Genomic DNA, 72,089 nt, shown 5'->3' on the forward strand with positions numbered 1-72,089 from the left:
TTATGTCTATCTCCTAATGAAATGTCTTTCAAATGAGATCTATTATTCTCCTCGGTCCAGTCCCAAAATATACTGGTATTTTATACTGATTGATCTTTAGATCATTAGCTGAAGAATTTGTGATATGGTGGTACATTTCCTTTTATCAATAAGTAGAAAGAGTTGTATTGTGACATGGATACTGATAGGTACTGCTAGCCTATAAAAAATAGTAGCTTGCTGGACCAATGCTTGTTATTGTTTCCATTAACTTAATGAAATCATCGGCCGCAGGTAACGTCACAAGGCTGTGTTGTCATTTCTTACTTATTTTATCTTACGTGTACGGTACTTAATTAATCACACACACGTCCAATAGGAGTTAACAACATAGCTTTGTTGGGAGCTGCTTGCTTATAAAATGTGATATTTTGTTTCTACTACCTGCAGCATGAACTTGATATGTAACACAAACCTTTTCACAACGTGGTGACAACTGTATCGCCAATCCAGTGTGTAGGCGATGTTGCAAGGTTCCACGTATATTCTTACTGGAACTGCTCTATCTTGTATCTCCTCACTTAATAAGTAGTTCTTTGAAAGATTATAGATTCTTGTTTCAATGACAGATTTGAAGTTCCCTGTCAATGGTTTCTTGTTTCGTTAATTTGGATGGGCACTATGAATTTTTCTTTTTACTGTTTCATCTTATTGTACTAGAGACTGCTTTGTTGTATGTTCCTTCACTTAATTTCCTTTTATCAATAAGTAGAAAGAGTTTATGCCTTAAATTTAATTAACTTACTTGTTTTGTATTATACATATAGCTCAACTGATGAATGATCGTTTGCGTTTGTAAATTTAATAATCTGATTGGCTATATATTGTATACTTTTAGTAGAGCCATCGATGTAGCTCAGTCGGCAGACTCGCTGGACTGCTGATCCGGAGCTGCGTTCGGGCTTGGGTTGAATCCCCCTTTGGTCTTTGGTTTCTTCCGAGGTTTTCCATAGCCGTGGGACTGAAGCCGGATGGTCTATGGCGAGTCCTTGGCATCAACCCCTTTGATTTGATTACCTGGTTGGGTTTTTCCGAGGTTTTCCCCAAGCAAAAGGCAAATGCCGGGTAATATTTTGGCGAATCCTCGGATCTCACCTCATCTCAGTACACCTCGCCAAAATATTGTAAAAAATTGCACAAAATTGTAAGAATTGTATAAAATTACAAAATTGTAAAACTATAAAAATTTGTAAAAATTTTAATTGTAATATTGTAAAATTTTGACTTGTTCCACATCTTAAAGCTTCATTGCTCATGTAAGATCTATGGAATAAAATGAATGAATGAATGAATGAATGAATGAATGAATGAATGAATGAATGAATGAATGAATGAATGAATGAATGAATGAATGAATGAATGAATGAATGAATGAATGAATGAATGTGTTGTGACATGGAAGCTGATGGATACTATTGTTTTAAATGACGTCTGGTACATTTCTTACTAGCCTATAAAAAAAAGTATAATATTATACGTACTTCCGATGCAAAAATGTTTTTGAATAAGATGATGTTGGTCTCTTTTTTTCTGCCTTTCGCATAAATGTAGAGGCAATTTATTTCGAATACGCCTAATCATTTATTTCATACTAGCCGTACCCGTGCGCTCCGCTGCACCCGTTAGAAATAAATATAAAGTAATTACATAATTAAAATAGGACATTTGATCCAGGGAACATTCGTGCTTGATAGAAGGATAAATCGTTTAATATGTTACTTAATTTAAATTGCATCCAAATAATTAAAATGTGATCATTTTGGTGCAGAGACACTCATTTGGTGAAATGACAATTCCTTTAACCTCTTTCTTAATTTTTATTACATGCAACCATAATTTAATGAAGATTGACATAATTTAGATTTAATGTGTATATTTTATTTTACTTGTTATAGGTTTCCATTGAATTATGGTAATAACTTAATTTTAACCCTTGTTTTCTACGTATTCAGTAAATGGCGCTTGGCTCACTATGGTTGTGAACCCTTCAAATAACTTAAATTACATTATATAATATTACATTACATATTATATTATTATATTATATTATATTATATTATATTATATTATATTATATTATATTATATTATATTATATTATATTATATTATATCAGAAGTTACTGTAATAGCATTATAGCATTATGTCCATCTAGAGAAACTACACTTTCCAATGGTGAAATGATAATTAATTATACAAATCGGTTAATTTAGCTTCCGATATTACTTCATACAAACACAGAAACATTCTCTGTAGGCTATCTTTCATAGCTTTCGATTGTTGCTGTCCAAGGCCCCTTATAGACGAAGTCATTTGCTTTTTAATTCATTACACGGCCTTAGATGGCAGTTATTTTAATTTTAAAACTCATTTATCTCATTAAATATCAGTCCTACTAAAATTTGTCAAGGAATAAAACTTATCGAAAATTATTTTTAAAGAAACTTTTGTTATGTAACATTTTTCACAAAAAATCAATAATAAGCGAGATATTTCGATTTATTTAATTCAGGCCCCCTTATAACCCCCCTTTTAAATAATGTATTTTGAATGCCATATAGCCTAAAATCTAAGTTACAACGAACTTAATTTATATTCCAATTTTCATCGAAATCCGTTCAGCCATTATCGCGTGAAAAGGTAACAAACATACAGACAGACAGACAAAAATTTCAAAAAAGCGATTTTCGGTTTCAGGGTGGTTAATTATATATGTTAGGACCAATTATTTTTGGAAAATCGAAAATTACCAGAAAAATTTCGGCTACAGATTTATTATTAGTATAGATGAGGAAGGGATAACATTGGCAGCTACATCAGACAACTCGAGAAAATGCTATTGAGCATTTTACACTACGGAAAAATCATGAGATGTGGTACCAGTAATTTAGAACACAAAACTTAACTGTACCAGCACAGTTAAGAGATGGGATGGGGAGTGGAGATTCTCACACACCGGTTCCTCGTTCGGACCCGGTCGCAGGTAGGACGGGGTACGTGTCGGGGTAGGGCTGGGGCAGGTGTGGTAGCAGCGTCCATGAAGCTTAGCGTCAGTTCCCACGAGTCCAGGCGGGCGTCATCCCACTGCTGTAAAATAGGGAGTTACAACCCCCTCACCTTACTACTCACGGGGGTTACAACCCCCTCATCGTAGAACTACCGGGTTTAGGAACAATGCTGTTTTTTCTATCTCTCTCTCCATACTCATGGTATTGCAGTGTTTAAACTTGAAGTTGTTATTTGGCCTGTACGTACGTGAAGAATGACGGAGCAGACATATTGCAACCCCCATTCCACTCACTTAGCTTCCCAGGCTGTTTTATACGATCTCAGCGTGGGATCAAATGTTGCTCCGAAAACTCAACCTGCCAATTCTGCCTTCTGACACACTATGTCACTTACTGTTGGCATTTCGAGTTTCTGCGAGGGGTTAAGACCAACAGAGCTAATGCTAATAACTAAAGAATTATGCTCGATATTACAATTCTCACCCAATTATTACAAAAAATATTTAAATATATATTCTATGTGTTGAATTTTTAATGATAATCATCAGCTAACATATACTCGATTTTCAAGAAAGGAAATCGAGGAGACTGTAACAACTACAAGGAAATATATACCTTACTTTAAATACAGGATACAAAATATAATGAAAATCTTAATCCTTCGATTAAAAGAATAGCAGAGTTATTTCTGACAGAACAAAATAGATTTAGACCGAATGGATCATGTATGGGTCATATACTGATATATATTTATAATAAAATGTTTTATAAATTAAAGAAGATAATTTATTAACGAAATACATATAGCATCCTTAGAATATATTAGAACCTTAGATCAAGTTGACAGAACAACATTTATTTATTTATATATTTATTTATTTAATTATATGCATACATATTTATTTATTTAATTATATATACATATTTATTTATTTAATTATATATACATACTTATTTATTTAATTATATATACATATTTATTTATTTAATTATATATTCATATTTATTTATTTAATTATATATACATATTTATTTATTTATTTATTTATTTATTTATTTATTTATTTATTCTGGTAGAGCTAAAGCCATTCTACTTTATGATAGACCTAAATGACAATTTATATGCACAGAATAACCTCTAAAAATCGGCTAACACTCACAAATCAATTTCATGAAAAAGTATGTAGTTCTTAATTCTTAATTCAAATTTATTAACCGTTCGGCAATCCCTGACATGACGAAGTAAGGGGTTCCATAGGCGACAAACTGACACGGTGAAAGAGGGTGAATAGAAAGAGGTACGGTGACGAGGAATGGATAAAAAGGCCTGATGTTGATTCCGTAACGTTGTAAGATATTCAAAGCGAGTTCTCAGATATTTTGGAGTAGAAGTGAACAATATTCTAAACAGAACAGATAAAGAATGTGCTTTTCTACGTTCCTTTAGGCGGACCCATGAAAGAACTTCAAAAGATGGCGTTATGTGGTCAAATTTACGAGTATTGCAGATGAAGCGGACACACACATTATGAACACATCAATTAAAAAAAAAGAAGCTCGAAGCTTTTTAGAAACATTAAAATGTTTATATAAAAACATAAATTTCGTTTTGGAAATAAGAAATAAATTAAATACAAATTTTTTAAAACCAATCAAGGCGTGAAATAAGGCTACAGTCTCCCCCCAGTTTCATTTAACATTTATATAAAAGAAATGATAAAAGTGTGGATGGAAGCAATCATGGCAAGAATAAAATTAATATATTTTGACTAAGAAAGAGAGACCTTGGTCGAATTACGTTCCAGATGAAACATACTTTGTTGCCTTTTACTCATAATGAAAAAGCTTAGGTTATTATTATTATTATTATTATTATTATTATTATTATTATTATTATTATTATTATTAGCATCATATCCTAATTATTAAAAATGTTCACTATTTTGTTATCCTACGAAATTACTTGACTATCCATAATTTACAACTAATTTACCTCGCTTTAGTACATTAGTAAATTAGTCCATGAAATTTATAACAATGTCTTATTGAATTTCGTACATAAAAACCGAAATATATTTAATTTGTATTCACATAAATATAAAACTAAAAGATTAGACAACATAAGTTTGACAGAACTTAAATATACCACACCTGTAGCTTATAATCGCAGTAGCAACTTCGGTCTAAGGCTTTATAACAAGATAACAGCTAAATTATCAAACATTCAACTTGCTAATGTTCCTTATTTAAAAAAAATCAATTGAAAAAATATTGTTCAAGTAGAAATTACAAAGTTCCAATTATTGTAATATCTGTGTTTTTCTTTTCATCTTTTTACTTTTTATTCTGTTAATTATTAAAATACTTATCTTAAAATTCTGTGGAATGCCCCCTGAGCACGAGTATGTAGTACTCTTTCTGGGAGTGCTACAGTGAATTTTATAAAAAAAACAGTTGTATCTTTATTCTATCAATATTATATTATTATTATTATTATTATTATTATTATTATTATTATTATTATTATTATTTCCTTGTCTCAAATTATAAACAATGCTATATCCCTTTGTGTCCCTGTCACCTTTGTTAAAAAATCGCACTATCCTAAATGGTTTTCAAACGATTTACGTCAGCTTATAAAGAAAAAAAATAAAGCTCATAAAAATTACAAAAAATATAAAACTGATCATCATTATCAAATTTTTTCTAATCTTAGAAAACAAGTCAAAGCCATGATTAAATCTGATAAATTCAAATGGTTACAATCAATTGATGATAACCTAAAGCACGAACCAAATAAATTTTGGAAATATGTAGAAACTTTTCGAAAAACTAATAGTAATCCCACAGAACTAATAATAAATGGCGTTCACATCACAGATGAAAAAGAAATTGCAAATGCATTTGCTAGTCAATTTAAATCTGTTCAACAAAATTGTAACTCTAATTTCATTACTTATGATTCTAATATTACTGACTGTTTGTCCCTGCCTAATATTACATTCGATGATGTAAATAAAGCTATTAAAAAGCTAAAGCCTAATAAATGTAAAGGTACTGATAGCATTCCTAATTTTATAATCAAGGGTTGCTCTAATATTTTCTTGCCTGTTTTAACTTTTTTGTTCAATCTTAGCTTAAAAACAGGAATTTACCCGTCACTTTGGAAGGAAGCATCCATTATTCCAGTTTTCAAAAATGGTAATAAAAACAGTGTTACTAATTATAGACCCATTTCTATCCTAAACAATTTTTCTAAAATTTTTGAAAAAATTATCCACAAACACATTTCATTTTATGTTAAAAATAAGATCAATTCGGCCCAACATGGATTTACAAGAGGGAAATCTACTACTACTAATTTAGTTTCCTATCTTAATCTCATAATGTCTATAGTTGAAAATCAAGGTCAAATTGACTCAATTTATTTTGATTTTAGCAAAGCATTTGATGTTGTTCCTCACAAAATTTTATTAAATAAATTCAGTAATTTGGTCTCTCCACTAACTATGTTAATTGGTTTGAAAATTATTTAACAGATAGACAGTCTTGTGTTCGACTAGGTAATTCTCTCTCGGTTCCATTTAATAGTTTATGCGGTGTTCCTCAAGGGTCTACATTGGGACCTCTCTTATTTTTATTATTTATAAATGATATAAGTAAAAGAATAAGTTCTAGCTGCCTTTTATTTGCGGATGATCTCAAAATCTTTCGCAAAATTAATAGTTTGGTTGGTTGTCAAATTCTTCAAAATGACATTAATTCAATTTCACAATGGTCTGTTGAAAATGGAATGAAAATTAATCAATCCAAAACTTTTGTTATTTCCTTTTCACGGAAAACTATCTCCCTAAAATTTAACTATTCTCTCAGTAATGTCGTAATTACTAGGAAAGATTGTATTAGAGATCTTGGTGTCCTACTTGATTCAAAATTGTATTTCCATGATCATGTGCAATATATTTATACCCATTCCTTAAGAATGCTTGGTCTAATTAGGTCTATAACTTATTCTTTTTCCACTCCTATGTGTTTATTAATTTTATACTATACGTTGGTTAGATCCAAGCTTGAATATGCATCTGTTGTATGGAACTCCATTAGTTCCAGTGACTCGGCTAAATTGGAGAATATCCAAAGAAAATTTATTTCCTTGTGTTCTTATAGATTTTTACCAAATTCCGATTATAACTATGAGATTAAATGCAATTATTTCAATTGCGGTAGTTTGTTCACCAGACGTCAGGATCTTGATTATTTATTTTTTTGCAAAGTCATTAAGGGTGATATTGATTGTGAATCTTTCATAAGCAATATCAGTCTTCGTATTCCTACTAATGGTTTAAGATTTCATAAATTGTTTTATAATAAGAATCCTAAATCTCTCTCTCCGGTCTGCAGATGCATTAAATATGCTAATTTGCATGGATTCAACTTGGATCCATTTAATGTGTAGTATATCTTTGAGTTTTAACTCACTGATCTAATTTTAATAATTATTTGTCTATATATTTCTTGCATTTGGTCTATTGATTCATGTAGACCATTCCATTATTTCAATTCTCATTGTACTAATTTTATAATTTTACAATTATTATTTGATCAATGATTGATGTAGACCATTACAGTATATTGTTTGTATTTCATCTCATTGCCATTTTCTATCATTCATTCTCATCATCATTTGTTGTTTTGTTCTGTTTTGTATCGTGCAAAACTGTAATTGGCCTTGTGCTGTTGTTTTTGCACGTTAATATTCTAAATAAATAAATAAATAAATTATTAATACAAGGTCCATGATAATAGAGAATTGTCCATGGATGCAGATCTGAAGCACAAAGATGAATGTCCTACAAGACCGTGTTGTCCACACCTGTGGAGTAACGGTCAGCGCGTCTGGCTGCGAAACCAGGTGGCCCGGGTTCGAATCCCGGTCGGGGCAAGTTACCTGGTTGAGGTTTTTTCCGGGGTTTTCCCTCAACCCAATACGAGCAAATGCTGGGTAACTTTCGGTGCTGGTCCCCGGACGCATTATCACCTTCATATCATTCAGACGCTAAATAACTTAGATGTTGATACAGTGTCGTAAAATAACCCAAGGGAAATAAGACGTTGTTCCAAGTACCATCGATCCTAAATAACAGCATAGTTGATACAGCGTCGTTAAATAACAAATTAAATTATGACTAAGCACGTATGGTTTGCAGTAGGTATTATTGTAGATTTTTAGTTTGCTGTCTTTAAAGGAAAGTTCTATAATATAAGATATTGTTCTCAAAAGTTACCCAAATCCAACTGTTTGCCTTTGCTTAGTGTCCTGTTTTGCAATCCACGAAGCAATACAGAGAAAATTAATTAATTTATAAATCCTAAGTTGTTCGTTTATCGGAAGTAATAAATTATGGTGTAAGTTGTTTATTATAATAGCCGTTTATGCAACTAGTTGAGAAATGTGTCTGATTACGCACAAGACGTGAAGATTGTCCACCGAGATTTCGCCGAGATGCCAAATACGTAATTCGCATGCGTTGTATACAAGATTTTTTCTACAATCTACAAAATTACAATAAATATTGTTGTAAAGAACATTTCTAATAATTTCTCTTTCATTTTTGTTAAGATGACAATGTAAAAGCTCTGCCAGTATAAATAAATAACTTTATTATTATTATTATTATTATTATTATTATTATTACTAAAAATCTTTGGGCCTACTTATGAGCAAGGGTTTTGGCGAATCAGAACACATGCCGAGCTATATGAATTATATAAAGATATTAACATTGTTGTTGACATGAAACTCAGAAGGTTAGAGTGGCTGGGACACGTAGCCAGGATGGAGAACAATCGCACACCCAAAGCTCTACTAGATGCATTACCAGTAGGAAGAAGGAAAGTCGGACGACCTAAACTGAGATGGCTGGATGACGTTCAGGCTGACCTAACAAAAGTTGGAATTAGAAGATGGAGAACACGAGCATTAGACAGGAGTGATTCGTCGGATGTTCTGAGGGAGGCTAAGGCTAAACTACAAGGGCCGTAATGCCAGTGATGATGATGATGATTATGATGATGATTATTATTATTATTAAACGCAACAATGTAAAAATTAGAATTGGTTAATTGGAATGTTGTTGTCTAGGATCGTAGGAGTTGTTTACAAAGAGTCAACTACTTTCGTTTCATGAGAGCAAACATTAAAAATTTAGACGAAAATATAATAATTATTAATACTAATGACTATGAGTTATTTAGAGATTGCATCGGACATTGAATCAAAAGGACTGTATAAAGCAACATTTAAGGAATTCTAAAAATGGTATGAACTCTAAAACTTTAATAGTGTATCAGAAAAAGTAGTGCTGCTTTACTTTCCCGAAAATTCTTCGAGTTATAAAGCGTCTACGTTATGAAGTAATTACTATTGCCTAGAACGACAATTTACGTTATTGAAAATTATAGATATTTCTGAATATACAGAGTGATTTATATAGAACTGACACATTTCTTTCTTTAATTATTCCGTTGGAAATTCATTCAATGACCCAATCTTAGCACCTAATTAAGCAGAATGTTCTGGAGTTTCGATTCCTTGTCATTAGATGCGCAGATGTTTATGTTTTATTCCTATTGTTGGCAGCACTAGATGCGCAGATGTTTATGTTTTATTCCTATTGTTGGCAGCACTAGATGCGCAGATGTTTATGTTTTATTCCTATTGGTGGCAGCTGTTTTCGACATTTTGTGTCAACGTGAAAATGCAGTACACATTAAATCAACGACTCTTCCTTGTGAAGCAATACTGGATTACGAATTCAATTACAGCTACTCAAAGGGCATGCCAGAGAGAATTTGGTGTTCGCAATCCTCCCAACAGAAACACAATACTGGGACTGGTAAACAAATTGGAAACAACTGGATCTCTGGTGAGTGAAAAGGGCCAATTTTTTTTAATCAGACTGTGAACACTGCAGAGTACCGACTGATTTTCATGGAGTTTGTTGAGCAACTGGACGATGTAGAGCTGAGTCAAGGATATTTTCAGCAAGATGGCGCTACATGTCATACATCAAATGAATCCATGGAATTAATTGCAAGTTTCTTTGACGACCGAATAATTAACAGGAACCTGTGGCCACCGAGATCTCCGGATTTGACAACGCCGGACTTCTTTCTATGGGGTTACTTAAAAGACAGGGTTTACGCCACACGTCCCCAGACATTGGACGATCTGAAGCAGAACATCACACAGGAGATTCAAGCTATTGACAACAGAGTCCTCCAACGAGTGGCCAGTAACATGGAACGACGTGTTGAGTTGTGCCTTATGCAGGATGGAGGATATTTTCAAAATTTTCTATAGAGGTAAATAATCTCCCAAAATTCCTCTACATTTTAGGTATAATAAGTTGTCGCTAGCACAATTCGTTTTGAAACAATTAATGAAAGAAATGTGTCAGTTCTATATAAATCACTCTGTAGATTACGAATGTAATTAACATTCTAAAAAGAAAATCAGAAGGTTACAGAGCTCAGAAATCTAGAATATTTTCGAAGGACGAGATAGGAAGACGGCGGAAGTTAGTCTACTACTAACAAGAGAAACGTCCGAGGTCATGAATTGAATGAAAATGTATATTTAAGCTAATTTTCGTTCGTTATGAAACGTGGTGATAGTCGTTCGTTTCGCTTTTTCCTCGCTTACGAAATACAATGATTTAAAATTGATGCTACTTATGCCGCTTCTTGTGCGCACTCAGCACATCGCATCACAGCTCTCGCATTAAAGTTCTAGTCCAGCAGTCATCAGCACAGAGCAACCTCGGGCTATCGTCTCTTACCCACGGATAAGAGTCTGTACTATGGTGCATCCGTAGTTGCTGGCGGGTATGCTCTCTCTCTCCCTCTTTGCTTGCTGCACGACGGTGCTATTGATGTTGCATTGAATACCCTTTACCCATTTCAACGAGTGACAAATTCAATTTGAATTTAAAATATGTATTAACTTTGTGACTCACCTTAAATATGACAGTGTGGATTCGAAATGAAATGGTCGGCAATTGAACAATACAAACATAACTTATTATATAGAGCGATTTTTCACACTATTCTGTCACACACACATACTGTTTCAAACATGCTATATTGAGAGTAAGAGTACTGTAGTATTAATGTGAGTTAAGAGAAAAATAAAATAGATTAGAGCATTAATGCAAGAGCTGTGATACGGTGTGGAGGAACTACGGGGATCCGAGTGCGCGCAAGAAGCGGCATAAGTAGCATCAATTTGAAGTCATTATATTTCGTAAACGAGGAAAAAGCGAAACGAACGATTATCACCACGTTTCTTAAAGAATGGAAATTAGCTTTAATTATGCATTTTCATTAAATTCAAGCACCATAACCTGCGACGGATCTCTTGTAAGATTTATCCAAAACCATCTTTCCTCAATTGAGGATGACCACTAGGATCCGAAATTACAAAACTTACTACATTACTTACAAATGGCTTATAAGGAACCCGCAGGTTCATTGCCGCCCTCACATAAGCCCGCCATCGGTCCCTATCCTGTGCAAGATTAATCCAGTCTCTATCATCATATCCCACCTCCCTCAAATACATTTTAATATTACCTTCCCATCTATGTCTCGGCCTCCCCAAAGGTCTATTTTCCCTCCGGTATCCCAACTAACACTCTATATGCATTTCTGGATTTGCCTATACGTGCTACATGCCCTGTTCATCTCAAACATCTGGATTTAATGTTCCTAATTATGTCAGATGAAGAATACAACGCGTGCATTTCTGCGTTATGTAACTTTCTCCATTCTCCTGTAACTTCATCCCTCTTAGCCCCAAATATTTTCCTAAGAACCTTATTCTTAAACACTCTTAATCTCTGTTCCTCTCTCGGAGTCAGAGTCCAAGTTTCACAACTATATAGAACAACCGGTAATATAACCGTTTTATAAATTCTAACGTTCACATTTTTTGACAGCAGACTAGATGACAAAAGCTTCTCAACAGAATAATAACAGGCATTTCCCATATTTTTTCTACGTTTAATTTTCTCCCGAGTGTCATTTATATTTGTTATTGTTGCTCCAAGATATTTGAATTTTTCCACCTCTTCGAAGGATGTCTCCAATTTTTATATTTCTGTTTCGTACAATATTCAGGTCACGAGACAAAATTATGTACTTTGTCTTTTCGCGATTTACTTCCAAACCTACTTGCTTCAAGTAAAATTTCCGTGTTTTCCCTAACCGTTTGTGGATTTTCTCCCGACATATTTACATCATCCGCATAGACAAGGAGCTGATGTAACCCGTTCAATTCCAAACCCTCTCTGTTATCCTGAACTATCCTAATGGCATATTCTAGAGCGAAGTTAAAAAGTAAAGGCGATAGTGCATCTCCTTGCTTTAGCCCGCAGTGAATTGGAAAAGCATTAGATAGAAACTGGCCTATACGGACTCTGCTGTAAGTTTCACTGAGAAACATTTTAATTAATCGAACTAGTTCTTGGGAATACCAAATTCAATAAGAATATTATTTAAAACTTCTCTCTTAGCCGAGTCATATGCCTTTTTGAAATCTATGAATAACTTATGCACTGTACCCTTATACTCCCATTTTTTCTCCAATATGTCGAATACAAAAAGGGCTAACAACCCATCACCGTAAAAAAACAGCTTGTTACGAATCCATACAACAAGTCTCGAAATGGAACTGATTCTCTGGCACGACCACAGCAAAGGACTGGATCCGAAATTACAAACAAGAAAATATAATTGAAAGATATAATAAAATAATTATTGGTTTTGTACATTTCAACAAAAATGTATATAAATACATATAGGACTAAATGGTAGTGTAAAATTTGAAGAGATACCTTCAGAATTCTCGCCACAATCTTCTGAATCTCATAAAAGAGAATATTAAATAAAAGATTTAAGATAATTACATGTGAATTTTGGTAGACATCCCCTCGCTCCAGATAGTAAACCTGTAACACCCCTGTTGTAAAGCGAAATGCCATATTTTTCGCTGACGTATGGAAGATTAGGTATTTATTATTAAGCTTTTAGCTCGCTTGTCATTGTTTATCTGCTGAGCCTGATTCATGTCTTTCTCAAAACATGTCATAGGATCTAAAACCATCGCTTTCTGTTTTTTTTTTATTGATAGTGATTATTTCCACCCTTCTATGAGACTTATCTTCAGAAACACAATGAATCTCCTCATATACTTCTTATTCTCTGTTTGTCAGCAGGTTGATGAACGTAGTCTTAAGGCAAGCGTTCACTACCTCATATCACACTCCTCGTACGAATCGCACGCAACGGATACTTTAAGTGCAGTGCGTTCACTGTAACGGCTCTACTTCATCGTCTCATCGGATTCCTTATCAGCTGTTTAAAACATATGACGTACGATATTGACATTGCTGAAAACAGAGAAGTTTTGAGGTTAGGTCTATTAATCATGAGTGTTAGCGAATAAGAATTTGTAATTGTTTCATGCTTCTTAATTGAAGAGGAAGAAACGAAAGAGATATTGGTTACGTGATATATATGTAAGAAACGACTTGGTTACTACAATGGGAATGCCTCAAATTATATAATTCTTCGCAATTTTCTACAAGCGAAATAAGTTTTCCGTCTACCATTTTGGCGTGACACTGAACATGGCACAACATAATAGTAACAGTTGAGCATTTAAAATTGATTTATTAAAGAAAGCCACGATCGCACGCATGGGAAAAATTGCTCATCCGAGAAACGTGGACGGATTTACCGAGAGCCGATGCGTGCGATACGATGTAGTGAACGCGGTTACATAACAATTAGAGCAAAGATTGTCTTTTTCCGATCCGTGCGATTCGTCCGATGAGTGCGATACGATGTAGTGAACGCTTACCTTTAGTTGTTGGTGTGGAACGTGTCGGATGGTGGAACTTATATTTATACGTGTAAAGGATATTGGGGAGGGATCGATTTTCATAAAAAATCAGTTCTAAATACAAAATCATAAGTTTCTAGATTTTTCACAAATTCTGAGGGAGATGTAAATGGTTTTTTTTTTTTTCTAAAATATGCTGGTATAATAATGTCCTCCTAATATTGATCATAAGCAGTTCTTTGACAATTAAAGAAATTCAAAATGCAGTGTACTATCTGTAGGTATGTATAATTACTATTGGTGCTATACCTTAAAAAAAGTTGTCAATTTTATTGGCCTTCCAAATCCTGATCAATATACCAACCAATGTTTCGCTGATAGCTGACGCAAGAGCGGATACAGCAATTCTTAGAAAACGCGGGAGTTGGCTTACTAGATTCGTTGCTGAGGAATATGTTGAAAAAATTCTGTGACAAAGAAGAAATTCATTGAAAGGAAAATTCTAGATTGTGGAGAAAATACATTGAAGAAACCAAAGTCTCAGAAATGAGAGCAGTAATGTACCGAGATATAATGCAAATAAGAGTAGCTATAAACAGAAGGAACATCTTCATCACCGCCAAATGTCAAGATATGTTTAAAAATTGCATTTAATTATTAAGCGGAGGCAGAGGTGAATATTTCAAAATCCACCGAATTTATCCGATTTGTTTCAAATTGATTATGGATACTAAGTATGTTATTAGTAATGGACATACCAAGTTTCAACTTTCTAAGTACAATAGTTCTGTAAATATTAATAATGTTATAAAACTTTATATCGTTTGATATAAAATACTCCATGCACCATATTGTAAGAAATTTTCAATATTTCTTTTTATTTATATGTTCAGAGAAGGTAAATAAATAATGATAAGTATTAATTTATTATGGGAATAATGTAGTAGGCTAATACAGTTATCTTTTAATTTCATACTTTTAAGGGCACAAAATAAAAAACTAACATCGGAATATCAAAATAAAGATAATAAAAATGGAAAAAACCAAATTTTCATTTTTTCTTCAGTTTTGTTCCAAAATTTCACCTCTGCCTCCCCTTCATGAAAGTTTTAGTTCAAATTATTGTTGATATATTAATTTTTAATCACTAGTGCGTAAAACTACAACTAATTTCGAAATAAAAATGACAATATAAAAAGTTTACTTTTCAAAATGATTGTAGAAAAAAATAGTTTACATTATTTTACATTCAAAAAATTGCTTTTGTTTCTTCCTTCTATAAATTCTTTGGTAGGCAGGAAAAGGCACATAAGTAAAAAAGTCGATTTTTCTGTTGTACCTAATCACGTAGGTAAAGTATTTTTTATAATTTATGAAATAATAAAATTTCTTATATGTTAAATTGAAAAACGTCTTACTTTGACCAACATACACGAATTTCATTATTATACTTATATTTAGTTAAGAATAAATTAAAAAAAAGTCTCTCCTGAAAAATTCTTTTTTTTTTTATGTGCCTTTTTCCCGCCGACCAAAGAAATTCTCTTGTTAATTTTCACTCCAGTGTAGCTCGTTCGAAAACAAATTTCTCACTTCGAACTACTACTGCACGTTGTAATTGCTCTGATTTCTAGTAATGCGCATAAGGCAAATAAAATACAGTAAAATAGGAATAACACTCGCCATGTTATATTCAGCTTGCGTAGAACCGATGCATCAAGACAGAGCTATTCTCTTACTCTTGTCATATTTATTGACTGGAGATGTTGGGGAGGCTAACACATCCAGTTTTAGAACACGTATTAGGGATTTCCTTCCGGTTTCGAATGCGGCGTGTCACTTTATTGTGGACACATTCAATCCCCTGCGCATGACCCACACTCCTCCGATTTCTTTCGCCATCAGCTGCCTCGAGGAGTTCCCACACTTCTCCTCCCCGTCGGTATTGTCCTCTTCTTGCAGTTTCCATCTCGTACTCCTCCTCCTCCTCCCCCTACTGCTTATTACTACAATGCCTTATCTGATGAGTCAGCCTTAACGGCGTTTAAAGGTGTGGGAGAAATCAAAAGAAAAAAGCGACTTGTTCTTCGGAATTGAGCGTGGGTTCAACCCCTGCTAGAGTCGAGGGGCTTTTCGTTTTGCAGCTACTGCCACAGCGACTCTAACTCCGATGTAGTACAGTGGAACTCCACAAATAGACACAGGAATGGTTCGTGTGCGAGACGAGATACGAACTCTGTCGTTCTACGGAGTACTGCTGGCATTGGTAAACATAAGGGCTGTACAATGTTTTTATGGCATGCGGACCGAAACATAAATAATTAACGTATATAATTTCAAATAATATATTGTAGTATATGCAAAATATATAACAAAACAAATCCATGATTAAATATAATATATACGTGATACATCTGAAACATAAAACAAACTTCTGGAGGAAAAACTTTCTAAATTTATCTACATACGGGGCTTTCATTTCAAAACTTCCCACTCTAAATAACTAGTTAATTACTTGAATTCAATTTAAACCAAAAAAACACGTAAATTTAGATATTGAGGGGGAAGTCTTAAACAAGGCTTAATTGCATCTTAGATTTCACTTCCCAACCCCAGCCATTCCCACTTTGAAATTTCAAATGGCATCCCTATATTTTTATACTTAAATATGAAAGCGCATTCAATTGTTTATACACCACATTCATTTGTTTTCGCATCTTTTCTTCTCTATCGTCGCCTGCATTTTTGTTATTGTTGATTAGAGCCGAAGAGAATAAAGCTACAAAAACTTATTGAGCATTTCTTGTAATAGTTGTGTTTGTGTATTAAATTATTTTAAAATGGTGTATACCCTTCAAGAGAGAACATAAATCATCCCTATTGATTAAATTTAGGAAATACACAAAATGACCTGTGTTTTCATCCTACAATCAACTGATAATAACAAAGCTTCTTATAATCACTACAGACCGCCTGGTATTTAGATGAATTTTGTTTTATCATATGCACTGTTCTGATCGAAATGTCAAATTCTTGAGCGATGGCTCTGATTGATTCACCTTTTTTAAACCGTTCCAATATTTGTACCTTCTGCTTCAGCACAAGTACACATTTTTTGTTCCCTGCCATGCTGCCAACGTGTACGAGTATCTGCACACTACTGCACTGGTTCAACTGGTTAGCCCTGTGCAGCACGGGACAGGATGCGATGTCTTACCTTGTATCGTGAACTATACGAGAGTGAGTGTCTATTTGTGGAGTTCCACTGTATTTAAGATTTAGGTACTTAGTTTGTTCTAGAGTGAGCGAAATGAAACGCTCACGTTTTTACATTAAGAAAACGAAGCTCTAATAATGATAGATTCTTTTAAATTTCTGTTGGAGGGAGCAACTCCTGTACTGCAGGTTGTCTCGGATTTGTTCGATATGTTCATCTTATATACCTAACTCACCATTCTTCCATGTAACCTAATACTGAATAATTTCAATACTTTAGCTTCTTTATCTTATAAAGCAATAGCTTTCTAAATTTCGATTTCATCTAGAGAACGTACGGACGCTCTTCTGCACTATGAATGAATGGTAAATTTGCAAAACAACTTAAGTCCACATTTTGGAGGTTTTGAGTTGAGAGCATGATTATGTTACTGTGTGCAAGGGGCATCGTTTAGTAGCAGAATGACTTTAATTCACGACTTTTGTATAGTTTTTATTAGCAGCAGAATGTTTGGTTAAGGGGTAAAACGACTTTAGTCCTGGACTTAAGTGCTGAAGAAACTTACGTTATGTGTAATTTTAATCATACACTCAGCTGACAAATTGTTTTTGTCTGTTGTTATTGATAATTCTTTCCGAACTTATCTCACGTTTACCATTCCTTCCAGTGCTTTCTTCAGTAGGCACTTTCTATTCAGCCAGTGACACAACCAATTCCCTTTCTACTTCTTGATCATTTTCAGCATCGTTATTTCTCCACACTTTCCAACACAATGGTTTATTCCCGATCAATGAAACCAAAATTCAAGATATTCGTAAATTGTTTAAGTACATTCGTGATGAAGAAGATGTGCATACATTTTACGGAAACATTATAGCATGGGAGACAACAAAGAATTGAAAGCTGAAACTAAGCTGTGGTCCCGTTATAACACTCCTAAGAGTTGTCTGTGCTCTTGTGATTAACAAATTGTTCAAAATAATGTTGTTCAACAATTGCAATAAGGTTATTTTATGATTTTGGTATAAATACATTTAGTTAAACATGTTTATATGTCAGTAACCGAATAATTATTATGCAGGATTGAAGTTAATTTGCAGAACAACTTAAGTCCTGAAGATAATTAAATTTTTTGCGACCTGAAGAAGAATACAAAAGTATGAATTTTTATAATAAAACTATTTCTCTTACATATAAAAAATTACATTGTAACAATGTATCATTCAGCGAGGCTAAAAGCAGTTTTCTTTCATTTTCTCAAAACTACTTATAGGGACTTAAGTCGTTTTGCAAATTCACCATTCAAATGTAATGTTAAAGAGGAAGAAGTGAGGTGAATATGAGCCGAGAAATGGATTTTAAGTCCTAGGGCACCGCAAAAATAATAATTAGATAAGTCCCCTAACCGTTGCCATGATTAAACTGACTATCCCTGTGAGTCCAGCAGTTTTCACCAGCTGTGTCTTATAGACGGAATAGCCATCTTCATATTGAAACATAGGAAGTTACCCCGTGCAGTGGACCTATTCCTTTTATGAAATGTATAAGAAACGAGTAGCGAGTAATCTTAACAAGATAATATCAATCAACAAAACAAAAACTGTGGTATTGAAGATTCTCATATAATCAGAGTAGAAATTAAAATCAACATGCAAATTTTGAAACAAGTAAACACATATAAATATTGAGAATGCAACGTAACATGAGGAAAGAATAATGATAGAAAAAGAAAACTGAGTGCATTTAATTAACCCGTTACTATAATATGGTAACGCAGTGTAGAAAACAATATAACTTGCTTCACACACGTCCTTAACCCTTAAATTCGCAAAGTATCCTATAGGATACTACAGGTTAATAGGCTAGGCCCATATGCTATAATTTTAATATAACAATGGAAAAAAAAATTGGTAGGAAAATTAAAATTTCACAATAGTATAATATTGTACAACATATAAAGCACAAATTCCACAATTTGGGACAACTGGCCGACATCTACAGCTGACCACTAGGATCCAGAATACAAAGCAGAGGTTAAATTAATAGTAATATACGTTACAAGAGCGGTATGTTGATGTTTTCATGGTCGAGGAAAAGATTGAAAAAGCGAAACGTAGTTGAGCTTTTTTAATTTCCGAGAACATGAAAACAAACATACCGCTCGTGTATCGTACATTATTTTGTGCGAAGATCGTTTATTACATACCTGAAAGACGAATTTCTAATTAGTTGCATGGAATCTCCATGTTGGTTTCTGTTTAATGACGGCAACTTCGGAAAACCAAAATATCTTTCTTCAACATTGTTGCTATAAAATGTTTTCTGTGTTTACTATACTCCAGCAGGCAGTGATATACGTCTGTCTTTCCCCCCCCCCCCAGTCTATAAATGCGAACTTAAAACAAACGGTAAGGTTATGTAATGATTTATTTTTCATTTTAATATTTTAACAATATTATTTATATAACATATTGCAGAAATAACATCGGCATCTGGAATCTTGTTGATTTTTTCACGGCTTCCTTAATGTTATTTGCATTACAAATGCAGTAACTTTTGTGGTGTTGTAGATTTTACTTAATTTTTGCAAATATTTAAAAACAATAATTAACAGTACAATTTAGGTGAAATTGTAGTGGTAAGTTTCCAGTTTATAATTATTACTATGTTAAACGTCTCTAAAAATAATATGTTAAAAGCCTAAAGCAGTAAAATGAATATGGCGCTTAAGCGGTAAGAAGAGGGAAATTGTTATGTGTGTTACGTTGGGAATACTGTATGTGGTATTTCACACTTGCCGCGTATTGGTTCTGTGCGGAAAACAAGCAAATACGCACGATCTCGCACAAAAATACAATATGATTGCGTAGAGAATACGGAACAATGATAAATTTAAAAATAAAGTTTGCGATAGTTGTTTTCTTTACAGTCCGACACGGTTTAATAAAGTAGTGTCGGAAATGAAGTTTTGCCAGTTTAAGGGTTAATTAATTATTCTGAATTGTTCTTTGTGGAACCAAGCTACATAATTGGTTCTTTCTTATTACATTATGAAATCACAACTTTATTATACCAGTTGGGCAAGACCAACTGCGCGATTTAGATATTGCTTTCTCAGCAGCAATGTTGGAGAGCAACAAGAAGTAAGATAATTTATTTGTTATTATGAGTAACTTGATTATAATGTTTGTTGTGGTATTAGACTTACTGTTGATTGAGTATTCGTGTACATCAAGCACAAGTTTACAAACCATAACATTGTTGGGATATATTATAATCAGACATCGGATTCTAGGGCAAATGCCTATTTTGTTTCTTTAGGAGAAAAGTAAAATTAATTATTAATATTTGTGTTTCATGGAAATTGAAAGGTATTCAAAGAGTTTTATAGTGCCCTTAAATGCCCTAAAACGGTTATTAGAGCCTAATTTCTTAATATTCGCCTAAAAATGCCTAACTCACTGTAAAGTTTCGCATTTTACTCTTACTTTTTATAATCTATACATGCATTCACTGCGAAATTTAAGGCATTTAAAAAGTGGAAAGTTTGCTTCACACCGGCCATGAAACCATTGATAAAGGAAACAAAATGTTTTGAATCTCACGACACTCGCAATAGATTTCACCGAATTTAACATGTTTGGAGGCATAACTGCCGACAAAGAACCAACCTTAGTTTTGAAGCAGGCAACAATCACAACATGTGCTGCTACCGATTCAGAGATATACTATACTATAAAAATGACTGTTTTCGGTCTGAAACCGATTAGCTGTACTGCCCTTCAGAGTGTCATAAAATCACAATTTTTGGAGAAAGAGTGTTTTTGAAATATTTATGAAAAGTCGTAAAACTGCGAATTAGTAGGGTAAACCGTTACAAAATATTTAAAAGAATGGCCCTCCTAGTGTTAACACTACCAGGAAATGCAACAATAAGTGGAACTTTGTATTTTTGTCCAATTGAATCTCAATAACAACAGTTCATTTGAATGCTCGTTAACAGTTGCTCTTTCCCTCACCTTATTTGTGTTGAGAAGTTTTGAGCGGTAGGACGTTTTCCTGTGAAGTTTAACGCGATAATGCCGAAAAATATAAGTGCAAAATCTACATTGATCCGGCAATGGCTAACAGAATATTCAGAATTCACTTATGATGGAAAAATAATATTCTGCAAGATTTGTAGCAAACAGGTATGTAACAATAGTTGAAATATATAAATTCTATTAATTTTAATGAGTAGGCCTATAATATTTATACATTGACTGAGCTATCATGAGGTATAATTCTTTTTAAGACCTCTACACTTTAACCTTTTAAATTCCGATAGTTAAAATATTTGCAGGTCATTAAAATTTTGATTGTTCGAACCCACTAACTTTGTGATAGAAATACGGCAATACAACAATTAGGATGTTATTTTAATTCAGTTTACTTTACATTTTTAGATTTCGCAAGAAAAGAAGTGCAACCTAAAGCAGCATGTGCAAGGAGCGGCTCATAAGGCTAAAGCTCAGCAGAAAAATCAACTGCAACAAACTTTACTAACACAGCCTACTTCATCCAATCTCAGCAGCAATTTCTATGCTGATTTAACCAGAGCGTTTGTTGCTGCTAACATTCCCTGGAATGCAATTAAAAATCCGGTTTTAAGACAGTTTTTACAAAAATACTGCAAACAAAATATCCCATCTGAGTCGACCCTAAGAAAAAATTACTTAGAATATACAATGAAACTTTAGCTTCCATTCGGGAGGATATAGGTGATGAAACCTCAGATCCTATGAATAGGTATATAGCAAATATGGTAGTAGGAAAACTTAGTCCTGATGAACCTTCGATTCCACACCTCGTATGTGTTAAGGAACTTTCGAAAGTGAATAGCCAAGCCATTGCTTATTTTGTAAATAAAGGCCTACAGTCTTTATACTCAGGTAATATAGACGATTCTAAAGTTCTGTTGTTTTGTACTGATGCTGCCTCATATATGGTTGCTGCAGCTCCACTTCTTAAAACATTTTATCCTAACCTCACGCATGTAACCTGTCTAGCACATGGCCTTCACAGGGTTTCTGAAACAATCCGGAATGAATTTCCTCTTGTCAATTCGTTTATTTCTAACACAAAAAAATGTTTTTGTAAAGCCCCATCCAGGATTTCAATATTCAGAGAGAACTTTCCAGTCATCCCACTCCCACCTCAGCCGGTTGTTACACGATGGGGAACCTGGATTCAGTCAGTGGTGTATTATTCTAAGTATTTTAAAGAAGTGGTCACAGTTATTGATAAATTACCTGAAACTGATAGTGCAGCGTGTGTGAAAGCAGTGAAAGATTGTCTGAATGACTCACGAGTGAAAAACGATATTGCCTACATAACATCAAACTTTTCTTTCATACCTGCAAGCATTGAACAATTAGAACGTGAAAAACAATCTCTTTGTAGCCAAATAGCAATAGTAAAGGAAGCTCAAGTGAACATACATTCTGCTTTGGGCGAAACTGGGAAAAAAGTTAAAAATAAGTGGGACAACGTATTAAATAAGAATGTAGGATTTTCATTGTTGGAAAAAGTATCAAGAGTGATATCGGGGGAAAGTGTAAATGTTCCAGTAAGTATTGATGTTTCTATTATACCTAATTTAAAATTTGCGCCTCTCACATCAGTTTCGGTTGAAAGAAGTTTTTCTGCTGTCAAAATGATTCTCGGTGACAAAAGGCAAAGGTTAACTGTGGAGAATTTAGAAAAAATCTGGTGGTGTACTGTGCAGATAATTATAATAAAGTCTGAGCATGGAACTGAATTTCAAGAACTTAAAATGAGTAATCTTGATATCAATAATCATTATTTCATTAGTTTCAATATATTAAATTTGTGCAGCTCTGTTTATAAATATAATATAGTATTCTTTTTTAATGTTTAAACATACTTTTTTGTGCGTATTTTAGTGTATAACTAAAAATGTCAGTGAAAGAAATAAGTATGATACCTTGATGTGCCTAAAATGCCTATTTTCATTAAAATAGAGCATAATTTTACAAATTTTGAGCTTATTTTAGGCGCCTAAAACTGCAATTTTTAGTGCCTAAAAATCCTATGTCTAATTACAGTAGCGTGCAAATTAATCCGAACAACGTAATTACTTAGGCCTATGCAAAAACACTCAAACGGGATAAAAAAAAAAAGGATCTAAGACATACCTCAGTAATCCATGTGGCCTCCCTTGTTCCTAATAACAGCTCTGAGACAATTTAGCATGGATTCTACTAATTTCCCACAAATATTCTTCATTTCTTCATCGTGAAACCATACACCAATGAGGGCAGAAATCATCTTCTCCTTTGTAGAACAATCCATTTTTTGCATTCTTCTTTTGCAAACTGACCACAAGTTTTGAATGGGGTTGATGTCGGGTGAGTTGCCTGGCCAGGGGAGTACCTGAATATTCTTCTTGTTGAAGAATTCTGTAGTTTTTCGAGACGTATGGCATGGTGCCATGTCTTGTTGGAACACACCTCTGCCATCTGGAAATGACTTTTTGCAGCTGGGGTACGATTCTGGTTTCCAATAATTGAATATATTTGTCAGAATTCATCATTCCCTTGATAGGTATTAATGCTCCAGGCCCTTCATGCGTACAACAACCCCAAAACATTACTTTAGGGGGGTATTTGGGTGCTTGTTGGAGATGAGCTGCTGTTACTTTTTCGGATCCTTTCCGTACGTAAGAAACACGGTGGCCGTGGACCTCGAAATGAGACTCATCGGAAAAGAGTACATTCTTCCAATCATTCACTGTCCAGTGTTGATGTAATTTTGCCCACATTAAGCGTTTTTTGCACATAACAGAGGTTAGCAGTTGCTTCTTAATAGGCTTACGAGCCCTTCGTCCAGCTTCCAAAAGCCTACGCCGCACTGTTGTGACGTGAATATTCGCCCCAGTGGTAGCCATTAACTCGCGGGTTAAATCGACAGCAGTTAGTCTAGGATTTAATTTACTTTTCCTGACAATTAAACGATCATCTGCAGGTGAAGTCTTCCTTTTCCGGCCACAGTTTCCTTTTTTCTGGGGTGTGATGGATCCAGTCTCCCTGTATCGTTTTATGATCAAATTAACAGTAGCCAAACCGATGTGACATTCTGCAGCAATTTGCCTCTGTGTCATAGAAGAATGCTCTGCTAATGTTATAATTTTAGACCGTTTTCGTGGAGTTGTATCCATTTGTGAAGACGACAGAATGTACACAGGATTGCAGTATTAAGTCTTCAACACAACTGAAATGCTTATAAGTACAAAACGGCAGGCAAAATGTCACATATTATAAAAAAAATAATAACGACAGACCTTCAACAATGGAATTACACGTACTACAGATGTCAAGTAAAGCGGTATGAGCAGCTGTGAGGCCAACAATGACAGAAAATGTAAAAATATGTCGTGTTCGGATTAATTTGCACGCTACTGTATAATACATTGTTTCTTACGTTACCATATGGTAGTAACGCTAGGCTAATATGTTGTCACTAATTCTTTGTGCTCTCTTGGTACTAACAGTAAGATGGAGGAATTACAAGAAAGTACAAGTAACAAAATGAATGTTACAAACAGGAGCGTGAAAGTGCATGAGATACTTTTGGAATTAGAAAACGAAAAATTAGAGCATTCTACATAGAGCCACCAAAGCCCAACTTTGTATCTGATGAGAACTCTGCAGCTGTAGAGGGCGGGATCTTCGACAACCTAAATGGAAGGAAAATGAGTGCTGAAGCTGAGGTTATTTTTATTAATAGTGACAGAATAGGTGGACCAGACGATATTCCTTTTATAGAAGAAGAGGAAGTTGAAGAATCATCTGTGATAGGAATAGAATGATACCGTCAACAGTGCAGATGTGTGGAAATGGTGCCATCTGGGAAACGTGAGAGGATAAAACAGTATGTTACATCCGTTCAATTGATTTCTCCAGAGAGTGACTTTTAAAGATAGAAGTGTGACAAATTTTGTTTTATTTATTTAAAAAATCGCTTTATCCATTTAAAAATTGTTTTAGCCCATTTTCACATGCTTGTTAGATGTAACTACACAAAATGCTTGGAAGCCAAGTAGAAGATCTGGCTCACCATTGACTGAATTAGAATTCGTCGTCGTCTGCCTATCAAGTATTAGGCCAAGTGGCCTGTTACGGTCTCAAACTAGAATTTTCAGTCCATCTCTTCTTTGGACGGCCTAGAGATCTTTTGCCATACGGATGGTAATGAAACAGTGCTTTTGGAATTCTGCATCGATTCATTCGTTCGAGATGACACTTCCACTGAAGTTGATATTTGCTGATGAACTGCATAATGGGTTCTATTTGAAGTTCTTGCATTATGTCCTCATTTTTTTATGATCCCAGCGAGTATATCCAGCTGTTGCTCTCATAAACCTCATCTCACGTGCTGTTATTCTACTGACATCTTTATTCTTCACAGTCCACGCTTCACTACCATAACTTAATACTGGCTGTGCTAAGGTTTTATACAAGCCTATTCTTGTGTGTCTTTGTACTAGTGAAGGTTTCATGATCTTATTAATGATCCCCATGGTTTTATTATATTTACATATTTTTTCAGCAATATCTACTTCATCATAAGGTGATAGTGTATAGTGAATTAGAATTCAAATGGGATATTTGAAGAAGTCGGGAGCACCCCAAAAGGCAAGGGGTGATCATCTACTTCCAAAGACAGCGTTATTGGAGCTAAAAAAGGTGTTCAGAAAGTAAGTTTCCCTGGGGCCGTTTGCAGAAATAAAATACAATTTTATGGAATGATTTATTGGAACAGACACAGGAATTGTTGAGCTATTTTTTCAACATATTCCCCACCGGAATTGAGACTTTTTCATACCGTCGGATAAACAGAGAGCTGCAGACGACTGTCAAATACTGGTTCCGATTCCAGATGGGGGAGTTCTACGAGACTCAAAGGTTGATCCTATGGTGCGACAAATGTCTCAGTTCCGGTGGAAAATATGTTGAAAAATAGTTCAACAATTGTTGTATCTGTTCCAATAAATATTTCCATGAAATTGTGTTTTCTTTCTGTAAACGGCTCCGGAGAAACATACTTTCTGGACGGCACTCGCAGAATATCTGATCAGGCTATATAAGATACGATGGAGTGGAACATTAGTGATTCGATACCGGAAACAAAAGAAGGCGATGTGGTGGTGAAAATGCTCTTCTGGCATACAGCATTCGCAAAATTTGATGTAGGTCTCTGCAGCCGATGTTTTTTGTCATATCATAAGAAATGTTTTATCTTACTACATGAATATGTTAAAAATCACACAAAAAAATTAATGTAAAATGTTATGCTACGAAAATGTGTATTGTTCATACGAATGTATTATGACAATAATTTGTGATTTTCTATAAATTTTCATCTATATGTGTGAAAGAACACTGAATTAGACTCTAACGTGTCCTATAATGAGGAAATTATGTATCTCTGTTCAAATATTGTGAAAGTAATTTTCTTATTTTTGTATTTTTTGTATTATTTGTATGGAGTGTGGTATTGTGTGGAACAGAAACGTGGACATTACGACGAAGTGAAGAGAAGCAAATAGAAGCGTTTGAAATGTGGATATGGAGAAGAATGGAACGTGTGAAGTGGACAGACAGAATAAGAAATGACGACGTGTTGAAAAGAGTGGGTGAAGAAAGAATGATGCTGAAACTGATCAGGAAGAGAAAAAGAAATTGGTTGGGTCACTGGCTGAGAAGAAACTGCCTTCTGAAGAATGCACTGGAAGGAATGGTGAACAGGTGAAAAGTTCGGATGATAGCGACATGCAGATATATGGATCGTATACGAAGACAAACAGGGAGGCAGAAAAAGCAAAACATTGGAGAATGTTGGGTTTGCAGTGAAAGACCTACCATTGAGCGGAACACTGAATGAATTATGAATGTATTATTGTTAAAGTTTCAGGTAACCCTTCAGTCCTGAATTTATATTTAAAAAAAAAAAAGATTGAAAATACTGCTCACATAATCATTCTGGGGATCCAAAATTCCAAAATAAAGTCTTCACAGAAAATCAAAATTTGGGGACAATTTTGATCCCAGGGATTTTTAAGTCAGGTATAGAAATGTTTGAAAAATAATATTCTCCATTTCTATCACATTGATTTTTCAAAATATTTAAAAGTATCGAAGACATTCCAAAAAAGAAACAATATACACTGTAATGTACACCAGGTCTGAAGGGGTTAAGTTCAATAAATTGATTGAAAGATGTCATTATAAGGAAATAACTCATTCTTTAAGATTTGACAACATAATAACCTAGCGTTACCATATTGTCACACTCTGTAATTCCACATATTCGCTTTAACAAAGGAAAATAAAAGCATTGTTGTGTTCAATTATATCCATTTAATCAGTCTATAACGAAAAACTTCACGAAAAATAATTCAAGTTTTAAGGGTTAATTTTAAGGGAAGATTAGTCCAACCTTTGAAAGAACTTGTTAAAGATTTGCTGAAATTCCATGAAGTATGCTAAAGGTATTACTAGTCTTATTAATATGGCTGAAAACACAGTAATTCAGTAAAATACATGAAAGAAAAATAGAGGATGGGAAAATGAAGTTCCAACGATACATAACAGGATATAGGACAATGAGAGAATTGAGGACATCAAAAACGTAAAGCTACAGAATCAACTTTAAAAATATGTTAACTGGAAGCAATGTGTAGAACGAATGTCAGAAAGAATGGAAATAGTCTACAATTACATACCGAAAGGAAACATGTCCATTGGAAGACCAAAGAAGTGGTGGCGAAATCAATTTTAAAGAGATGGAATAGGCCAAAGAACTAAGTCATAATTGATGTCGATGATATTTATGATGATGATGATGATGATGATGATGATGATGATGATGATGATGATGATGATGATGATGATGATGAGAGGTAAGGTGAAGTGGAGGATGTTGTTGGGTTGAAATTTGTGAAGCAGAAGGAAACAAGAGAAACACGTGAAGCGACTTTTTCCCTCCGATGTTATCCTAACAGACAACATCGGAGAGAAAATTCGCATAATTTTATTTCAGTAAACGACGAAGCTCGAACCTGAATTCGCGGAACAAGCCCCCACTCTTGGAAATCTGTTCCATTCAGGGTTACTGTACAGCAGCGGTGACCAAAGCGGGTGTCGTGATTACATCGTGTAATCACAGACATTCAAATGGGTACGAGGAGTTTCCTGTACATTGCTGTGTGTTTCATTCACGTACTGAAGACAAGCAGTGGCGGTATCATGTCGCTCTACAAACTCTGTCTCTTCAAGCACTAAGAGGTGGTTACCTAAGGAATGAGAAGGAGAACTTTTTTGTTGTTCTGTCGGACAAAACGTAATATATTTACTTTGCTCAACGTTTCAATTAGGAGTATATAGAAACATTAATTGCCACGCTGAACAATGTATTTATTATTATTATTATTATTATTATTATTATTATTATTATTATTATTATTATTATTACTGACCACTAAGTATGTGTTTCTATAATTCTTCTGTACGTGCATGAATATTGATATTTTTAGATATTCTCCCTAGAAGGATAAAATTATTAGGTTTTATCTCAATTTTAATCTTCTTAATCTCTAGATGAGGGTAACTATTTATCAGTTTTTCATTTAATAATAATATTGTACAAAAACTTATGCAATATTATGTGCCAACGAACTGTTAAACGCCAGGAATTGACATGTCTTAAACCATAGCCAGGAAGAGAAAGATTACATAAGTAAATGTAAGGAAGTCAGCTACCTAATGGGGTTTCAAATATCTCGTGCTCTAAAGCATTTTAATAGAACAGAATTTCTCAAAAAAGTAATGATTAAAATAGCTTAAATAGCTTGTCCATAAGAAGTTTTTAATTTTGAAGAACTACTAATTTCTCGACCAAGTATCGATAGAAGAATTTAGAAAATTCCTGATTATTTTCAAGAGAAGGTTAAAAAAAGAAGCAAGAAAAATCGTATATTATTCACTGGCTCTTGATGACAGCAGTGACATTACTGATACAGCAAAGCTTGAGATTTTTATCCGCGGGATTGATCAAGATGTTAGTACAGGAACCACCACTGGCTGTAGTTTTCATGCCAACTATCTTTCCTCAGTCTCCTTACTTCATAGGCTGTCTGTCGCATGTAATCACTGCAGCTCGGGTTTTGGTCACCGCTGCTGTACAGAGTGGTTCAGGAGAAATAGTGAATATTTTCATCATAACGATCGTAGATCATTATCATCACTGCAGCCATGTCCGATTCTCGATTACCTTCAAGATCTTCTTCCGGGACTGCGTATCCCTGGCAACCAAGTGAATATTTCAGGAGATGGTAATAAGGACTATTAGCATATGTCCAATCTTCATTGGGTGTAGAAGCACAGCTGTTTGAATATTACATGTAACAAGTCTTAACAACTAGTACGAAGGAACGACAAACGACTACGTACAAAGGAATTAGTAGGTTCTACGTGTCGCTCTTCTGAGATCGTCTAAAGACAGCATTCGTCACATAAATTTTGTATGATTGTTTTAATTATATTATGTGCGTATATAAGTTTATAATACCAATATATAAGGAAAACAGAGAAGGTTTCTTACTGTCTCTTTAGGCCTCTTGGAGTACAACGTAAGATCAGTTTTGGCAAGCGGTTGGAGGGCATCCTGGCAACGTGTTCTTTCCTGTTCAATCTGTATTGTTCTATGTACTGAGTAATTGATTCTACTTTTAATGCTTTAAGAATGCCCTCATTTCTTTTATAATCAAGGAGGGAGGATTGCCGTTAATGTTTATTCTCGATTGCCTTCTGTATGTTAAGCGTAATGTGCATAATCTTCCTACTTGTTAATCCATTCATAATTATTCTACCCGTTTCAGACTTGACATATATTTCACCAAGTACAAATATAGTACTACAAGCAATAGTTTTATTTCCATATCTTACAAACTTTATAATTCTTTACCATTGCATATAAAAAAACACGTCATATTTTACTTTCAGAAGGATGGTGAGAAGGACTTTGATGGCAAATCCAATCTACAGTGTCAATGATTTTAGCAATATTACTTTTAGCTACTATTTCTTTTAACCTCATGTACTTGACAAATCTGTACATTTTAACCTGATTTTATCCCTACTATTTCTTTTAAAACTTTTAACCTGTTTTTGTGATTATCTGGTGATTGTATATTTATTTTTTTTTATTCTTACATTCATTCATATTGTAGTAGCCATGTATTATATATATATATATATATATATATATATATATATATATATATATATATACTCTGACGTTGTCTATGGCTGTAAATCGCTGGATGACATTAAACTCATCTATCTATCTATCTATCTATCTATCTATCTATCTATCTATCTATCTATCTATCTATCTATCTATCTATCTATCTATCTATCTATCTATCTATCTATCTATCTATCTATCTATCTATCTATCTATCTATCTATCTATCTATCTATCTATCTATCTATCTATCTATCTATCTATCTATCTATCTATCTATCTATCTATCTATCTATCTATCTATCTATCTATCTATCTATCTATCTATCTATCTATCTATCTATCTATCTATCTATCTATCTATCTATCTATCTATCTATCTATCTATCTATCTATCTATCTATCTATCTATCTATCTATCTATCTATCTATCTACCTATCTATCTACCTACCTACCTACCTATCTACCTACCTACCTATCTATCTATTACTAGCAGCTTCTCATAAATCGCATTTCGGCTGTTGTAAGTCTCCTTTCGTCAGCCTTTTTGGTGGTCCAGGCTTTGCTTCCATATGTGAGAACTGGTCGAGCAAGAGTTTTATATATCCTGTCTAGTGTGTTGCTGGACTTCAGAAGACTTAGAAACGTGATTGATTACAAATTAAGATCTCGATGAATTTGGAAATTTTAATCTTCATATCTTCTTCGTTAGCAAATGAGAGATTGTAGCCAAGATAATTGAATGAATCAACCCGTTCTATTAAAATATTATTTACACAAATTTTACTCTGAATTGGTTCTGTGCCTGTGCCTGTACTGTTAGAATTTATAAAACAGTTATATTACCGGTTGTTTTTTATGGTTGTGAAACTTTGACTCTCACATTGAGAGAGGAATAGAGATTAAGGGTGTTTGAGAATAAGCTTCTTAGGAAAATATTTGGGGCTAAGAAGGATGAAGTTAGAGGAGAATGGAGAAAGTTACACAACGCAGAACTGCACGCATTGTATTCTTCACCTGACATAATTAGGAACATTAAATCCAAACGTTTGAGATGGGGAGGGCATGTAGTACGTATGAGCGCATCCAGAAATGCATATAGAGTGTTAGTTGGGAGGCCGGAGGTAAAAAGATCTTTGGGGAGGCCGAGACGTAGATGGGAGGATACTATTAAAATGGATTTGAGAGAGGTGGTATATGATAGAGACTGGATTAATCTTGCACAGGATAAGGACCAATGGCGGGCTTATGTGAGGGCGACAATGAACCACCGGGTTCCTTAAAAGCCGTAAGTAAGTATTATTATTATTATTATTATTATTATTATTATTATTATTATTATTATTATTATTATTATCATTATTATTATTCCTATCACGTATTAAGCCTGGTGGCCTGTTACGGTCTCACTCCATCGTTTCAGCGGATGACCCAAAGATCTTGTTCATAAAGGGTGGTAATTTAGTCCTTGGCGTGGTATCCTTGTTCTAGTTATGTTGAGTATATGAGATTTCCATTTCTGTCTATAATTTTGAATTTTCTCTAAAATTGTGTCAATATTTAATTCTTTCAAAATATACAAATTTTTCTTCTTGTCTAATCTAGTATAGCCAGCAGTTCTTCTTAAAATCGTCATTTCATTGGCAGTGATTCGGTATTCATCACATTTACGTATGGTCCAAGCTTCACTTCCATACATGAGAACAGGTCTCGCCAGAGTTTTATAGGCTTTAATTTTTGTATGGTTTTGGACAAAAGAAGGTTTGAAAATGTTATTAATTGTATTCATTGCGTAGTTAAAGTACTTCAATTTTGTAGAAATACCTTTTTCTTGTCCATAATTTAAATGATAACCCAAATATTTAGAACATTAGACTTGTTCAACAGGTTTATTATAAAGACAAATTTTGCTGCAGTGATGATTTTTTCCTATGAATCCCATTAATTCAGTTTTATTAACTGAAATTTCCGTCTCGTATTCCTCAGAAATGAGTTGTAATTGTAAAACAGACCGATGGAGGCCATCTTCAGAATCTGCTAATAATATTATATTACTGTAAACAGTACTATATCTAACTTTAAATTCCTATTGATGTTCAAATGACCATATTTTGTTCTTTTCCAGTTTCTAATCATGTGATATAGTAATGGGGATAAGCTACAACCTTGTCGAACACCTTGATTAATAGATTTCCACTCAGTTTAATTGTTTCCAGTACATACTGACATATAATTTTCACAATATAAATCAGAGGTTGCATTTATTAATTGGTTTGAAACATGATATTCTTTCAGGTTTTCAAATAACTTTTTCTATTAATTTTATCAAAAGCCTTTTTAAAATCGATAAAAAGCCAAATGTGTCTATTTATTAAACTCTCTTTGTTTTTCTATTTTTAGAGTAAAGTACCCATCAGCACATGATCTACCTTACCGGAATCCATTTTGTTCTTCCATTAGTTTGGTTTCATAAAATGTATATAATTTTGTTTTAGACGTTTTGTGTAAATTTTACATCCTGAATTTAGAAGACTAACACCTCTGTAATTTTCACAGTCATTCCTATCTCCTTTTTTTAAAAATTGGTATTACTACAGCCTTATGCCAGGTATCCGAAGGACTCTACAATCTAAAAGTATGTTATACAATGTTAATAGTCATGCTTTGAATTCATTGCTGGCGTACTTGTAAAAATCCATATTAATATTGTCACATCCTGGAGTTTTGTTGATTATTAGAAGTATTCTCTGTTATGCAAGCGAAACTTGGACATTATCTAAGGAGACAGAAGCTAAACTAGGTATATTTGAACGCAAAATACTCAGAAGAATTTTTGGACCGGTGCAAGAAAATATGCAGTGGAGAATACGTTATAATAACGAGCTATATAAATTATATAGAAGTTTTGATATTGTTACTTTCATCAAATTAAGGAGGCTTGAATGGGCTGGACATGTCTATCGGATGGAAGGGAACAGAATACCAAAGAAGATCTTAGAAGGGAAAATACATGGTAAAAGACCAATTGGAAGACCCAAAAATAGATGGATAGATGCGGTAACGATCGATTGTCAGGACTATCTCGGAACAACTGCCTGGAGGAGATTAGCACAGGACAGGGACAGTTGGAGGAAGAAAATTGAGGAGGCTAAGGCTCGACTTTGGGCTGTGATGCCATCGTAGTAGTAGTAGTAGTAGTAGTAGTAGTAGTAGTAGTAGTAGTAGTAGTAGTAGTAGTAGTAGTAGGAGTTTTGTTGTTCTTGCACTGCTTTAGAACATCATTTAATTCATCTATAGTAAAGTGTTCATGATAATCATTATTTTGAAGTTGTACAATTACCAAGTAATGTCTCATTATATCATAATTGCTCAAAATATTTTAACCATATATGTTTATTAATTACTTCAATTTTGGTAGTCTTTTTAACATCACAATTCAGAAATTGTAAAAGTTTGTAAGTTTTAAGATTAGGTCTTGTTAAATCAATTTCTAAATCTGAAACGAACTTACTCCAGTTACATAAATATGAAAGTTATAGAATAAATTTAGATGATTAAAGTAAAAAAAAAGAAAATTTGATTTAAAAATGTTTATGGTAGAAAATTGTCAAAAGGAGCAGATAAATATGTTTTAAAGTTTTAATGGTTATCACGATTGGTTTAAACATGCGCTAAAACCAGAGGTAAGTGCAAGTTTGAACCAATAAATTACTGAGATTTTCGATAGATTAATTAGTTTAGGAAATTGTATATTTATTATGTATAACTACTTTTTGTATATAGTTCATTTTAAATTATTAAGTTTGCATTTTTGTAAACTAAAGGATCATTCACAATGAAAATTAAACATAACGTAAACATTAACATAAGCACATAAACATATGCCACAAACTTAAGCAGCCAAGGCCCATTCACAATGAAAATTAAACATAACGTAAACATAACACGTGTGTGGAAACAAACATACCGAATCAACAAAACTACAGAATCTATTACATAAAAATGGAGAATTGCACAATGACTGACGATGTAGCTATTCAATTTATGTTTCTAATAACTACAATGACATCAGAATATGGCTTTCAATACTTGAAATCGAAGAAACGGAGATGTAACATAATCAACTTTTCGTCATATGATTCCATGTTGCGCGCCTAGCTATCATCACGGCCAATAGATCAAAATATTGCCTGTAGGCAAAAAGTGAAAACATGCTTTCCGCTTGTGTACTGTTTCCAAATCGCATAAACATAAGCATGAAAGTTTGGAGTTTGCAAACTTTCATGTTAACGTCTCATGATTAAGATTAAGTTTATGCTTATGTAATTCATTGTGAATGCTTTCATTAAATAACATGGACACAAGGTTTTATACTTACGTTATGCTTATGTTTAATTTTCATTGTGAATGGGCCTTAATATCAATAAATCACCTAATATTACTCCAGTTACTTCTATGACGTTTTCTAACTTCTCTTTTGGCTATTGCTTTTCTGTGTTTATAAATGATCTCATCTTCAATTTTACCTGTGTTTAGAAGTAGTTTAAAAGCCATTCGTTTTTCTTCTATAATTTTGCCAAGTTCTTCATCCCAATTTCTGATTCCATGTTTTCTAGTCCAAGAGATTCTTTAGCAACCTCATGTAAAATGCTTTGTAGAAATTTCCATCCTTCGTCCACTGTTCTACTGTCTGTTACATTAAGTTCTTCATTAATTCTCTTTTCATAAAACTATTTAATACAGTAGTCATTCAAAAGTGAAACTTTATAACGATTTTGAGCTAAGCCTTTCTTATTCTTTTTGTCGACAGTGGTCTTCTTCCAACTTTTAAACCATTTTGATCGAAAACGTGCAGGAGCAACTACTAAGTAATGGTCAGTTTCAATCTCAAAACTTCTAAACACTCGTACATCTAGTATAGTTTCTGCTATATTAGTTATACAGTAAAACGCCGATTATCCGTCACCCTGTTAACCGATTGGCGGGTTATCCGACTGTTTTTGTTTCGCTATTATGAAATATTGTTTTGTACATTATATTAGTACAACCCTGGCATAAAACGGGAAATTAAAGGTACAAAGACACCCCCACCCATGTCCCTTTCGCTTACACTGCCTTATAAACAAACGCAGAGTAAGGTTCTGTGGATCAGTGGTGGATTTTAGGCGACCAGCGAGAGCCGTAAGTTCGTAAAATCCTGATACAATCCGTCACTGACTTCCTCTCCGCTCGTACCATACCAAAACATAACTATCTCAGCAGGGGAAGGTGGAGTGGAGAGTTGAGAGGTGATCTACAGAGACTCAATCGAGTTAATAATGCCCAGGTCTGTATTAGTACGTATTTTTTCAAGAGAGCATTATTACAATCCTTTATGTTACACAGCATTGTCTCCTGTTTTAATTGCCGTACTGTATAACTTTTATTTTCTTTTAATTGTTTATTTTACGACGTTTTGTCAACTTCTAAGGTTATTAGCGTCAAAATGAGATGGTGATAATGCCAACGAAATGAGTCCAAAGTTACCCAGCATTTGCTCTTAATAGGTTGAGAGAAAATCCCTGAATAAACTTCAACCCAGGATTTGAACCCGGGCCCGCTCGTTTCACGGTCATGCATGGTAACTGTTACTCCACATCGGTGGACCTACTGTATAACTTCTATATAAAATATCTTCCACTGGTGTCAAGAGAAAACGTATCGAAAAAAGTGCAAATAATTTAATGGTTTGGGAAAGGGAAACTATGGCTTATCTCTCATCAGAATACGAGATTGGAGTTATAACTGCGCTAATTAATAAAAAAATAAGGATAAAGTATGTAAATCTACAAATGAGACCTCCATTATTCCTATTTTTCTGTAGACAGCCATTACAAGGAGTTTTCTTGCTCCTTAAAAACCAGTTGTTGACAACCAGACTAAAATTAGTGAACTGGTCCACTACCGAGCGCCTTAAACACAACACTACGTAGAAAATTACGAATATTTTACGGTACGGATTATCCGATTTTTCGATTAACCGTTCAAGTCCACCCCCACGGATAATAGAGGTTCTACTGTAATGTAATATATTAATGAGATTTGTCCTCGTTCAGATCATGTTATTATTATTATTATTATTATTATTATTATTATTATTATTATTATTATTATTATTATTATTATTATTGGAGTAAAGTAGGCCCGCAATCATGCTAATAATCAAGAATTAACATTGCTCTTCCAGCACTTCAGCCACATGGACTCTTGTAATAGGCACTTTTCTGTTAACGTAATTGAAACACAAACATTCTAAATTAACGTGGTAGAAGTACTTTCCTCTCCTGCCGATACAAGCACGTATAGGTGTATATTATGAAGCACCTCACTTCACTATGATGTCCTGAAAGGTCGCACTTACATCGTCGAGCCTGAATTTGCATAATACATTCTTGGTGTGGCTTCGCAACAAAGAGTAAACAAAGGTTTCGAGAAATCCCACCCAAGAGCACAATATCATTTAGCAGACAGCCTCATCCATTTCCAAGACCTGTCAGGAAGAAAAGCAAGGTCCAGATTAGAATTATTATATAAAACAGAGCAAAGAAGTCCTTGGAAATTCCTGATACCATGACATCTAGATACAACGACGACATTCGTCTTCTTTAAATAAAACAAGATGTGATAGTGAAATAACGGGAGATCGTCCGTGGCACGACGCAACATTTAACGTGTATGAATAATACAATGAAGGCGCTATGCTGCGTCGTGCAAGAAGCCACCAAGTCCTTGCGAGGGCAGATCTTCCCGCTGTGTGCACAGCATCTCACCGATTATGACTCTAGTTCGAGGACACGTTGCTCAACATTATTTTAGTCACGTTTACTTAATTTTATAGACATTTATACGTGAATTACAGCAAAATCTTTATCAATATCATTATGTTCATTAACATTGTCATGACTATCAGCATGGTTTAATATTATGTACACTAACAATAAATATCTTTTAAAGGCTTTAAGTTAATTTTAAACTAATATCCTTCAAAGCTATAAATAAAGATTAAATTTCTTTAAGCCGAAATACAAAATTGTTAGGATTTGCCCGGTGATAATATAAGGATCTTCTACTGGCCGTGCTCCAATTCATGTTAATAAGATTACAATATTTGTTATTAATCAAAATATGATCTGATTAATAGGATAAAATTGAATACCACGGAAATTTGAATTATATATGGGCGCCACTATAAACATCACAATCAACAGATCATGATCATGATCATGATAGAAAGTGAAAAGAAAACCGATTTAATCGCAACCATAAACAGAGGAGTAAAGGTAAGCGTTCACTACATCGTATCGCACTCATCGGACGAATCGCACGTATCGGAAAAAGACTATCTTTGCTGTAATTGTTATGTAACCGCGTTCACTACATCGTATCGCACGCATCGCCTCTCGGCAAATCCGTCCACGTTTCTCGGATGAGCAAATTTTTCGATGCGTGCGATCATGGCCTTCTTTAATAAACCAATTTTAATTGGTCAACTGTTACTATTATGTTGTGGCATGTTCAGTGTCGCGCCAAAATGACAGACGGAAAACTTATTTCGCTTGTAGAAAATTGCGAAGAATTATGTAATTTGAGGCGTTCCCGTTACAGTAACCAAGTCATTTCTTACATATATATTATGTAACCAATATTTCTTTCGTTTCTTCATCTTCAATTAAGAGGCATGAAGCAACTACAAATTCTTATTCGCTAACAGTCATAATTAATAGACTTAACCTCAACTCCTCTGTTTTCAGCAATGCCAATATCGTACGTCATGTTTCAAACAGCTGATAAGGGAATCCGATAAGGCGATGAGATGGAGCCGTTACAGTGAACGCACTGCACTTAAAATATCCGTTGCGTGCGATTCGTACGAGGAGTGCGATACGATGTAGTGAACGCTTACCTTAAGACGAGGTTGTCCACTTTCACCGTCACTTTTTAATATATATATATATATATATATATATATAATTGACGATGCTATATCCAATTGGCAGACGAAATTAGATTCACATTTTATAATAATTAGAAATAAACATCTAGGGTCATATTCATAGACATTCTTAGCGCGAGCTTCCGGTGGATGATCGTATTCATAAACCAGTGTTAGCGATATGATATATGAATCCTGTACAAGTAACCAGTCGATAGCCGGGACTAGTTTAGCACGCTCGTAGCGCGGGCTAGCGAAATGTCTATCTATAGCACCTCTAGATACTTTACTTTCTGCAGGTGATCAAGTTCTCATAACTAGCTCAGAAGACGGATTACAAAAAGCTCTGTATATATTAAGTAATACTGTCCATTAATATAACTTAACAATATCCGTAAAAAAACTAAAATATTAGCTTTCAACGGATCAAATACCATAAGAGTCAAATCCTCATTGAAGGAAAAACCGTTGAAGAAGTCAATTGCTTTAATTATCTTGGTTGCAATATCTCTTATTTTAAAAATGAAGACATTTTAAATAAAATTAATAAATTTAACTATGTTTGTGGTACTATAAAGAGATCTCTAAAAATACGAGAAGAGAAACTAAATTTTGAACTTTAACTAAAAAGTAAGAACAAATGATTGAAACAACTGAAATGAAATTTTTAAAAAATATTGCTGGATATAAGCTAATAGATAAAAAAGTGAAGATATTCAAAATGAATTGAATATCTTTAAGTTAACAGGCAAAATAAAACAATATAGAAACAACTGGAAGGAACATGTCGACAGAATAAATGATTCCCGCATTCCAAAATTAGTTTTAAATTATAAACCGTCAGGTACAAGAAATATTGGCAGATCAAGAAAAAAAGGATTCAACTTTTTGACTAAAACCTATGAGACCGGAACGAGCCTTGATGGCTTAGACTGTGAAATGATGATGATGATGATGATGATGATGATGATGATCAACAACACTAACGGCATTAACAACATAATATTAGCAATAGCATTATTAGAATCGTCAATAGTCACAGCTCTGTCCTACTAAGCTCAGAGAAGACAACTGCAATCTAGTTAGTTCTGAGATAATTGCATTAGAAAGCTGAGTAGAACATGTATGCAAATGCATATACCTCTAGTTGTACAACATTCTTAAGGTATTTAGAGCCTCGATACGACCATAACATCTAATATTAAGTTCAAAATACTCCACAGAATTCATATACATCATTATCTAATTTTTCTTAAAATTTGCAGTTACTACTTCTGTGTTAAATGGGGCAGTGTAGTAATAATAGCAGCAACAGCGGTACCATTAGTATCGTCAATATCAGCACTGAAATCATTAACAATAGTAACATCGGTATTCTCAGGTGTCTATTACTCTTACAGATTAAAAAACGTATTACATAATTTAAATAGAATAATAAGTTAAATTGTTCAATCCGTCGTTTAACTAGACATCGTTCTTCATCCCTGATTGTAACACACTGTAGCCGTACATATACAGGCTGTTTCCGAATTGGTGTTAGTCTACAAAGTTTCAGGAATGATGGCGAAGGGCACATGTATCAATTTGAGATCAGGAACCATGGTCCGGAAATGACTGAGTCGAAAGTTATAAGCAAAAATAGTTATGTGGAAATGGAATTGTAATTTGGCACCACGTGCCCTCCTTCCCTTAACTTTTGGAACAGTCGTGGAAAAATGGTATGGGCCGGATGTCTCCTACGTGGGTACTTGTACCGATACAATCTGTGAGCTTGTCTACTGTCCCCATTGGCTCATCCATATTTGAAAATCAGGTCTGCTTATTCCGCTCTCGTGTAATCCTCCATTTCACTAGGACAGATCGACTGGACAAGTTGCAGTGTCCAGTCGATCAGTCCTAACCGTTATTCCACAGTGGTGGACTAGTTTCACATGTTAAAGTTTCAGTGCTAGAATAAGACCTATGGAAAGCAATAAATGAAATAATAATAATAATAATAATAATAATAATAGTAATAATAATAATGGGGTCAAATAATAATAATAATAATAATAATAATAATAATAATAATAATAATATAATTTAAAAATATGTCACAATAAGATGTATTCGTCTTGGTTGGCTGGCTGGGTTTGGTTTTAGTTAGTAGTTGGCTGTTTGGTTAATTTGTTTTAATTTCTCCAGTTATAATGAAAGATTTGAGTGTTAAATAAAATGTAGAAGGTCAGAAGATAAAACCAATCGGCTCATGATTAAATTGATAATGATATACTATTTACGAGGCCTATATGACACTATAAAATGTGCTCTGTTAGTTAACGTGAGAATAGGTTGGTTTGAAGCAAGGAAACAGAGTATAACAATATTTTACTTTCAGTAATCGAAAATAAGATAGCATATCCTAACAGCGAGAAAAAATTTTTTTCAATAACAGTGAAGAAATATCATGCGAGAATCAAAGATATGCACATGGTTAGAACACGATATAATAATGCATACAGGACGAATTACAATATATATATATATATATATATATATATATATATATATATATATATATATATATATATATATATTCCAGTGGCCATTACATTTAATGAGAATAGTATAGCCCTTTTTTTTCTTTCGAAAACATCCTAAAATCAAAAACAAACTGAAAAATTAGGCCGAGAAAATATGAGTACCAAAACAATATAGTTAGCCTGCAATTAAAATACAAGAAAGGATTGAAATGTGTTGATTTGTTCTCAATGCCTTCAGATTTAGTCCAATGCAGTGTGAGAAGTTCCATTTCGCAGAACGTGGATAAAATAGATGGTGACTAACGGAGTTTAATTTTGAAGTGGGCGAGAAACAGATGGAAATTTTTTTCTGTAACCTGTTATTAAAAATTCTGTTACATGCCGCGAATCTAAAACATTAACTTCGGACTTCACTTTTCTTCCGATGGAAGCGACGCTTAGAGTTTTGATCCCTCTCGACTGTCTGAATCCTCGAACCTCGGACGTAATGGCAAGAGTGATAGCCTCTCGAGCAATACCAGAATTGGAGTCCTATCTTTCTGCTCATTATGTAGTCTCAAGCAGTTTTAATGTGCCTTGTCAGATGAAGAAACAAATTTAGTTTAGTAAAGCTTTGTAACACTTTCGGATATGATAGTTAAGAATTTCTCAGTCTTTCCTTAGCTTAGCAGCATAAAGAATTCCGATTTTTAAGTAGAGGCACATATAGGGCGGATTTCATTATCTGTTCTAGTAGGATGATGACTGAGCGCCAATTCACACAAGGTAAACAAGTGTAGTTGTCGTCTGTAAATACAACACGTGCTTGCTTTCGTTGGCAGGATCATGCGTCTGCTTGACGTAAGTGATATTAAGAAAATGTGGTGATCAGTGATTCATGAAATACAGTGAAATGTATTGTGAAAATATTTACGCCGGCAATAAAGTTATACAAGTCTTCTGTTATGTTAATTTATATTCCATTAATAGTCTTAAGTTAAGGTCAGTTTGTGTTGCTCTCTAATTATTATGAATAGTCAAGTATTTATTTATTCGAAGCGTTTAAGTCAACCAACTATGCTTCTTTTACACATCAGTGTGGCTTAAAATTAATTAGAAATACAACATATATCGTCCAATGATTTCGCTAACCTTCTTACCAACATGAAAACGAAATGCTAAAATGTAATGAACTATGTGAATTTCATCAAGTAATCATACGCTCGTGGTTTATATCCATTTCTGAAGTGGGAGGAAGATGTTAGTCCCTTACAATTTAATGTGATATTACATTTAACTTGACTCCGACAGTGTCGCGCAACGTGCCGGGGAGATGAAGTGGAAGTGGGGCGGTCACGTGGCGCGGCTACAACGAGGAAGATGGGCTCATCTAGCAACTATGTGGGACCCCTACGAAGGGAAGAGGGCACGAGGCAGACAGAGAAAGAGATGGGCAGACGCACTGACACAAGAAGCGGGGGTACATTGGTCCCGCTCTGCCCGAGACCGGGCAACATGGAAAGTGCTGGGACATGAACTGAGAAGAAAGAACAATTAATAAAAGTGTAGTGTATAAGTGTAAAATTAATGAAATAGACGAAGCAAGGATCAAAAGTGTGGAAAGTGAAGTGCACAGTGTAAACTAAAGCAAAAAACAATGCACGTGCAAAAAACTTAAACCGGACACAAACTGCCTAAAAGTCAAAGAGCAAACTATGTAGTAATCGAGCTCACGTGGAGTAGCTCACCACAAGAGCTAAAACCATGAGCTTTCTCCCCCTCTAGCAGGAGGCCCTAGCCCTTAATGGACTCCATCGGGCTTATTTTATTTTATTTATTACATTTAACAGAATTGGGTTTTTATCTTTCTGCATGCCTTACATAAGACAAGATAATAAAATGAATAAATGATATTATTACTTACGCATATGTTTCGTAATAGAAAAATTCAATGTGCATTTTAAATTTTATATGAAACTGATCTACATACCTTTCCTCTCTGATAGGTAGAACCCGTGAATAATAATAATAATAATAATAATAATAATAATAATAATAATGGCTAAAACACTTAGGCAAATATCGTCTTGGTTTAGTAGCACTAGTTTCTCTATCTCCATTGAGGAGACCTACGGAATTCCATTAGCCCAGAGGTCATCAGCACAGTGCACGCTCGGGTAAGGTATTTTACAGCACCAGCGTGCAGCCGTGGTTGCTGGCCGGGTATGCTTTCTACCTCTCCCTTGTGTACGAGGGTGCATATTTCGTTGTACCGCCTACCCGTTACCCATTTCAGCGAGTGCTGACGGCCATTGCTCTAGCTAATGGTCTGGCTACGGAGTTGTGTAGTCTATATACAATTCTGTGATTCCTTATTTTTGTCATGTGTGCAAACTACTAATTTCCATATTCTATTATATTTACAACATAATTCACTCTATTTTTTTATAATCTTATGTTTTATTTAACGACGCTCGCAACTGTCGACATTACTTATAGTAGCGTCGCCGGTGTACCGGAATGTTGTGCTGCGGAAGTTCTTTTACATGCCAATAAACCTACTGACATGAGCCTATCGCATTTAAGCACACTTAAATGCCATCGACCTGAACCGGGATCGGACTCGGAACCTCGGGCACAGAAGAACAGCACTACACCGACTACGCCACCCAGGCCGACAATCCACTCTTCACTCTTCCGTTATTTATTCACAACTTTTGTAGTGTAGTAAAGTGTTTGAGAGAGAATTAAATAGTTTTATTTCTAAACGCTCTAATTCCTTTGTTCCTTCATCACTATTCACGTTTCTGAATCGTATAATAATACCGGAAAATGTGTGATTTTATGAAAATTCAAATCGAATTCCTTTCTTTATGGCGAAAACGATTATGATGATGATGATGATGATGATGATGATGATGATGATGATGATGATGATGACGACGACGACGACGATGACGATGACGATGAGAGTCATATTGAATTTAAACTATAGAACCACAATGGAAGTCAGTTAAATATGAATTAACGAGTGAAAGGAAGGCGTAACCAATTCCTGAAGGAAGGCTCACCTTGCCTGCCTCCTACGTCCAGGAACACTTGGGCAGTGGCCACCACAGCAATGCATGGTACTCAAGAGGCGAACAAGTGCAACATGCCTCGTAGACATCAGCTTCTGTTTTAAAGTAAAGAATACACTCATGTTTTCATTCCAAAATGAGGACTAACAGCTTTGATAGCCGTGGCGAAAACGTGACTCGCGAGCACATTGTGGCTCGCAATGATAGCTATGCATTTCTCTTGCTTCCTACCTTCCCCCAACCCCCACCTTCTCACTCACTGGAGTCAAACTCCGTTCCATTTGTATTTGTCCTTGACCTGCGAGTGGCATATCGTCGCAATGTCTCTCTCGAAACCATGTACAAAAACGAAAGTTTCAAGTAGGATGGGAGGACGCATTTTTTTGCTGCCAATATGATGAGAATATTAAATATATGATTTGTTCAAAAATATTATCAGGAAAACGGTTGTATAACATAAAATGACATACTACATGTCATTCATGAAACATTAAAAAGTTATTATTATTATTATTATTATTATTATTATTATTATCTCTGTACGTCGATCCTATTTCAACAGATGTACGAATAATGCGGTTAGATCTTCAATTTAAACTCGCAGATTTAAAATGTGATGTTAAAAGTAAGTCTTGAAAATTGTTGAACTTTTCAAATCTTTGCCAAAAAAATAAATATCCGAAGCTGCGTTCTTTCGCTTACTCTATTGTAGCCATGTTCGCTACAACTTACGTTTGTGAAAAATTATTTTCAACAATTAAAATAGTAAAAACCAAATTTAGATCACGACTGACAGACAAATACCTTCGTGATGAACTACGTCTGGCAGTAAGTGACATAATTCCTCATTTTGAAACTCTGTCGCAGAGACATTCTGAAGACAGTTAATTTTAGGTAGTGATAATGTATCCTATGTTTTCTTATTTATTTCTTTCTTCGTTACACAAACTAAATATTAGTTTGTAACCTTATACTGTATAAAATTATATTTAAGTGCTTGACGTAAGGAAAATGAAAATCCGTTAATAAGTCAGACAGTTGCTTCACTTCCCCTTTGGGTGTCCGCCTCCTTCCATAGGTGCTATGAACGTTGCAGGTTACACAGTGGCTCGGCGCACGATCACATTTTCGCCACGGCTGGTGTAGGCAGTAATTCGTAATCAGTGTTGCCAACTCGGACATGCTAAAAGTACCTAAATGGTACGCAAGAAATCTCCTTTTACAAGTGAAATACCCCAAATCAAAAAAGTAATAATATTTTTTAAGTAAAATATCCTATTATTATTATTATTATTATTATTATTATTATTGTTATTATTATTATTTACTTACAAATGGCTTTTAAGGAACCCGGAGGTTCATTGCCGTCCTCACATAAGCCCGCCATCGATCCCTATCCTGTGCTTGATTAATCCAGTCTATCATATCCTACCTCCCTCAAATCCATTTTAATATTATCCTCCCTTCTACGTCTCGGCCTCCTCAAAGGTCTCTTTTCCTCCGGTCTCCCAACTAGCACTCTATATGCATTTTTAGATTCGCCCATACGTGCTACATGCCCTCCCCATCTGAAACGTCTGGATTTAATGTCCCTAATTGTGTTAGATGAAGAAGAGCAACATATAAATGGCATTCGGGAGGAAATTAAACGCAGAATAAATATGGGAAATGCCTGTTATTATTTAGTTCAGAAGCTTTTGTCATCTAGTCTGCTGTCAAAAAATCTGAAACTCAGAATTTATAAAACAGACTCAGATTATTATTATTATTATTATTATTATTATTATTATTATTATTATTATTATTATTATTATTATTATTATTAGTATTATTATTAGTATTATTATTATTGTTATTATTAGAAAACTTCATTGTATTGCTATGTTTAGCCAGCAGTCCGAAGAATATTAGCAATAAGACGCAGAGTCGACCGCACAATGCATTACTGGCTTCCAGTTTCTTATCATAGGCAGGGGAAGTTCGATCTACCAAGTGATGCAAGGGCCCAGTGTTGCCAACTGGACGGAAATTCCCTCAAAACTGACGGAATTTCAAGGTAACGGACGGGGAAAAAATGGTTTTGACGGGTGACGGATTTTCTGGCGGAAATTACGATTTACATCGTCTTTTGACATTTTTAGCTGCTGTCATTTTTAATTGTTCAATTGTTGGATGATTTTACTCCTTATTTGAACAGCCCTGCCTATTCCGTACTATGTTTAAGAATCCCCTGTTTCAGATGTCCTCGTGATCAAGTTAGATGTTGACGAATTATTATTTTAATCAGGATTGGTAAGTAAGTTGTGTTAAAATTTGTTTTGTAGCCTATATATTTTATTTTTCTTTTTAATTTTGACGGATTCTGACGGATTTCCAGGTGTTATACTGACGGGCATACAATTTATGTGTTGGCAACACTGGTCTAGGCAACATTCATAATTAGTTCCCTGTTTGAAATTGCAACCTGTTGTATATTTTCAAAGATTTAATAGAAAACGTACTGTCTTTCTAAACACAAAAAGGGAAAGTGGTATAGGCTGTCAAAGAAGGGATGTGATTTGTGGGTTGGACGGGCACTTAAGTTGGGAATGAGGCAGGTCGTGTAATTTAGCCTATACCCTATATGGCTCTCAGAACTCAAAACAGTCACAATGCTCATTGTAAGCATAGGTATGTGCTCTCGTACACGCTACTCAAAGCCTCTTAAATTTATGTTTGTGTAACATTGTCCAATGTTCATATTATTGTGAAATTATTAATTGATATGAACGGAATATTGAATTTTAACATTAATTTGGGAATAATAGCATTTGAAATTAAAATTTGAAAAATCTTCAGATTTTTTCCCTAAAATATCCGACTTGACTGCAAAATCTCAAATATGAATTTTAGTCGCTCTTATGTTACTTAAATGCCCTAGATTTAGCTACTTTTCCCCAAATTGGCAACACTGTACGTAATTTTTATTCCTGTCGTCCTCGTTGCACGGCGACCAACATTTGACTACAGACTGGAGCAACGTCAACAATGGCAGGAATGCGAGCGTCTGTTATCGTCGTACAAAAGTACGATTATTTAGTCCTGACAGTCTCCGGCAATGTGCACCTGGATCAGGCGAGTCCATTAAGTTACGCCAAGGGGTGTTCAGGTTAGTCTGTCGCCTGCAGTCAGAGCAATCGGATGTCACTCGTATGCGGTAGAGCGTTGTGTTTCCAGTACAGTTTGCATTCCTTTAGCGACCGCTCACCCTTATCTCTACTTCGGAACTCTCCCCACTCCTCCTATTACTTCCCCTCTTTCGTGTCGCTGAGCTGTCAGGACTAAATAATCGGTCTGTACTTCCTTTTCTGCACTCCTTTCGCTCCGACCTAAAAGTTTCTGCGAATATACAATTTTCTCTACTGAAACCTTTTGCTTTCATCCTACAAGCTACTGTCAAAATTAGTGTTGGGATATGGGAATATTCTCGCAGGAATAAATTTATTTTGGAATAATTGCGGATGATTTTTGGGAATATTTCCAGACTACAAATTTTTACTAGTCTTAATTTTCTTTACTTTGGCAAATATTAAAAGTTACAAATCAAACAAGTACTGACAATATTCACAATAATCCCATTCCAACAGGAAATAGTTGACTATTGGCCCTGTTGTTAAGCAATGAATGAGCCAGTTATGTGGAAGAAGAGGATTTATAGACTATGCATTTGAAAACATAATGCAATCATTTATCAGATTTAAATTTATTTATCCATCCTTTTGCTCATCTGTTGCCAACATAGCAACTATGTTTGTATTTAAATTGTAAAATCTAAAAAGTTATTTCCGCTTGAACAGACGAAAACTTAATTGCTAATTGAACAATAGTAGTCTATTAATTTTTTAATTTTTTTTAAAATAACATTAGTCGTTTGTGGCACAGTAAAAAATTCAGGTAAAATTAAAGAATATTGTTTTTCAAAGTAAATACTCGTTACTGAAAGAAAAGTGCCCTTTTTTTCTCTCTGAAGCTACCTGTATTTAGCGGGTTGCATTCAATAGCGTCAAAATTCTCATCATAATAACAATTTTGCTGACCTCTAAATTTTTGAAGGGTCTTTTGGACTGGTCTGGATATTATATTTTATGTATTACTCTGTGTATCTGTGTACTTTCACTCTAATCTGAAATAACAATAAAACTGCTGATCAATTGAAAAGAGGACATTTTTAGTAAAGTTTTTAAACAGTTAAGACTTATTAAAGGAAGATAAGACCTCTGTCTCTGTATTTAATGGTTTCTTGTGTTGTACATATGAAAAAGATCTGTAGTTATTATTGTCAGTATGATTTCAATATTACTACTTAATATTAACAATATTTTACAATTCCCAATGGCAAAGTCCCTAGGAATTAACACATCGCTGGTTCGTAATATAGGCCTACAGTATAGCAACGAACTTTGGATTGTTATTGTTGTTTAGTCAACTGTCCGATGATAGGTGTTAACCACATAAGTGACACTAATAAGACATCATTCATGGGGCAACTGAACCAGGAAATAATGGAGTAGGATGACCAGTTCGATTATGGTTAGCAATATATGTAGCTACTGTACTTACACCTATTCGGCCTAAGCATTAGGCCTACTCATGGTCCAGCCTTCATGATACTACAAATTTTTTTCCTCGTACTACTCACCCCGTTGTCTCTTCTATGAGCAACTTTGAATTTACTTTATGGCGACCACTACTGATTGTCATTGTTTGCAGATAATGTCGCTACCTATTATTACAACTATAACAAAAAAATCGAAATCCTCGGTAGAATTATCCTCGTCCAATTAACACCCAGGCGGAAAGCATTGTGTTGGATATATCTTTTTTGCACTCATCAATACTCGTAATGTCAAGCGGTGTTGTCAAATTTTCGTTGTAAAGATTATTCCTGATTACAATTATTTTTATATGACATCAATACATTGATTTATACTACCATCATTCACAGTAAACAACATATAAGCTATAATATTACTTTTATTGTAATTAAAATTGAAATTAAAATTACTAACCTAGTCTGTCGTTATCAATGAACCCCAGATACGAAAAATTGTTTTTACTCGAAGCGGAGTAAATATGAGAATGTCAGTTATATAGAATGTCTCAATTAACAAACATGCCAAGTCCAAAATTTGTCGAATTTGACTTTTTACCTGACATACGTTGTGTTGTGCATAGGCTACTATCCTGTAAAAACAATATTCTAAGTTCGACTGTAAGCCTGTGTTTTTAATCATAGAAATATTTACTTCAATACTCTTATAATAATAATAATAATAATAATAATAATAATAATAATAATAATAATAATAATAATAATAATAATAATAATAAGAATAAGAATAAGAATAATAATAATTTATTTTAGCTGGCAGAGTTAAGGCCGTAAGGCCTTCTCTTCCACTCAACCAGCAAAAAGCATACATACATATGTATGAACTTACAAAGAATTCAACAATTTGATTTAGATACCGAGCTACCATATGGGACCCCCGCATAGGAAGGAGACTTCAGGGCAGACCTCGGCGCAGATGGGCAAACTTCTTCAGAGAACAGGCATGTCAATAATGGTCCAGAGAGGCAAGAGACAGAAGAAAGTGGAAACTACTCGAGAGACATTTGTGGGTAGACAGGAAGTTGTGAACGGCAGTGATTGAACCATTGTTAAAGGACTTCAAGTTCTTAGACTTAAATATCACGTCTAACGTGAACTAGCTCATCACGTTAGACAAATAGAGCTTTTCCTTATTTTAAGTAGGCCTTTGCCCTTCATGGGACACAATAGGCTATCTTTATCTTTATCTTTATCTAAGAGTTACATGTATACAAGAGTTATTTACGAATTCAACAGCAAAATACTATGAACTATTAATTAAACAATGAAATACGAACTGTTTAGCAGAATTAAGCTAACATACATAATATATTTCAAATAATGTTAGATAATAGGAAGAGATTATGAGACAATTTTGAAAATACAGCACTATCAGGATGCATGTCTAAAGGAAGAAGTAACAATGTAGTCAGTGATAATTAAAGTCAGTATGATTGGAGTGAAATACTAAGAAGGTTATCTTTTAAGCTGTTTTTAAAAGTGTTTATTGTCTTGCAGCCCCTAATACTTTGTGACAAGGAATTCCATTGTCGCGAGTTGGATACTGTAAAAGATGATGAATAACAAGATGTTCTATGAAGAGGTATACTTACCGTGCCATAGATAAGTGATCTGGTATTTAAGTCGTGGTTAGAGTATAGATAAGAGAAACGTGACGAAAGGTAATATGGTGTTCAAGTGTGCAGAATTCGAAAGAGTAAAGACAAAGAGTGTAAAGTTCTACATTCTTTAAGACTTGCGAAGGACGGTGATATGAGATCATATCGTCGGATGTTGCACACGTATCTGACGCACATATTCTGAACTCGCTGTAACTTGACTGACAGTTCAGAACTTAGGTCACTTAACAGAACGTCACAATAATCGAAGTGCGGTATTACTAGGGTTTGTACTAGGGTAAGTATATTGCAAGCCTATGTAGTTTTCGTGTTCTCCTGAACAATTTACTTCATTCAACTTCGGATGTTTGTCAATTCAGATCTTCAATTCCTAACGTATCATTGGTAGACATGTTATCCCTCTTGTGAGTGGAGCGGCATCTAAGAAGTTCTAATTAATAAACAAACTCTCATCTTATTTATTTGAAAGAAAGTTCCCCCTATGACACCGCCTGGGTACTAAATGAACACTAGGACTAGATCCAAATTCTTTGCACACACGACGACCAAAATATGCTATCATGCTCCCGCCATATGCAAGATGCAGCTCAGGGGTAAATGTTTAAGCATATTTGAGGTGTTTGGAATAGCAATGACATGTGCACCAAACTTCTCTTTCTCGTAAAATGCGTTTGAAGTTTAATGAATCGGTTAGTTGCTTACCTCTGAGTGGCGTATGCGCCACTATAGAAATCCATGCTAATAAAATAAGACAACCACCGCCACCACCACGACCACCACCGCCACTGCCACTGCTACTGATGATGATGATGATTAATAGAGTTTAAGTTAAACAATTCTCTTTACATACCATAATATAATAAACTGTGCCAGGTGTATTAGCGAAGTCTTCAATAATCAAGGACGCTCTCGTCTTCTTCAATGGTCACGTCTATTAGCTGTTCATCTTGTTGTCCACTAATTATAGCGATGAGATGGGGGAGGAGGGAATGTAATTTGAAAGTTCCTGGATATCTTCACGTTTTTCTTGTGATAATGCAACAGGTTTATTACACTTGTTCGGAAGAAAAACGTTTGCTAGATCAAATTGAATGGGATCATAAACATTGCCTCGGCTCTTCTGTAATTTTACCCAGTCCTACTGCATGCAAACTTAATGCCGAGTCCCATCTTGAATTCTTCTGAGAAAACAAAAACTTTTTCTCAGAAAATTTAGACCCCTTTATTAGTTGCTTTGTTATGTGAGATTGAAGTATATCTACAGCCCTGAAATCTTGCCTTTTCATCATGACTACATCAAAAGGGTTGGATTTTCTGCACATTTTAATGAGTTTGGCATAGTGAATGCTTGTGAATACTTCCCTTCTCTCGAGGTAGATTTCAATATTGCCAAAATCACAGTCACAGGGTAAATAAGATTGGCCTGTCACCATAAAAGTATGTTCTATTTTTTTTAACCGTCCCGAATGAATGTTACGTAGGCAGGTAACTACCATATTGAGATCGCTGTAATTGTCACTAAAATGTAATGGGATATTTTTTTCATTGTAATGCATTAAACAACTTGCTATCTTAGATGAACCTCTCTTGCCCATAGTCTCATCCCAAATGTAGATTGAGGCCTTTCCTATTACTATGTTATAAATTCCAAAATTATATGTCCATAAATTTCTTTTGTAGTATTTAATTCCAGAGTTAATCTTAGGGGTTGGTAAAGCCTGTTGTAAATTTTTAGTAGGTTATTTTACGAAGCTGTATCAACATCTTAGGTTATTTAGCGTCTGAATGAGATGAACGTGATAATGCCGGTGAAATGAGTTCGAAAGTTACCCAGCATTTGTTGATATTGGGTTCAGGGGAAACCCCGGAAAAAACCTCAACCAGATAACTTGCCCCGACCGGGAATCGAACCCGGGTCACCTGGTATTGTAGCCAGACGCGCTAACCGTTACTCCACAGATGTGGACGCATGTTGTAAATCTATTGATATTGCAGCAACTGAAGGATTTTCACTACCTACAAAGTAGTGGGCAATTTTTGCTCTTTTGTCTTGCAACATTTTATCTGCGTTTAATTTTTTAATTTGTTCTGCATCACGGACTTCATCCAGATTTTGAATTTTGTACTTGAGTTTGTCACAGAAATTCCAAGTGTCTGACATAGGTGGTGTAAAGCCAAGATTAAACTCAGTACTAATTTATGTCGATAAAATGATTCCTTAACAGTCTGTTCATTAGGGTAATGTTCAATTAACCAGTCACTTTAAAGATCTTACAGCTTTGAAACATTCAACTCTGGAGCCAAATACATCCTATTGTGATCTTTGCTCTACTATAATGACTTGACATAGCAGGTAAACTCTGATGTATTTTATTACTTTTGCCCGCGTAGATTCAGATAATTGTCTAGTCTTTTTCTGATGTCCACGCTGGTCTCTATCTAAACAGCCTGTTGTTCTCACCTCATCACGTACAGTACATAACCGTTTTTCAGTTAAACCGTGCATGTTCCTAAGAGCGACAACACAAACACTAAGAAATACCTTAGAAGAGCATCTTGTATTCCACAATACGCAACCTACGAGAGGGCCTGTCCTTAACGTGTGTTATTTTTACATCAACATTAAACTTGTCATTAAGTTGGTTAAATGACCATTTTGCATTTCATATTCCCTTATTTTCCAGAATTAACTAAACATAGATTCTATTTTATCCCTTCCTACTCTATCAAAGCAACCACATCTACATGGTGCTCCTATTGTTCTTTCCTCCACAACTTTCTTTGTCTTTTCACTTACATATTTCTGTCCTAGATTACGTATCTTTTTGCTTACACTTGCTTTCCACTTTGATTTCTGTATTGAGCGCTTCCTAGGGCGAGATGATGCACCACTTGTTTCTATTTAGGCCCTATTTAGCACAGTTACAAACGCAACTTTAAGAAACTTTATGAATGATCGTTTGCGTTTGTAAATTTAATAATCTGATTGGCTATGTATTGTATACTTTTAGTAGAGCCATCGATGTAGCTCAGTCGGCAGACTCGCTGGGCTGCTGATCCGGAGTTGTGTTCGGGTTTGGGTTGGATCCCCCTTTGGTCTTTGGTTTCTTCCGAGGTTTTCCAAAGCCATGGGACTGAAGCCGGATGGTCTATGGCGAGTCCTCGGCATCAACCCCTTTGGTTTGATTACCTGGTTGGGTTTTTCCGAGGTTTCCCCAACCAAAAGGCAAATGCCGGGTAATATTTTGGCGAATCCTCGGACCTCACCTCATCTGACTACATCTCGCCAAAATATTGTAAAAAAAATTGCACAAAATTGTAAAAATTTTAAAAATTGTAGAAAATTACTAAATTGTAAAACTGTAAAAATTTGTAAAAATTGTAATTGTAATATTGTAAAATGTCGACTTGTTCCACATCTTAAAGCTTCATTGCTCATGTAAGATCTATGGAATAAAATGAATGAATGAATGAATGAATGAATGAATGAATGAATGAATGAATGAATGAATGAATGAAACTAAACACCCTAAACACAGGACATCTATATACTTCTCAGTAAGAGAGCTAGAGAAAACTGAAAGAAACCCTACTGTTACAAGAAGATTGAAGTGAGGGGTAACTGATACTGAAAAGAATAAACATCACGTTTATATCTGCTTATTGAGAAAGAGACGATAAAGAGATGACAGATTAGGGAATCTTACAAAAATCATGTTTCTAGCTTGCTTGTGAACGAAGAGACAATAAATCAGTGGACAATATGCCTACTGAAAAGAATAAAAATCACGTTTGCAATGCTTGTTGAGTAAAGGACCACATTAAATACATAAACGCATTAAAATAACAAATACTGTAAGTGGGTTGGGATTAATATTGTCAAATCTTACATAAATAAACACTTCACAGCAAGAATTGGATTAAAAACTGTAATGGTTGATACAAAATGTATGATATAAATGTGAAATATAAATTTAATTACTGATATGGTTTTGTAAAATATACGAGAATTTTGTAATAGTTACTGTTTCATTATTTTAAACCTCATGCGTATTAAAGATGAACAAATTTAAATGTTAAATTCTAACGTACCTTGTTTACATGTTTCAACCTTTTATCGGTTGTCCTCAGAACTGGTTATCATACATATTCCGAAGTGATACAGTGTTAAAAGTTGTGTAATAAAGTTGTAAAATTTAAATGCTTCATTCTGTGGTAGAACAGCAGATTTAAAGGGACACACTGGTGCATACGCCATTGCTATTCTCATAATTCTACCTCGTTCGAAAGAATACTGTAAGGACCACATACCATGTATTTGAATAGCATTTTCACCCTCTTACAAGATGTATGAACCAGTCATTCTTCATGTGATGAAAGAGGACAGTGTAAGGAATAAGCAAAGAAAGTAAATAAATAACACGAGGTGTTCGACAAGGGTGTTCTTTATCACCTGTTTTATTTAATTTATGCATTGACGACGTCACCAGAAGGTGGCTATTACATATGGAAACAATTTTTAACCGAACCAATGCACCTCTAAATACAATATTGTTTGCCGATGATCAGGCTATATTTACAACTACAGAAGATGACCTCCAACGTGCTTTGTTTAAACTGAACTGCATCGCAAAAGAATATGATCTTCAAATATCTGCTAAAAAGACCAAAGTTTTAAGGCAATAACGCCATTAAGAACAAAAATAATTATTAATAATGAAATCATAGAGCAAGTGAACTGTTTTAATTACCTAGGCTGCATGATATCATATGAACAAATTAACGATATAGATAGGAAGCTCTCTAAATTCCAACAGTTAATTGGCATGATAAAAAGAACACTAAAGAAGAAAGTTAGGACAGACACAATTTTAAAATTTTACAAAACAATGGCAATTCCAACATTAACCTATGGATCCGAAATATGGTGAATGACAACTCAACAAATGAAGAGAGTAGAAGCAGCTGAAATGAGATTGCTAAGGCCAATAGCAGGATATAGTTTATTGGACCACAAGCGAAATAAAGACATACGACAGGAACTAAATATGCCAAATATTATAGAAACGATCACAGAATATAGGAATAAATGGCATGAACATATATCTAGGATGGAACCAACCCGCATCCCATACCGACTACACCATATAAACCGCAAGGGAGAAGACGAATCGGACGCCCTAGGAAACGCTGGAAAGACCAATTTTAATACTGCTATGGAGACGAAACAGGCTAATGGGCCTAAATCGTATTGTTGATGATGACATTTCTGGACGTCAGAAAGAGTAACAAGAACAACAACGTAGAACTGAGGAGAAGTGGCATGGGGGACGCAGCGACAAGATCTCAGCACTATAAATGATGTTGGGGAGGACACAGTCAAAATTCACCAAGGCAGACGGACCTACGCCACAACAGAGAATGGCAAAGAAAAATAGGGAACGTCCCCGTTACAAGCAGTCGGACGAATTCGAAACGATGCCCGGTACTACATGCACCAAATCAAGCGGGGACAAAGTACTATGAAGGGATTACTAAACTAAAGACCAATACAATGTATCATTATAGGTTTAAGTGAGTAAAATATGTCTCAATATGAGAAAATACTAATTATACAGAATGATTCGTATAAAGCTAATGCACTTATTCATCCATTCATCCATCCATCCATTTATTTATTTAAAAAGAATAATGCTAACCACAATTTGTTAAATCTCGAATGTAGAGTATCTTTGGGAGATTACTAACTTCAATAGAAAATGCTGAAAATATCCTCCCTCCTGCTCAAGACACAACTCAATACGTGAGAATAAACCAGGAAAATATAAATGAACTATTGCCGTTGGTTTCAGACGTTCATTGTACAAAACCCTGGCGTATTGTCCATCATATGGTTCACAGATGAGGCATGGTTCCATGTCAACTCATAGAACACGCGCTTTTGGCCTGTCCAAAATCCATATGTCATTAGTGAAGCTTCTATGCACCCAGCGAAAGTCAGAGTGTGGTGCGCATTATCCTCATGGGGTTTGTTGAGAAACTGGATGATGTAGGCTAGAGCTGGGCCAAGGATATTTTCAACAAGAAGGCTCCACATGCCATACATGAAAAGAGTCCATGGAGCTAATTGAAAGTTCCTTTGGCAACCGGATAATTTACAAGAATCTATGGCCAACGAGATCTCCGGATTTGATAACACGGGACTTCTTCCTTTCGGGTTACTTAAAGGGCAGAGTTTACGCTACACGCCATCAGACATTGGATGATTTGAAATAACACATTACACACGAGATCAATGGTTGATAACAGAGTCTTCCAAGGAACGGCCTGTAATATGGAACGACGTGTTGAGTTGTGGTTTAAGGGGACACTATGGTGAAATAATGGTGAAAAATTATGAAAGTCCAATTTAAAAATTTATTGTAACTCTCTATTTTTACAGAGTTCAAAAAGCTATGTAATTTATATTCCCATGACTATTTTCAAGCTTTTGAACAATATGATCTAAAAATTTCTAAAATTGTGTCGCGAGGAGCCTTTTTAGTGACGTCAATACAAGATATATTTATAAAAATATTATTTCAAAATTATTAGCCCTAATGGCACCAAATATTATATAGATGATATAGATGATAGTTTTGTAAGAATGTTTATGTAGTTTAAAATAAATCAATTTTGGATGAAAATTGTAGAAGTTTTAAAACTCACCTAAGTGTCCCCTTAAGCAGAAGGAACGATAATTTCATTATTTTCTATAGAGGTTAGTAATCTCCCAAATATACTCTACATTTGAGATTTAACAAATTATTTTTAAATAAATGTAGAAAGAAATCTATTAGTTTTATAATAAAGTACGATGTAAGTGATTATGTATCAGTGTAAGTTTAACCAACTTGGATTAGAACTGTCTTCTTTTGTGACCACTCAAGCCAGCCGTACAACTAGGTAGAAGGCTCTTGTCCTTCAGGGACTTATGGGTCTTTCTCATCTTATCAAAAACATTACTCGACAAAATTTATTCGCAATGACCAGATCTGTAACTCGTGTAGAATGATGTAATAGTCTAGGTTTTATTCTATATCGGATAACAAAGAAATCGAGGAGTCTACTTCTGGCACAGCACAGACCTGCTGTGTGATTATATTGGAGTTATTATGTTGTTGTTGTGACTCCTCTAGCACCGAATATGGAAATGGATTTGAGTAGGCTGCGATTTAACATTTGTGACTGGATGGATGTCATCTACTTCCGGCACAACTCGCTCCTCGTGGGCGATGAATGATTCAAGCAACAGGTGGTGATTTCAATGCAGTATATATTGACCCAAATATTCAATGTCCTTGTGTTTCGCAGTTTGACAAACGACATATTCAAGTAGAAAACAACATTCGTGATAGATTGTGGAGTCTTGCAATTTAACATATATTTTTGTCATATTTGCAACGTACTTTCTGGCGCCAGCTAACAGAGCGGACTGTTTTCTCCAAGGGCTATTCAAATTGTTGCTATTCTCAGTGTGTCCTGTTTGTTTTAAACATTGGTCATCATCTTCTAAATTTAATTGATGCTCCTTTCCGTCTTTCTTCTCCTGAACCAACTCCTCTATTCACAAGGAGCGATACTTAATGGTCGTGTGGTGAGCATGCCGCAAGTTAAGGCCCATTCACAATGAAAATTAAGGTTTTTTTTTATAAAAACAGCCCTTGTCAAAAAAGTTAATTTTTCAGGAGACGTAAAAAACCTTCTATAGTCTACATACACTGCAGTATAAACGAGATATTTAGGACAATAATTCTACAGGTTATGTGACATAATGCAACAGAAAATTCGCATTAATTAACGCTTAAATATGACTATTATAAATTAATGAAGATTGGCATGTGTGACAAGGGTCGTTTTTGGCTGAAAATTTAAAAATATAGATAAAGATATTCTTCATGCTGAAAAAATTAATTTATTACAAAATTAAAATATTACAGCACTACGGTAATAGAGGTAATATTTTATTTTATTTTTTTTTTTAACAAAATAAACATTAATTTATTACGAAATTCAAATATTACACCACTATAGCAATAAATATTGGTAATATTTTATTTATGCACTTATGATCAAAACAAATATTAATTTATTACAAAACTCAAATATCACACTACTACAATAATAAACATGTATTTATGAACAAAACAAACATTGTCAAATTTGACAGAATTAATTCACTGTAACATTACAACAACTAACTTTTCACTCTTGTTTCAAAACGAGTAATAGGCCTATCCAGTACCATTAAATTTTAGAATCTATAATTGTCTTCCCTACTGCTGTTGTCTGAATTATCAATGTCTACATCACCATTAATGTTAGCCCTTCTTCTTGTCCAAGAGTTTCAAAACTGCTTGGTCTTAGCAAACCATAAAGTTTTCTCAAATCCTTTATTTTAGAATAATTTACTTTTGGAAGTTCATTATGCATTTGACGAAAAGAGAGCTCTTGAAAAATTGCTGACCAATTACATATATTAATAAAATTGTGAGGGTTTTAGGTAGATAGGAAGTATGTATGTATTGGGTTATTTTACGACGCTGTATGAACATCTAGGTTATTTAGCGTCTGAATGAAATGAAGATGATAATGCCGGTGAAATGAGTCCGGGGTCCAGCACCGAAAATTACCCAGCATTTGCTCGTATTGGCTTGAGGGAAAACCCCGGGAAAAAAACCTCAACCAGGTAACTTGCCCCGACCGGGATTCGAAGCCGGGCCACCTGGTTTCGCGGCCAGACGCGCTGACCTTTACTCCACAGGTATGGACGGTAGATAGGATTTCTGGGGAGATATCTCTCATGGAGTAATGTGACTGCCGAGGTTTAAAAGAACTAATATGATTCATGATAAGTAGCTCAATTTCGTCTGGTACAAACTTAGGTCGGTTTTGATGTTTAGCTCTAGAATCTCTAGGTGAAATCTATGCATTCATTAATGATGCTTTATAGTACGGAGACGCCCTCGTGTTATTCCATGGAAGCCCATGAAGGCGTCCACATTTGTGGAGTAACGGTTAGCGCATCTGGCCGCGAAACCAGGTGGCCCGGGTTTGATTTCCGGTCGGGGTAAGTTACTTGGTTGCGGTTTTTTCCGGGGTTTTCCCTCAACCGAATATGAGCAAATGCTGAGTAACTTTCGGTGCTGGACCCCGGACTCATTTCACCAACATGATCACCTTCATCTCATACAGATGCTAAATAACCTAAGATGTTGATAAAGCGTCGTAAAATAACCTACTTAAAAAGTCCATGAAGGCATTTCGACATACTGGAACATCAGCTACTGCGCCGTCTTTCGTAACATACCTGGCAAAACAAACTTCCCCTGTATGCAAACGTTGTGATCTCTGCTGCTAAGGGTTGATATTAAGCTTACGGGAACGTCTCTGTTTCATATCTTGTACAGTAATCATCCCCGATAAATAAGAATCTTGTAAATCTTTCGGTTCTAATGTGGAGAAATTATGAAATAATGCCTCTCGATCTTCCTCGTATACTGTCTCGAAGCAATGATATCTCTTGCATTAGAAAAAGAAATGTTCCATCTTACTTATTATAATACAATGATATAATTATTAATAATAATATTTCATATCAATTATGCTTTAAATTTTAATAATTAAGTAATAAACACTTGCTTGTTAAAGTTTATATTACAGAAATTTACTGCTTACCTATAATAAACGCCAATAGGGGAAGACCGTGTATATTGGACCACCTAAGTTTGAATGGCCGTAACTCACTTATCATATTGAGAAAAATGTCCCTGAATTTTTTATGATGGTAGATTGCCATAATAAATCCCTAAATAAAATATGACTTCACTAATTTTAATTCTAATACTTCAAAAATAAAATTTAATCAAAATTTCGAAGTCGTGTAACTTGAGCCAGGGTCGTGTAATATGAACCAGAGGATCGTGTAACTTGGACCAGGCATATTAAACACATTTAACTCCTATAATGTTGTTTATTCAAACAAAAATTTGTGTCAAGCAATTACTTCACATACAACAGTAATAAAATAGTTCATCTGTAATTGTTGCACATTCTTCGTGGGCCCATTTTCCACACCGATTGCACTGAATCCAGTCTTTGTTCTCAGTTTCACCACAAATAACACAACGTGTTTTGGATGTCACCTTAACTTTCAAATCAAATAATTTTCTCTTCTTTGCGGCCTTCCCATCTGATTGTTGCTGCAGAGCATTCTTGTGTGGCGTAGCCGTCAGCACCACGCCAGATGCATTGTATCTCGTTCCGGATTTTCTCTGTCCAGATTTGGAAGACGAAGGCAAAGGGCTTATTTCCTTCAGTGATACATATTCTGTGAGACCAGAAAGTAGCTCCACATTGTCTCCCATCTTTTTCTCTGCTGATGCTGCTGTTGTTGCTCCTTCCACTTCTTCTGCTGCCCGAGATGCTGATGGCTTACCATTCAAAGGCCGATCGGTCACCAAAAAAGGCGCGAAATCAGCCTCTGAAAACACATTTCGGTCGACAGGCCAAAGACCAGTGTGCCTAAAGCCATTCATTGCAATCTGCATATTTGCTGCTCTGGGGAATGTCACTCCTACCAGTGAGGCAATGTGCTGGACATTCAGCCGCTGTCCTGGAAGTTCCCTCATCTTCGTTGATATGGCAGCTGACATGAATGTGTTCAGAGGTTTGAAGAACGACACATCCAGCGGTTGGAGACGGTGCGTGCAGTGCGACGGTAGAGATAACATAATCACACCGTACTGACGGCAGATCTCAATCGCTTTCAGCGATTGCGTATGGCTACTGTGACCATCTAAAATCAACAGTACTTTCTCCTGAGGGCTGGGTTTGACAGTTCTAATGAAGTGTCTAATCCATTCACAGAATGTGTCAGAATCCATCCATCCCTTATCCTGACAGCGGAAGATGGTGTTAGGAGGCGCTCCAAATGTGAGAGACTCCATCATTTTTTTCCTAGCGTAAAGCAGCATAGGAGGTACAAAGAAGCCACTCGCACTCATGGCATACACTCCTATCACATTCTGACCTCGCTCACAAGAAGAAATGGCTCCAACCTGAGGTTTTCCCCTCTGTGCCAAAATCTTCTCTTGCGTTGAACGACATTGTGGGATGTCTCGTCCATGTTGAATATTCTGGCAGCAGTTAATTTGTGTTGGTCGACAAGTTGTTCCAATGTGTGAAAGAACTTGCCGACGACAACCCTGTTGAATCCTGAAGCCCTGGCAAGTGATGTGGCTTCTGGCTGCCTAAGGCTAAATTCGGGATGGCGCTTCATAAAGCCGGAAAACCATTCTTTGCCGGCAGACTTTGTTTCCCTGTTGAACCAAGTGGCCAGTTTATTCTTCTCTGCAATCTCGTATACTAATTTCATAACATTTCTTCGTGTCAATCTGAAATTAAAGAATAAGCAGATTAAGTATTAGGCCTATATTAAGTTCGATTCAATTAAGTTGTAGGTCTAAAGTAGGCCCTAATATACATTTTGCTGTAATGTATTTACCCATAGAATATTTTTTCTAGCTGCAGAAGATGTGTCACAAGATCATTTTCCACCTCTTGTGGCAAGTCAAGTGGGTGACCGGGCTGTCTAATTTTAGCGTCCTTCCTTTTGTTGTATCTTTTAAGTGTGGCACTAGGTATATTATATCTTCGTGCAGCCTCATTGACGCCAACCCCTTCCGATATTGCAACTAAAGCGAGTTGCAGATTTTCTTCTTTCCACTTCCCATACACTCCCTTCGCTTTTCTTGCCTGTCTTGTAGTCATCTGTGAAGTAATGGCGAAAGCAGAATTTGTTAAAAAGTTGTAATTGTCGACCCACCAAATGAAACGAAGTCTTATTACAGAATTTAAGAAATGAAATATTGAAATAAACTAAAGTAATATTTTATAATATTATTATTTATATAATATTATATAAATAATATTTTAATTATATGTCCTTACAAAATTTTCATCCACTGACCTCTGATTTTTGGAAATTCACACTAGTGAAGACATAATGGACAATTTTATCTTCTAAATTTGTTATATTATAAGGGTAGGTACATTTTAGCATTGGCTCAAGTTACACGCTTTTTGATGGTTCAATTTACACGCATTGTAAAAGAAACACTTAAAAATGATTTACGTAAAAACTACTTTACAAACATTGATATAAATTTCACTCAACTTACCTCCAACACTGGTATTTCTTCGTATGTATAAGGCAGTCTTGTATTTCTAAACGTCTTCGCACAACACGCTGTCAAACTATTGTGAAAAGATTTGAAGAATTTGGTGACAGAATGTTCGACACCGTTATGACCGCGTCAAGCCAACCCTGCATAATGAGATTTATGGACAGTTGCCTACCATGTAGAAGGTTCAAAGCGCTGTATAAAGTACCTTGCAAACTATCCTAGAAATAGTGATTGCATCATTGGATCAAGTTACACACTGGTCCAAGTTACACGGACTTCCCCTACTTCTTCTTTCCACATGCTTCTCAACATGGTTCGTGTGTTCTTCCTCTGTATTTTTAATCTTTTTATAATGTTTTGCTTCTTCTCCATCTTCTTTCTTTTCTACAGCGGAAAACTAGCATCCTCTTGTCTAGAAGCCATTATTCAATATTACAAACAAAAACACTACCAATTACAGGAAGTAATAACACATCCTGAAAAGTGCATTTTTGTGTATTTGAAAGTAATACTGGATTGAAGTAATCAATTAGAATGTAGCTAAAATTCGAAAACACGAATGACAAGGGTTATTTTTATAGAACCACCAAATCTTTGACAAGCCCTCACGCTTGACATGGGCTGATTTTCACTAAATGATATATCCAGACGGTAGAAGAAGTCTCCATCTATTGTAAAACATGGAAATCTCATTTTCGAAAAAAAGTGACAAGGGCTGTTTTTATAAAAAAAAACCTTAAAATTAAACATAACCGTAGTATAAACACAGACGTTTGCGCCCAGGCTACCAAATGGGATCATTCACAATGATTCACATAAGCATTAACGTAAACATTACCGTAAGACGTTAACATGAAAGTTTGCAAACACCAAACTTTCATGCTTATGCTTACGTGATTTGCAAACAGAACACAATCGTAGAGCGCTGAAGTATACGACAGAATATGAGGAAATGGCGTCGTTGTTATGTTTCCATGGTTACCAAGTATATTTGCTGTTATGTTTATGTTCCCATCGTGAATGATGGTATGACTTCTTGATTTTACCGTAACGTTTATATTCTTAAGTTAAAGCTTAGGCCTACATTATGTTTAATTTTCATTGTGAATGAGCCTTTAAACGCTTAAATTTACATAAGATAGGTAAAATAAGGAACACACAATATGCGTGTAGAAGAGAGATTAATATTCATTCTCCTATCATGAATCGATTTTATATCCACTGCATATGAACCCAAAAGCACTACCTATTATTTAATCATAGCCGCTGGCAGATTATTTCTTACCTGACTTAGCCAAATATGAACTTAATAATATTACATATTGTCATAATACAGTAGTGCCGCGTTTCTGAAACTATGGTCCGCGGACCACCTGTGGTCCTCGAGGTCTGTCCTTGTGGTCCTTCAAAAAAGACAGAAGAAAAAATAAAATTCAAACGATTGCGTTATCACACTATAGCTGAAAATCTCAGAGTTTGTAAATGACACATGGCAATCGCCTTTCACTTTTTCTCCCAGTACTGGCATTTTATGAAATTTATTTAACCTACCCGTCTATAGACTTCCCACTCTACTCTCAGCAAAAAAAGAGGGATTTAAAGCACTATGAACGTGGTGTTTCTCGCCATCTTTTCCGTGCACATCTGGCGCCGTGCCTGTAACCCAGCTAGGGACTACCCGAATAATTCATAAGAGGACCAAAGTACCAAACCTTTTCATGTATTTATGACTTTCTTAATAGTTTGCACATTGAAATGGTCACGTACTGTACGTCGTACACCAATAATAGAACATGCAAAATTGCATCTTTACTTGTTGAAAATCGGGCATGTTTCTGCATTAATTTTTTTTTATTTCTCTTTTTGCAGATGATGATATAAGAAATTTTCTTCTATTAACATTAACTTAATTAATTAATATTAATATAAAATTAATTGAATTAAATCAATTTTAATTAATTACTTCTACATCAAAATGTAAGTATATTGACATTAAAACATACTACATAAATGAGCCGTTCAGAGCAGAAGTGATGTAAGTAAAAAATGATTAATGAGTGTTAAAGTAAGCATTCTGTAAAGTAGCAATTAATATTCAATTTATTTAAACTATTAGTAGTCAGTGGATAGCACGAAGAACATATTAATTGCTACTTTGCGCTGTATTTTACAGAAATTTTACTTTAAACCTCATTACCCAATTTTGACTTACACCACTTCTGCTCTGAACGGCCCAAATAATAAAGTTGCTTTCGAAATGAACAAGAGTAAGGTGGTCCGCGGAGCTGTTCTGATTTAAAAAAGTGGTCACCACTTCAGAAAAGTTTGAGAAACGCTGCAGTAGTGTATTACCGTCGAATAATTACAATTCGGCGCACAATTATGACACATACTTACGTTCTCATTATATCTACAGTAGACTCTCGTTAATCCGAACTAATTGGGACCAAGACCTATTCGGATCACAAGATTTTCGGATTAACGAAATATTTCCTGTAATGCAATGCATGAAATTCACGAGCGCTGAGAGACGGTGGTGGAGTACCCTGTTGCTATTTTTAGAACCAAAACCAACAGGTTCACTTCATTACGACAACAGAAAATTACTGATTTTATGAACATGACAGATGTGTAAATTATGTACAGAAAACATTAATTGTTGTAAGTACCCTTGAATGTGCTATTTTCATAATTTTTAAAGTAAAAGAAATTGAGTGAATTTATACATTTTTTCTTTTCGCTACCTTGTACTATTACAATAAATTTTTTTTTCTTCTTAAAATAATTTTGTTCGGATTAACCAAATTTTCGGATTAGCGTACTTCGGGTTAACGAGACTCTATTGATAGGCTACTTTCACGCAATTCACAATAATTCAGGTTTTGTCTTGTTACGAATAGTATTTCCTTTCATAGTTTATTTTTTAATAATAATAATTCATAAAAATATAGACTTATACCCTGCAAACTAAATAATTTATTGCACATCCAAAAAAGAACATAAATGTGCGTTTTCTTGTACGATTTAGGGATACTTATCATAATTTGTACGAATTCATATAAAGGGACTATTTCCATATTATAAGTATCGTATTTCCAATAATATTTTTCTCATTAAAAAAAGAGTTTTTAAAGTAATACTAATACTGGCGCTAATAACTCAATTCAGTTACTGCAGACTATCCTTAACTTCCCAGTCCACCTTCCCGGCAGAGACAGGTATGTTTCGAACCGATACGAGTAGACAGATAGGCAAGCAGTTTTGAGTGACAGATTGTGTAATACCTTTCGGCTCTCAATGGTCGCCCATAATCCACTATTGATGCACAGTGCCATATTGTGTGTTTGTTTCTAAAGCGGTGTAAGCGAAAAGAACATAGACGGGGATATCTCCTTTCCTTTTCCCTTCCCCTTTATGCCGAGGGCTGTTAAAGATAGACTATTACTGACTTATGTTGTAGAGAGCGTAGCGGGAAGGTAGGGATCGATCAAGGGAAATAGAATGAACATCGACGAATATCGATCTTGAACTTTAGCATTAGCCGCTGCATATACTCAAAACGGTTATCCGGTAATTTATCACATTCATTACACCGTTCTGCATGGATTTTGTTGTTTTGAAATAAATGAGCGTTTCTGAATCACAATTTCACACTGATTGCAAAAATGAAATCCGTTTTCGCGTACCACGTCAGAATTTTTTACAATTCAAAATTTTATGTTTTCAATATTTTTCGTAATATAGTAATATTACAGTGTGCTTGTCGTTTGTTAAAAAGGCACGACAGCTTATAATTTAAAATTTATTACTTAAAAAGTGACATAATATATTTTATTATGTTTGTATTTGATATTTATTAAAATCTACTGACTATATCCGCCCTTGGGGGATGTACAAAGTTGTATCCTCCCCCTTAAAATGAACCGAGGTTAAGATATCCGTTGTTTATTCTTGGAGATTTTTATCTGTCTGCAACCAACGTTATCTATAAACAGGAAGTTGAAATGTTTAGTGTCTCAGTCATAAAAATTATGAAGAAAATATTTACTCTTAGAGATTGCTATTAAAACTAACAATGAATCAGAGAAATGACATAGGATCCCTGTATATATATATATATATATATATATATATATATATATTTATTTATTTATTTATTTATTTATGGAAGTGCAAACGAGCTTATGAGGCTACAGATTTCCTTACTGAAATAATAAACCTATCCCATTTTAAAAGTTGTTTCAAAATTAGAGGTTCAGTTTTGTGTTGTTGGTTGTCGTGTAAAAGTGAAGTGTGTGAGTTCTCATTTTTCTCGAGAATAAACATAATAATGTTGTTTCATAAAAATGTCGAAACATGGTTGTGTAAATGATTCAATTTTTTTTTTTTTTTTTTGCTATATAAGTTATGTGGGTCATATACGTTAGAAAAACAGAGACAGAATATAACAGCTTTTGTAAAGAATACTTACTTTCAATACTTTGGCATTAAGTTAGGAGACCAGGACAAATCTTAGTTCCCCCACAAAGTATGTCGTAGTTGTGTTGAAGAGTTGAGGAGTTGGAAAAATGGAAAAAGGAAGTCACTGCCCTTTGGTAGCCCTATAATTTGGAGGGAATCTACAAATCATGGAGACGATTGTTATTTTTGTACAGTTAAGGTAGCTGGATATGCTGCTAAAAACAAGAAAGAGATTCTATATCCTAACATTCCCTCTGCCATTAGGGCCGTACCTCATGGTCCTGATATTCCCGTTCCACTACCCCCTGAATCAGATACATTGCCATCTGCATCCAGTAGCACTAAAACTGAATCTCCAGTGGTTCATACTTATGAATAAACTTCGTTGAATTGCCACACGCAGCATGCAATCAGGTTGCCGATGTACGGTAGTATAGAAGAGGCGAGCGACGTCCCGGTCTCGTAGTATAAGCAGTTCATGTTAAGAGTTGTGACCGGTCCAAATAGATAGAGCAGCTACAGCTAATGTATACATATGTAAGCACTTGTTTTTGCAATACTGTGGTTGGAATAGTCAAAGCTTAACATTTGTTCAGTGCAGACAAGAATTCAATCAAACATACTACAATGAGAGTGTTGCTGTTCCAAATAATTGCCCCTGGAATACCCTTACCCCCGCAGCCAGTCTTGACCCTTTGGAAAACGTGGTTGGATGCTGTTAATTATTATGTAGAATATTATGGCAAAATAGTGGAGGTAATTCATGCATTGGATAGAACAGACAGTTCCGCTGTTGCAGCTGTAAAATCATTGCGTTCTTAACAGCTATTGGAAGATATTCTGTTCATTGATTCTAATTTTAAAATCGTGTCCAAAAGCATCACCCTGTTAGAATCGTCTAAACTACAACTCTCAGAAGCCCTTAATATAGTGTATAACGTATCACAAACCGTCATCCAAAATAACAATTCACTAATTTTAGAAAAAGTGAAATGTAAGTTGGGAAACATTATTGCTAAAAATTCTCCTATTCACAACTTCGTATTATAAATGATGTGCTATCAGGTCACGACAAGACGTCTGAAGTTGGTGTACTAAAAATTAGTGACTTTCCGTTCTTCAAATATGCACCTACTAAATCGAATGATGTTGAACGTACATTTTCTCAATATAAAAACTGTTTGAGTGACCATCGGAGGAGGTTCACTTTGCAATCGCTCAAAATGTACGTAACTCTTCACTGCAACGCACATATTCAAGAATGATGTGAGTATCTTACATTAAATTTTAAGAGTTAATATACCTCACTATAAAATATTTGTGTACTTACGTGTTTAGACATTTCCTACCTCAATGATCATTCATTATATTTCTTGAATGCAGCATACAGTTTTATTGTAACCGCAGTACACTGCTCAGTGTTTACATCAGAGGCATACTCCGGCCATTGCACGTCCCCTTCTCATACAGTCTATACTGCGTGCATAGTAAACCTTACGATTCTCGTGGCAATTCCACGAAGTCTACTTATGAACCAGACAATACTGGCGATGATATATGTTTTAATCAAAGTGAGCTTAATGATTTAGCGAGGAATTTAAATTTGCCTTAAGAATCAGCAGAACTATTAGGTTCTAGGTTAAAAGAAAAGACAGTATTGGCTGAAGGTACATATTTTTCATGGTACAGGCATCGTGTGAAGGAACTTGTCCCTTTTTTTTACTGAAGAAGAAAATTTAGTGTATTGTCAAGACATCATTGCCATCTTAAAATCGAATAACATAAACTATAATTCCAAAGGGTGGAGGTTCTTCATAGATTCTTCTCAGAAAAGTCTTAAAGGTGTTTTGCTTCATAATGGAAACATTGCGGACTATTGCTGGATGTTAAAAAGGGACTGCTCTGAACAACATGCGAGGAGGTCAAAGAGGAGAAAATTTGAAGTGCAATATTGAGGTAAGGTTGTGAAAGTGTTTATAATTATTAATTAATATTAATTAATGATTAATAAGTGGTAAATAGCAAATTGTGGCCTAGTTTTTCTCACAAAATTCTTGTTGAAAATAATTTTTATGACGTTTCACAAAGCAATAATTTCATTTCTAGTTATTTACGAATTGTCTGAAAACCTGACGTGATGGGGAAAAATGGAGATTATTTTCGAAGTGAGCACAAAAAAATCCGTTTAGAAACGCCTATCAGATTGAAAACAACAGAAAATAAGTTTTGAAATGCAGAACAATGTTATCATTATCATTGCCTTGAACAAAAATCCACAAATATGTAACTTTTGCGAGTATTTTCCTTGGTAGGGATGATGTAGAAATGGGATGGTTCGTTAAGAAGAGCATTACTTGCGACGTTGTTGGAATTCAAGTCAGCAGCAAATAAACTGCGTTGATAAAGTGGGGGCCATGGGAAACAATAAATCGACGTACTGGAGAAGAGGAACAAGGTAATAATCTGAAATAGGAGAACAGCAACAGACGAAGCAAATAATCCAATTCGTATATAGTCCGCAAAAATTATTCAAAATGTCTATAAATATTTCAAAGGATAAATAAGCAGTAATTGTAATAACTCGGTGTGCAAAGCAAGTGTTGCAACGGGAGTAGATCCACTTTGTTCAACATTTCTTAAAATGTTATCGTTAGATTTAAACCAACACCTACAAAATGAAAAAATCTTAAATTTTAAAAACATTAAAATTGAAAAAACATTGATGACTTAAGGGTAAGGACTTGATTCGTCCAACAATTCATGAATTTTGCTCAGAGTATGCGACTACAACGGTTGACAGTGTACTGAGTGTGATGCGCGAGGAAAAAAAGGGCACGGAATATATGTGTAAATTTTTCTTATGTACACACAAATTAAAGAACTTTTAATATCAATAGGAATTAAGTATAAAAAAAGAAAATAAAAACATCATTCAGCTTTAATGGAAACCACAAGAATCCTAATATGGCGATCATTTTACTTACTATCTGAAGTGTAATAGGTTTCTTTGACATCAGAGTTACCAAGTTATCTTCATAGAACCTGGTATGACACCCATGATGGAATATTTAAGCGCTGGACAGTTCAGATATTTATGGTAACAAATCTTCTTGGAATCGGAAAATAATTGAGGGATTTGGGGGAAAAACCAGGCAGTCCCAATTCAGTACTCTTCGAGATAATGAAGAAAAACTTACCGCCAAACAATAAGCATGTATAGAAGAGACAGGTCCAAAATGCATTGTAACTGTGAATGTAATTCTTGGAACAACTTGGTTCTTCGACCAAACGATAGAGCGTATTTTTTTGTCCTTTGTGCATAAATAACTCAGAAATGAAAATAATTGGAGCTACCTGGTTTTTCTCCCAAACCTCCCAATTGAAATTCTTCATTTTGAGGAAGAAGATGGCTTTACACGAGGAGTATTGTTTGTTATAAGCAGGGAACGGATTTATATGGACTAAAAATATATGAAATATGTAAATATATATGTAGTTATTTTTACCAAAATATGGAATTAAATATGGATTTTTACCAAAATATGGAATTAAATATGGACTTAAAATTATAAAAAAATGACTATGTACGTTAAATATTGGTACATTTTAATCAAACTAAACAAAAAATATAATGGACGTACCTTATCTTCCAATGTAGTTTCAACAAAACACAATTTTTATTGTCTGTTACCATAACAATAGGTTACAAACATTTCTTTCAAGTGCTGAAAAGTGAATCTTCTTCTATTGTCTCTGAGGATAGATTTATACTGACTAAAAGAGCGTTCGACGTCACAAGAAGTAACTGGTACATAATTCAATTTCACAATGTCTGCTGGGGATAAGTCCAAGTTAATCTTCACTGTTGATTCACCACTCATCACAGCAACAACCTTTTGTAGTTCTTCATATCCAGGGTTTTTTGAAAGTACAGTGTCCACCTTAGCTCTTACTGCATCTGCAACTTTACCTCTACCACGATTCAGTTGTTCCACAGTACTATTTATAATTTCAAAACTTTCAGATAGTGAAAGGTGCCTATTTTGGAGACTTTTGAGCGTTTTTATGATGCATGAAAATGTATGCTGAATGTGAGCTAAGTCATTCTTCACACTTATGTCACAGGTAACTGTTTTCGCAGTATCAATTGAGACTGCATCTTCATAGTCCAATGCAAGGAGAACATTGTTAATAGAGTCTATATGTTCGGCATAATATTCAACTGCTTCTAGCCATGTACCCCATCTAGTTAAAATTGGCTTTGGTGGCAATGGAATTTCAGGGTACATTTCTTTCAACACGTTAACTCTACTGGGAGCTTTGAGAAATACTTTTTTCACTGATGAAATCAACAAATCTACTTTAGGGAAATTGTCTCTGACCACTTCTGCCACACGATGAAATGCATGCGCCACACAAGTAAAATGAGTCAATTTAGGATATACAACAGATAATGCTTGTCCAGCTTTGACCATATAAGGGGCAGCATCGCTAATAAAGAATAACACATTATCGTACATAATACCCTTTGGCCACAGGATACCCATAGCTTCGTTGAACAGTTTAACTATAGTTTTGTTATTGCACTTTTCTAGAACATCACAATGTAAAAGAATTCGTTCAGAATATTGTTCACTTAACAAACCGATAACTACATTACCAACAAGTCTACCTTCTTTGTCGGGAGTCTCATCAATGGAAACCCAAATTGAACTATCTTTAATTTCATCTCTTATCTTCTGTATTGTCTCATCGTAGATGGATGGAGCATACGTCTTCCTAAGTGTTGACTCATCCGGGATTGTATGTTGAGTATATTTTTCAAGGAATTCCCTGAAGACCTTATTCTTTAGTTTGTAGAGAGGAATATCAGCAGAGATGAGAGAACGGCACAGGTCGATGTTAAACTCAGATCTTACATTCGATGTTGTTGGTTGTGTTAAAAACAATTGTCTCTGCTTGGAATTTAGTTGTTTGTTGGCCTGATGTTTACTAGTTGTAATGTGTTGTTGCACCAGGAACTTTTGTGTAGATGATACTGCACACTGACACAAATTACAAAATAATATTTTATTGTCAGTTGATAAACCATCTTCTTTA

The sequence above is a fragment of the Periplaneta americana genome, chromosome 16 (genome assembly GCF_040183065.1).
Source record: "Periplaneta americana isolate PAMFEO1 chromosome 16, P.americana_PAMFEO1_priV1, whole genome shotgun sequence".
Classification (NCBI taxonomy): Eukaryota; Metazoa; Arthropoda; class Insecta; order Blattodea; family Blattidae; genus Periplaneta; species Periplaneta americana.